This window comes from Zingiber officinale, chromosome 1B (genome assembly GCF_018446385.1).
Source record: "Zingiber officinale cultivar Zhangliang chromosome 1B, Zo_v1.1, whole genome shotgun sequence".
Taxonomy (NCBI): domain Eukaryota; kingdom Viridiplantae; phylum Streptophyta; class Magnoliopsida; order Zingiberales; family Zingiberaceae; genus Zingiber; species Zingiber officinale.
The window spans coordinates 150,515,657-150,587,745 of record NC_055986.1 but is presented as its reverse complement, the minus strand read 5'-3'; the positions used below and the strand labels follow the sequence as shown (position 1 = coordinate 150,587,745).

General features: G+C 37.7%; 2 protein-coding genes across 2 annotated transcripts; both read left to right on the top strand.

Moving 5' to 3' along the window:
* Positions 1-1,003: 1,003 nt before the first annotated feature.
* On the top strand, positions 1,004-3,467 carry LOC121985013 (putative glycerol-3-phosphate transporter 1). Its single transcript, XM_042538249.1, has 3 exons — positions 1,004-1,308; positions 1,584-2,601; positions 2,860-3,467. Exons 2-3 carry the CDS (start codon positions 1,608-1,610, stop codon positions 3,426-3,428), a joined length of 1,563 nt encoding a protein of 520 aa, XP_042394183.1. The 5' UTR covers positions 1,004-1,308; positions 1,584-1,607; the 3' UTR covers positions 3,429-3,467.
* Positions 3,468-25,299: 21,832 nt separating this feature from the next.
* On the top strand, positions 25,300-63,959 carry LOC121985006 (UNC93-like protein 3). The gene is made up of 10 exons (XM_042538239.1): positions 25,300-25,645; positions 25,734-25,897; positions 34,216-34,279; positions 34,354-34,467; positions 34,642-34,686; positions 48,469-48,701; positions 48,793-48,883; positions 50,753-50,865; positions 50,968-51,091; positions 63,575-63,959. Exons 1-10 carry the CDS (start codon positions 25,454-25,456, stop codon positions 63,740-63,742), a joined length of 1,308 nt encoding a protein of 435 aa, XP_042394173.1. The 5' UTR covers positions 25,300-25,453; the 3' UTR covers positions 63,743-63,959.
* Positions 63,960-72,089: the final 8,130 nt, after the last annotated feature.

Below are 72,089 nucleotides of genomic sequence, written 5' to 3'. Positions count from 1 at the left end.
ACACCACACACCATGTCATCTACAATATAAATTAATTGAACAACTACATTTATCATAAATGTAGACATTCGACCAATGTGATTCTTATTTCTAGATAAATGTTTATACCAAAAGCTAGGCTTTTAGTATACACTCCAACAGCAACGTCGGAAACACGTTGAGTTGCTGCACCATGCGTTTGACGAAGAAGATGAACCGTGCTACACCGTGATGTTTAGGTTTAGGTTTGACGAAGAAAATGCATCATCGTCGATCATCTGTGTTGATTTAGACGCACTTCAAGAAGATAAATCATGCATAATTTGGATGCACATGACAACCACGGTAGAAAAGATGGACAGCCACGAGGGAGAGGTCGAGGAAAAAATTAATATCTCATATGTTATTTCACTAATTTTATATACACGGTTAAGAAAAAACCCCTTAGAGGAGAATATTTTATAATTTTGTTAGAAAAAAAATTAGGCTTACTTTATCATTTAGGCGGCTAATTGAGATGACTCGTGGCCAAGTAAAATTAACAGCGAGCATTATTTAATTATTATTTTATTATAATAATAATAATATTTATATGCCTATTTTTTTTCTCGCTTTCCCACACACATATCCACACGTCCACGCATCCACGCACGATATGATCCGGCATCCACTGCCAGTGGGATGGTCGGTATATGTTATTTATTTATTTATTTATTTATTTATTTTTAAACAAGGATAGAGGAGGTAGTACCAATAACAAAAAGGCTGACGGATGCGACAATATAAGAAAGGGCTCGTAGTTCCTTTTGTCCAAATTAATTTATTAATTCTGGATTGATGGAGCTCATCCACCCATGCAAGCAAATCTTTATGTATGGGAATGCTGAACCGAGGGGTCGAAATGGTAGCCAATCAACAGAAAGGCGTGGACCCCATGGGGGTACGGAGCTTGCACGCCACCAGGGATCCCCATGGTATATTCCCAGAATATCTCGTGGCTGTTGCCTGGCCGTCGGCGTAAATGCTCGAAGAAGCCCCTTTGTCCGCTCCGTCAGCGGAGGGGCATCCGCGTGATTTTGGCGCAGGAACAAACCTATTGGTCACTGCCATTCGACCGCGCCCATTGCCTTGCTTGTCTACAAATCCCCGCATCCCACGGCCACCTCCTCTCACCTTCAGCTTCAAGCAATCCAACCGCCCAGCGCCTTAATTCCAAGGAGCGTCACGGAGGTTGTTCTGCCTGCGTTTTTTTGTCCCTAAAAGAAGGGTTGTCTCGTGTAAAGATATCAACTTTCCATTCGGGACCATTTTCATCCTCTCCTCTTCTAGGTGATGCTTCGTATTTCTTTCTCTTCTCGTGTGATTGATTCTCGATATTGTGATGAGATTTTGATCCTCATGTTGTATATTTTAAAGGGGTTTGATTCTGAATTGTGTGATGAAAATCATGTCGAGGAACCATTAGCCGTACGTTAATTGGCTGCTGTTGTTCTATTACCTACCGAGTAGTCGTCTGAGAGTCGATCGTTGATGCTGTAGTTTGTGCAAAGTTATTGACTTTTTTTTTTGTTGTTGTTGATTCATCTTTCTCATCCATGTTCCAGCGCAAGACATACTGAAATCAGGTCATGGGCTCAGCGAACGAAGTGAGTGAAAGGAGAAGAGAGATGCAAAACCAAAGGCCAACAGGCGTTCGATTCCTTGAGCACATCAGCTCCACATCCTTTTCCTTCAAAACCTACCAAACAATTGTGCTAGTCTTGACCTTCGTGGCCTATGCATCTTACCACGCCACCAGGAAGACGACGAGCATCGTCAAGAGCGTCCTGGATCCGGAGACAACCCAGCTGGGCTTCTCCCACTGGCTAAGGTTTTACTTTAGTGGAGCAGAGGACAGACCAGGGCTTAAGAAAGGCTGGGCTCCATTTGACGCTCCGGACGGCACCGCCTTGCTCGGCCAGATCGATGTTGCTTTCCTAGCGAGCTATTCAGTCGGAATGTACTTTGCTGGGCATTTAGGCGACCGGTTTGACTTGAGAATCATCCTTACTTTTGGGATGATAGGGACTGGAATTTTCACGTCGTTGTTCGGGGTTGGTTACTGGCTCAATTTGCACAGTTTCTATTATTTCCTCGTGGTTCAGATGCTAGCTGGTCTGTTCCAGTCCACCGGTTGGCCGTCGGTGGTTGCGGTGGTCGGGAATTGGTTCGGGAAGAAGAAGAGAGGGCTAATCATGGGCATCTGGAATGCGCACACCTCAATAGGCAATATAACTGGATCATTGATTGCTGCTGCTATGCTCGAGTATGGCTGGGGTTACTCCTTCGTGGTTCCTGGATTTTTCATCGCCTCTATTGGGTTGATGGTTTTCTTCTTCTTGCCTGTTAGTCCAGACAAAATGGGAATTGAGAACGAGGAAACCCAGGAACCAGAATTCGCTGAAAAAGATAATATTGCCGAGCCTCTCTTAGAAGGTCACTTGATAGAGAAGGAAAGAGCAGTTGGCTTTCTTGAGGCATGGAGGATTCCTGGTGTTGCGCCATTTGCTCTTTGTCTATTCTTCTCCAAGTTGGTGGCCTATACCTTCCTTTATTGGCTTCCCTTTTACATCAGCCACACAGGTAGAACTTCATCCATATTTCTGAATTAAGTTTGATACTGACAGACTCATGCAACAGATATAAGTTGTGTAATATTTGATTAACATAGATGAATTCAGTTTTTTTTTTTTTTGTAAAAATTTAAACTAATTTAATAAGTTTCGATGAATTCCAGTCTATGAGATAAAATCCAAAGTATGCAAGCATTGGATTGTCTCATCTTAGTGCTTTGGTTGTCTGTTCTAACTTCTAAAGCCATGAGTTTATGTTCATATGCAGCTGTCGATGGGAGATACTTGTCTGACTCAACGGCTGGGACACTGTCAACGCTGTTTGACGTTGGAGGTGTAGTAGGCGGCATCCTTGCAGGCCACATCTCTGATCGCCTGGATGCCAGAGCAATAACAGCAGCTAGTTTCATCTACTGTGCCATTCCTGCTCTCTTCTTCTACCGCCTCTACGGAAGCATTTCCTTGTGGTGGAATATCATTCTTATGTTTGTCGCCGGTATTTTTGTCAATGGCCCCTATGCACTTATAACAACAGCAGTATCAGCCGATTTGGGTACTCATAGCTCCCTGAATGGCAACTCCCGAGCATTGGCCACGGTAACTGCTATCATTGATGGGACTGGCTCAGTCGGTGCTGCTATTGGTCCTTTGTTAACCGGTTACATATCGACTAGGAGCTGGAACGCAGTGTTCACAATGTTGATGATAGCAGCTCTGGTTGCTGGGTTGCTTTTGACCAAACTGGTGGTAGCCGAATTGTCTGCTAAGATTGAGTCGGCTAAATCACAAACTAGTGGTAGGTCATCAAGGTCATCTGTTCCAGAGATACTTGTGTGACATATTATTTTTTTTAGTATGGATATGTTATTCACAGGGCGAGGGGTGGTAAGCAAGAACACTTGAAATTTTTTGACAGAGGTAGGCTCATTGCTTGACCCGTACCAAGAATGCTGGTGGCAGTGGCATTTGGTTGCTGAAAAATGCTTCCTGTAAATTATTATGGGTTTTGATCCCTCTCCAGTCTACAAGGCTATTGCATTGCGGGCTCACGGATTGCTTCAAATTCCTATAAATGTCGAGGTTCGCTTCGAGGCTATTCCATTGCGGGCTCATGGTTGGCTCGTACCATGAACACTAGTGACTGAAACATTTGATTGCTGAAAAATGCTTCCTATAAATTTTAAGGGTTTTCAGGGGGAAGCTTAGGGAAACATGATATTTTGGTCAAAAGAGTTTTTTTTTTATTTTGATAATTCAGTATTTAATTTTTAAGATCCAATTAATTCTAAAGGTAATCTCACGAAAAAATTTTTTATAAGTCATCAAAGTAATTCGAAAAATAAGGATGGATATTTTAATCAACAATTTGAGAGTTAACGACATTAAAAGATAATGATATATGAGGAAGATATTTATTTTGATTATATCGAGATATTATATCGAGATTTGAATCTCAAATTTTATGATATTAGTTGGACGTTAGAAGAAGAGATGTTCTTGTAACTTTGTCTAAGCATCACAAAATGTACCATCCTTCTCAGCAACCTACTTTAAGGCATGGGAAGTCTTGAGAACCTACTTTAAGTGATCATGCATGGGAAGTCTACTATGGGCAAGAAGTCAAACAAGGAATACATGGCACGGTTAAATGTAGCTCCGATCCTTCTACAGGGGAGGTCCAGGGTTGAAAAAAAAGGTCCAAAATAAATTTGAACCCTAACTACTCAAGGTCTCAATTACATGTCTAAAAAGATAAAAGTAAAAGACAATATCAAAAGATTCTGAAATATGAATTTGGGCTCAACTATTCAATGCCTCAATTACATACCTATAATACATAATATAAAAAAAAAAAAAATAGACCCTCTCAAATCATGGGCCCAGGGTCATCGCCCAGTGCCGCCCTCCTCCAGGGCCGGCCCTGGCTATGTGTATGACTTCCTCCCAGTTCAAGCCTATAGTTTCTTGGGAGTTGGTTGCCTGAAGTGATCATAGGCTCTATCGAACTCTTTTTCCCCTTGCCCAAATCAGCTAGCCAACATCTGTGCAACTGCTTCTGAGGAACCGGCTAAAAAAGCTAATCATCCTGTATCTGATCTGTAATACGTTCTTAATTAATGGGGAATAAGTATACTTGACTTGCCAGGCTCAAATGCCCACGTTGCTCAAGTATATGTATGGTGTATATACTTAATCCACATAGCATCCTATTTTTCCTGAATGTGTTGTAGAACGTTAGCAGCGTTTTGTTCCATGTCTTTAGATCCCACAGCCCCTGCCCATCTTCCTTTTTAGGTATGCACATGTCAGTCCAGGAGATAGGTAGGTACTGATTTCACCTTTTTGCCATAGGAGATAGGTAGGTAATTGGTAGTCCATATGAAGGCCTGCATATACTGTAACTGATGGCCAAAGCTGATGAGTACAATGGAAAAACATAGGGCAGAAGCATTTCACTCCCTCTAGGACAAAGCTGATGAGTTGAATCTTCCCTGCATAAGACAATGTCTTCTTTGGCCAAGCATTGATTCTTCTAATGAGGGAATCCACGAGTGGGTTGTAATATGAGGTTCCGAGCTTTGCTAAAGCTAAGGGAACTCCCAAGCATCTGAAAGGAATATATACCTTCCTGTAATCCAACGACCTCCATTAGACTGCTCTTTATGTAATCAGTAGCATTTGTCATGTAGATGTGTGACTTGAGAGTGTTGACTTGCTAACCTACCATGACACCAAACATATCCAGAGAGCTTGCCAAAAGTGCAACCGAAGGTCTATCTCTTCTTGAAAACAAGAGCAAGTCATCTTCATAAGGCAAGTGAATGATTTTCTGGCCAACACACTTAGGGTGGAAGTGGAAGCTTGAATCTATAGTGAGATGATCTAGCTATCAAGAGGACTTAATACAAACGACGAATAGATATGGTGAAAGCGAATCACCCTATCACAGCCCTTGAGCCCCTTTGAAGTAACCAAAAATACCACAGCCAAAGAGTAGGAGGTTGTACTTACACACTTCATGATCCAAGAGCCAAATGGCACAGGGAACCAAAGACAAAGGAGTACGTTCTATAGAAACCGTAGTGTATCGAGTCGAAAGTGTTTTACAAATCAACTTTGAGGATGCAACGTGGTGAAAGTATCTTTCTTGTAGAGTTTTTTTGCAATTCTAGAGCAAGATGTATGTTGATGGATGATGCGTGCTAACCGCAAGTGTAGAGTCATTGTCAAGTAGTAATTGATGTGTGTTTCATGCATACACTTCCGGTATTATTTTGCATGCATTTTTTTCATTGTATGATTATATTTTGGATACATGAACTCTTTTTCATTGCTTTTACTTTTTAAATTTTGGATAATTGCTCTTTATGCATTTTTATTGACAGGACATGAATTCAAAGCTTAATCGAAGTCAAAGAAGTCTCAGAGCATGCATTCTAGCATGGTGCTTGATCTGGTCATGTCCTTAGACACGACAGTGCACCACCTTTAGAGTTAGCCGAGCAACAGAGCATTTGGACCACTAGCACTAAACACGGGCATGCTGTGCTAGGGGCACGATCGTGTTTGTTGTTGCTCGACGAAGGGAGATTCAACAGTCAATAGGGCCAAGTTATGCTTCCCAACGCGGTCGTGTTCTTGTGGCAACACTCCCTTATTTTTATGGAAATTTAATATTTTAGAAATGTGCCCCCAACTTTTTAGAAAAATTTGTTAGTTTTGATATCCTTGGAGGATACAAAGGAGCCAAGGGGGCACTTGTTTAAAAGTATCGAGGGGTTCTCGAAAGAGACCTATCAAGGGTTTCCCTATTACAAGTTACCCTAGGAGAAAGTCGTTTTCAAGGAGCTGTCGGAATTCACTTGCATGCTCAATATTTTGATTAAGTCCCTTGCATGTTTACATTATCTTGCTTCACTTGATTAAATATGTGCTAAGTTATTTTTATTTTCATTGTGCTACTTTGATTATTTTATTTTTATAGTTATTTTTAGCTTGTAAAATTCATAATGTAATTCATCCCCTCTAGAGTCAAGTTTGATCTTACAAACTCCAAGCAAAAGGTAAGTCTAGTAAGTCAAATAGACTTATATGATTAGGCTTGTTCCTAAGGAAGTGAACCTTAGGCAGTGAAAGTCTTGGAGGAGTGAACTCCAAGCAAGAGATAAAGTTAGTAGGTCAGGAAGACTTACAGGATTAGGCTTGTATGCTTTGCTTGTGTTTTGTATGTTATTTTGCAGGAACCTAAAGGTCAAAGCAAAATAGAAAGCAGACAAACGCAAATGGAAGAAGCTGGAACAAGTCTAGAGTGAACTAGACTTGACTCAGATTGAACCAGACCCAAGCTGATTAGGTTCGATTGACCGAGTTCGAGTCTAGACTCGGATTGGTGATATGGCTTGGTTCAGTCAACCGAAAAAGTTTTCTAGCCAAGCGATAAACTTGATAATGATGAGATCGTAGATCTTGATGAATTCAGTCATGAGGATCAGGTTTGACCAAGTTCGATGACTGATCCAGGGTTTTCGGTAGACTGAAAAAGTCCAATAAAAGAGACATTGGGAACATAACTCAAATCATCAACTTTTTGCTCGTCGGCTCTCTGACTCTGTGCTCAAAAGACAACAAGGTTTTGCTCATGTGACCAAGGAAGCGTCATGAGGAGTCTAAGGCACTCAGGACTTCCAGATTGATCGACGAAACTTTGTCAGTATTTTATACTATCCACTCATATTTCATTCTTATTTGTGTTTGCGTAAAATCTGTAAGAGGTTTCTCTACCTCCGGAAAGGAGATACACATAGTGGACTTAAGCTTGAGTGTGTAGGCCTTGGACGTACTTGTAGGATTATTGCGCGTCGATAAAGTGGGGGTGAATATCAATTGTTCTTTTTTGTGCACTTTCGTTCATTCTATCAAAATCATTAATATACAACAGAATATAAAATAATAAACAGACAGAAAGAAAAGACACATGGGATTTTTACTTGGTTCCAACTCCCTAAAGTTAGTATATCCAAGGTATATGCACTCAGTGTGAGTCCACTAATGGTCTTTTCTGAAAGATTTTCTGAAGGTAGAGAAACATATCTTATAGTTTAGAATGCAAGTACAAATAAAATAACAAACTAGTACAACTTGTAATATGCAAACCAAACAAATAATGACGACTGATCCGGAAGTCTTGATCACAGTGCACTCCTCTTAGAGCTTCCTTGGTCGCAGAGTTTCGCGTCGTAGCTTTTATTTCAATCACTCGGAGTATGAGTAAATAAAGAATCAATACCTTGAACATAGAGCTTTCCTCTCTGTTTATAGAGTTAGATTAGATCCTTATTTGGATCAACTCTTATCTGGATGAAGTCATATTTGGATGAAGCCATGTCTGGATCAAACCTTATCTTTATCCACATCATCTAACTTATCCTTATCCTCATCCAAATTACAAAGATGAACGAGATCTTTTGCCACATTATCTTCCTTGTTAACATTTTACAACTCAGCAAGTTGGGTTGAACCCAATCGGTCTACCAAATCGTTTGTTTGGTCTATTGAATTGATTTGGGTCTGGTTCAACCCGAGTCAAGTTTAGTTCACCCATTTATGTTTGTTTGTTCTCTATTTTGCTTCCAGCTCTAAGTTCCTGCAAAACAACCATACAAAACACAGACAAAACAACTTAGTCTATATCTATAAGTCTACCTGACCTACTAGACTTACCTTTTACTTGGAGGTCCATCCTGTAGGGTAATCGGTGGTCGGCTTGATGGGGGGTTGGATAGCTAGGTTACCCCCAAATCGATTTCTTCTCTACAAGGTTAGTGCACAAGCGGAATATACTAAAACTAAAACAATGAAAGCAAAGCAAGAGTACAAACGCTAACACGTTCATTTACGTGGTTCGGAGATTACTTGCTTCTACTCCACGACGTGTCCTTGAGGTGAACGAACCCTTGATCCTTTGGTGGATCAACCCCCGGTAATCTCCGGCTAGAGCTTACTCCTTCTCGGTGGAGTACAACCTCTCATAAATCACTCTTCTTCTTTTGTAAGATGGAGATTAGGAATAGGAAGAAGAGGATGACTTGGAAGCTTTGGGCAATGACTTAGGAGCTATTCAACAAGCATGAGTAACATCCTTCATGCCCCAAAGCCCCTCTTTTATAAGTGGAGAGAGTTGATCAACAAACCAACTCAACCCGACATCAGTCGACTGGTCCATGCACCAGTCGACTGATGTAGTCGTTAGACACAGCCAACGATTCTCTGCAGAAGTCATCTTCTGCCAATGGCTATGTACCAGTCGACTGGTCATGAGACCAGTCGACTGGTCATGAGACCAGTCGACTGGTCCCCTTAGCTGACGAGCACAGAAGCATTTTGTGCTTTCTGTGAATTTGGACCAGTCGACTGGTACCTTACATTCACTCTCACTCATCCTCTCTGGAGTTGCCTTTGAAGCCCTCTTCCTCGGCCTTCGTCCCTCAGATGCACCTGAGCCCGCAGCTCCTCTCCGTGTCATCCTTCACGTTGCCTTGAAGTCTGCTTCCCTCGGCTCCGCTCCATTGCTCCTCATCCGGTGGTCCCTCGGATGTCTTCCACATCATCCTTCACCGACTCAAGGATCTGAGCCCTTGGATGAGCTTTCCAATCTTTACCACGTCAAGCTCCTCATGTGTTTCACCAAGTCTTGCAAGACTCAAACACATATGAAAGTCTAACTTAAACTCTTTGACACACACATCAAAATCATGATCATACCGATCAAACTTAGGTCGATTGCATCAACACATCCTACAAGTCTAGCACCTAAGGGTAAATTCCTTAAGATCAAGTCATACTCCTGTAAGTCTGTTGGGGTTGCAAGGTTACAAACATAATCCCACATTGAAAACACATGGAAAAGATCATGAGTTTATAAGAGAAATATATCTCCATTGGTATGAGGCCTTTTGGGTAGAGCCCAAGAGTAAAATCATGAGAGCTTAGGCCTAAAGTGGATAATATCATGTCATTGTGGAGATATCTAAATTCTTTTCGATCCTACAATTGGTATCAGAGCCCGGACTGCCAGAAGGTTTAACCGTCGACTGTGCATAAGAGCTATGGTCTGATTGAATCATGTGAGTATAATATTGACCTCGAACAAAGAAAGTGGAGTCTCCTGTGTTCGGATCAAGAGGACCAGACACCAGGCAGGAAGTTCTAGTTGCGGCTAGGCAAGGAAGTCCTAGTAGGTCGGGTGGACCGAGGGGCAGGAAGTCCTAGTTGCGGCTAGGCAAGGAAGTCCTAGTAGGTCGGGTAGACCGAGGGGCAGGAAGACTTGGTGGGTCTAGAATCGGACGTGGGAAGCCCGTGGTCCTTTGTTTGAGGGGGGGATTGTTGGGGTTGCAAGGTTGCAAACATAGTCTCACATTGAAAACACATGGGAAAGATCATGAGTTTATAAGAGAAAGATATCTCCATTGGTATGAGACATTTTGGGTAGAGCCCAAGAGCAAAACCATGAGAGCTTAGGCCCAAAGTGGACAATATCATGCCATTGTGGAGATATCTAAATTCTTTTCGATCCTACAAAGTCTACATGACTTATTAGGCTTACCTTTTGCTTGAAAGTCTCTCCTCCAAGTCTACCACCTAAGGGTCAATCCCTTAGGATCAAGTTGCACTCTTGTAACTCTACTCGACTTATTAGGTTTCATACTTGGACTGCATATTAAAAAAAAGGTAGATCCGCTATCTTAGTGGCCTCCCTAGTGCTGACTCTATAGATATGGAGGGAGGTAAATATAGGTACACGGGACATAGGTGCATGATGGGGTAAACCCTAGGTCGTCAATTCCTAAGAATTGACCTTATCATTACGCCAGAGATGTCATGCACCCACCGTCTGCGCTATGCCCGGGAGCGCTTGGACTACATCCAAGACTTTACAATATAAGGCTTACTCCTTAGGATCTCCACTGTATAGTTTCACTAACTAGAGCTTCCATGACCTGACTTCACTCATCAGGACTTTTACCGCCTGACTTCACTTATTAAGACCTAACTTCACTCACTAAGGTTTTCACATTCTGACTTCACTCACCATAGCCTAGTTTCACTCACTAGGGCTTTTACCTCCTGGCTTCACTCACTAGGGCCTAGCTTTACTCACTAAGATTTTCTCTTACCTAACTAGACATGACCCTGGGCTGGGTCAACAGGTCGGTTGCCCATTAACCCTGGTCATCGGGCAAGCCCCCAAAATCGGTGGATTGCCGATTAACCGTCGATTTTTTTTTGTTTTTGCTTTTTTAAGGACCATTGTAATCACTGGTTAACTTGTGGTTCATAGCCATTGAGGGTGGTGGGGTATTTTTTTTAGGTATTTTTTTATTAAGATTATTTGACCATTTTTTTTATCAATGGACGTGATTTAGTATCTGTTACTATCCAAACTCTATAAATAGAGAGTTCATTTCATCATTTTCACACACATCTTCTCTACTCTCATTTTTAATTTCGCATTCTCTACATATTTTCGACTTGAAGTCTTCATCTCGACCTCGGAGGGGAAAGAAACTAGTGCATGTGTACGAGGACCCCAACGTTCAATCCACCGAAGATCAGACCGAGCACTTTCCAATTTTGACACCTGAAACACAAGGATGTACCGATGCAATTACTTCTAAGGTTTGAAAACTTCCTCCTTTAACATCTTCTATTTTCACTAAACATTTTGAGAATGTCACTCTTCCGTTGGGAGAATTGCGTGCAAAATATAAACACTGCAATGTTTCCTACAAATTCCAAGCCGACGGCGGCTATGGGTCATTGAAACAACAAGTAGAAATGAAGCACCCGACGGAATATGGACTCAACCATTCTCAAATAAAATTATCTAGATTTTTTCAACTAGCAGTAGTACTAATTCTAATTTATTTTTATATTCTGATAATAAATTAAGAGAATAATTAGCTAAAATTATTTATGTAGAATATCTTTCTTTTAGTTTTGGACCAAATACACATTTGAAGATTTTTGTAAAGAATCTGTTAATCTATATGCTAAACGTGTTCCTAGGACTATACTTACTCGTATAATTAAAAAATTAGTAAAATAAGGAAAAAGAATATATAATTGATAAATTTAATAAATTAAATAATAAAGTTTCTTTATGTTCTAATATTTGGAGTGATCATTGGCAAATACATTCGTATATGGGGGTACTTGTCATTGGATCGATAACTCTTGGAATCTCTAAAAAATATTGTTAGCTTATAGAGTTTTTAATGAATCGTATACTACTCATAACATCGTACAATTATTATGTTTAATTTTAGGAAAATATGGATTAACTCACAAATTTTTTTAATATCATTAGATAATGCTAGTTCCAATACCGCTTATATAGAAGAACTAAAATTTGTTTGTCAACCTGTTATTGTTGGTTTATTTTTTCTATTCACTGTGTATGTCATGTTTTAAATTTATGTGTTCAAGATAAATTAAAAATGTTAGAAAATCATATTAAACTAATTAGAACTGGAATTTCTTATTTATGATCGCATCCATATATGATAAAATAATGGGATAAATTTTGTAAAACTAATGAAATGGGACCTAAAAAGTTTTCACGTGATGTACTAACACATTGGAATTCAATATATCAATTATTACAAGATTCATTTCAATATAAAGAATTATTATGTTTATTTTTTTGCACAAAATACTAATACTAATATATATTTATTTTCATGACAATGGAATATTTGTAAAATTTGATAAGTATTTAATAATGCAACCGAACAACTTTCTAGTGTTTATTATACCACTGCTTATTTAATTTTAGACTATTAGTTTTAAATGAACATATTAATAATGAATCTTTATCTTCTTACATATTAGCTATGAAAACTAAATGGAAAAAATATTTTCATGTTATTCTTGAAATTTAGTAATTGCATTTGCTTTAGATCCTTGATTTAAATTAGAAGTTTTACAATAAATGTCAAATTTGTATTATGACTCTTTAATTCCAATTAAAGATTCTTCTTCTCCGATTAAGTTAATATTATATAATGTTAGAATTTATTTATATGATCTTTATAATCAATATTATGTAAAATATGGAGTACAACTAATATTACTGAAACATAATAAACTTCTAGTAGTAATTTAAAACTTACAAAAGCATAACTTTTATTAAAAGAATAGATAAAATATCCATGAGAATCCTCAAGCGCCACACAGGAACTTGAGAATTATTTTACGACTTATTTTGATTGTAGTGAAGCAAATAATAAAAATTTTGATATCCTAAAGTGGTAGTCACATAAGGCTCAAAGTTTTCCCGTCCTCTCCATGATCGCCAAAGAAATTTTAGCTTGTCTAGTGTCAACTATTGTTATGGAGCAGATGTTCAATGCCGGAGGTAACATATTAGATAAACAACAATCAACTTTGTCTCCTGACTCATGGAAAGCTCAAGTATTACTCGATGATTAGACCAAAGCCAAGAAAAGAATTCAAGGAATGAAACTTTTTGATGACGAAGTCAAAGAATTTGATACCAAAGAAACCAATTCAATGAAAACAGGAAATGGAAGTGAATAACAACGTCACTTTCAAATGTAAAAGAGTAAAAATATAAAAGAATTACGTGAGCTTTGATTCCCCTATACACTAGGGGCATACGTAGGCTACTTAAATAAGTGCAAGTCATTTTTAAAAATAAATTTTAAGTTTAAATTTTTTTAATATAATGATATTAATTCGTAGCGAACCATGGTGAACCATAAACCGATGGTTTCTGAACAGTGAACTGGCAGTTTCGAACCGTGAATCGTAATCATCTTGGGCAGTTACGGTTAAGGATCTACCTGTCAAGAACAGTCAAGCCGGTAGTTATGAACCGTCGAACCGTCAATTCTAAATCGTGATCAGGTCTACGCATAACCTTTAGTTAAGACTTTCTCTGATAGCCATCTGAGCCTGACTAGACTTCTCCTTGCTAGTCAAGACTAGACTTCACTCACTTCCAAATATCAAGTCATGTTTAGATCAACCTTTAGTCAATTTGACCATACTTTGTTATATTGTCAAACATCAAAATTTAGAGGTTGACTGCTATTATTTGGTGTTCCTTGTATTAATAATCTCACCATTTTTTATATTTGACAATTCCTTAGGTTTTGCACAAACAATAAGTTTTGAAAACATTTTACAAATATTTCTAAAAGATTCTAAGTGTTTTCAAAAAGCTTTAAATTTTTTCAAACTTTTTTTCAAAGAATTTTCGAACTTTTTCAAAGCATAATTTCCAAAATAATTTTCAAGATTTTCAAAAGGAGTTTTCACATATTTGCAATAAAAAAAATTGAAATGATTTTAAAAAATATGTTTGATCTTTTAATAAGAACTCCCTCAACTTAACGCATCCTTATGAATCCTTGTTAACCACAAGAAAAATTATCTATGTGTGTTAAGAGTTGATCCAAATTAAAAAAGTAGTTAACATATATTTTTCAAAATAGTTGTCAAAGTATGATTTTTCAAAGTAAGTTTTCAAAAATATTTGTGAAGATATTTCAAGGATTTTTTAACAATTTCAAAAAAGTTTTATAAATAATTTTCAAAGCCTTTTCATGAATTTTTGAAACAATTTTCAAAAAATATTTTTTAAAACATTTAAAAGATTTTTCAAAGGTTAAATACTTTAAAAAAACAACTTCTTTATTTTAAAATCATTTTCAAAGTATTTTCATTTGTTTTCAAAATAAATATTTCAACAGTATCTCCGTTTAAGCTGACACACTCTGGTTATTCATGTTAACTACAAAGAAATCTACCTAAGTATCTAAAGGTCTAGATGTTGATGCATGAATTCTAACTCTAAATGCGGGTCAACAATCAATGTTTTCAAAGTATAGAATTTTTGAAAAAAAAAATTGTATGTATAGGTACATTCAACCAAGCATGAATTTTATTAAAACATTAATATGTTGAATCGCTATTTTAAAAATAACTTTTTAGAAAATAATCTATAGATTTTGAAAATATTTACAAAGTATTTTTAATTTGTTGGTCCTTGTCATCTCAACCATTCTAAGTGTCTTAATACAATCAAGCATGATATCCTTATGAGTTTTGTAAGATGTTTAATCAATTTTACTTAATTTATTTAAAATTTTGTAGATTATTTGACCTTGTATTAGATTCAGATTTAACCATCAGTCAGTTAAATACATATTCCATAACTTAGCTTCTAGACTATTGATTCTGTCCGAATGCTGAATCAACGGACGCTGGGCACGTGGCGCTCCCGGCTGCTGACGTGGATCTTCGACTGGTTGCACGAACCTCCGGCGAACCTACACAGAAGTCGGCCCGGGAAGGGGTTCCCGGCGGCGACCCTCCGACGCTCAATTCAGGCAAGCAAACAGTGAAGAAAGTGGCTCCAGAGGTCTTGAACGCGTACCTCCGGCGAAGTATGCGGCTCTTTATATAGAGCGGCGAAAGAGCTCCTGCACGTCCACCGAGGTGCATACGTGTCCGCAACCCATACCTCGGTATGTGTCTGTCAGAAAGCTTACCTGACGCCATACTGCTACAGTCTGAGTATGTCCTTGATGGAACAACAGAACACCTCGTTGTCAGACTTGGAGTATGGCCTAGCCATAGGACTTGACGGCTGTCAGAAGGTGTTCTTGTCTATTTCTCCCCACCACAGGTCGGGACGCCCGTCCGTCCGGCTGGACGGGGAGTTCACGTGCCGGCCGGACGGACCTCATCTCACGCCCTGGCCAGACGGAACTCCCCTCCCGTCCGGACTGCCATTTACTTCGATATGCTGGGGAGAATTTCGGTAGAGTGCTATGTAAGGACTGTTAACGGTATATCACCTTCTCTTAGGCCTTCCGCTCGGCTTCTTGCTACTGTTCCACTGAGCGTCGGAACCCCGACTCCCGCCGGGGCGCCTCTTACCGTCAGATATTCCTCGGCCACCTGGCCCTTTGACTTCCGCCGGGCGTTGACCCCTCAAAATAGGGGTCCCCGGTTCTAACCGCCGGATCACTTGCCTCCCCCTCGAGTCTAGTCGAAGGAGGCGAAGTCCGACTGACTGGACTGCCGATCTGACTGAGTAATGATCGCTATATTAATCCGCTCGGACAGGCTTAGGGAGGCTCATCCATTCGGCTGTATTTTGCCCCTTCCTTGTATTTTCTTGGAATCTATGCCCACTTCTTTCCCCTACTACCCCTCGCGTGTGGTGCGCACGGTAAGGGCGCTCATTAAATGCGACCAGTATCATGCTGACACGTGGCGATCGTGCGTTTGTCAGAGTATGGCGGTGCCGTCACTTCCGATGGGACATCCGCCGTTTGAAATGAACGGTTGGATGATGGCCTCGTTTTTTACGACCTAGATCGGACGGCTACGACCGTTCGACGCGAACGTTATAAATATCATGGCCTCTTCTCTCCGCCGCCTTATTGCTTCATCGACCTCCGCCCTCACGCGACTCTTTCTGCTCCGGCGATCTTTATTCCCCGTCTGCTTGGTGCGCTCGCCATCTTCTTCATTTTCTCGATCTTCCTCGTACCCGTAAGCCTTCCAGCTACCCGCCTCTTGTACTGCTTCCTTTTGCATTCTATCGGCATTTTCTTTTAGTTTTTCTGTCATTCTCGATCTTCCTCGTACCCGTAAGCCTTCCAGCTACCCGCCTCCTGTACTGCTTCCTTTTGCATTCTATCGACATTTTCTTTTAGTTTTTCTGTCGATTATCGCTTCTGTTTCACCCATGGCGAGCACTTCTACGCCTACAGTCGGCGCTCCTAGTCTCTGGTATACGACTATGGAGAGCCGATTCGATGAAGAAGACGCATTGCATCTCATTCGAACGTATAAAATTCCGACCGTCCATGAAATAGTTATAGCCACTCCTTCCGATCGACCCAATGATCCGCCGCCCGGCACCATTTGCTTCTTCCGTGATCAATTTTTGGTCGGGCTGCGCTTTCCTCCACATCCGTTTATCATCAAAATATGCAATCACTTTCGCCTCCCGCTCGGCCAATTAGTCCCGAACTCGATTAGGTTGCTGAGCGGGGTGATAGTCCTTTTCAAGTTGAATGATATCCCCTTGGACCCCCAAATCTTCCACTATTTCTTCTACCCAAAACAATCCGAGTGGAGGACCTTCATATTTCAATCTAGGTCGGGTTTCGTCTTATTTACCAACATGCCGAGCTCCAATAAGCATTGGAAGGAGCATTTCTTTTTTATGCGTCTCCCCGAACGGCCGACCTTCCGAACGAAGTGGCAGACGGCGGTGCCGAATCAATCGAGCCTGGGCAAATTCAAGAGCCATCTGGCGTATCTTCATGCGGCCAACCAGCTGGTCGGCCAGTGTTACGATATTGACAAGTTACTCCTTCCTGGAGTAATGTACATATTTGGCTTGTCTCCCATTGAAGCCGATCTGCCTTGTAGCATGAGTAAGCAATTCTTACCCCCCCTTTCTCTTTTGTTCTAACTGATTTATTCTTTGTTTCTGCAGCTGAAGTTATGTGGCGTACTAAGGCAACCAAAAAGCTCAAGCTGAAAGCCGCCAATATTGAGGCGGTAAAGGACAAAGAGGTAGCCGAACGGGGTTTGGTTCCGACCGGCGCTGCAACTGAAGGGAGCGAGGGAACTCAAGTTGCTCCCGAGGCATCGGCTGCCCGCATCTCCACTGACGAGGCTGCGGTCAATATCACAACCTCTGCCCAGGGGGAGGAGGAAGGCCGATTGGCTGACGAGACACCTTTGGTGACTCGAAAGCATCGTCGGCTAGAGCAAGTCGCTCAACAGCCTTCACTGAGGGAACAACTTGCCGAGCGGAGTGATGAGGCTCAAGCGATTTTGGAGGCTGTCTCCTCGGAGCACACTCCGACTCAACTTGACTTGCCGCCGACCATCCCTGAGGCGCAACCTTCCACCTCTCGGACTATACGTCGCCTTAGGCGACTGGGCGACCGTCCGGTCCCGATCGGCGAGTCTTCTGGCCATGCCACTGCATCTCAAGATGATTCAAGCGGCCCGAGGGTGATTAAAACCGTCCTAAGATTTCCCTCGGAGGAATACCTTCAGGTCGCCGATCGGCCATCAGCTCCCGAACAACAGATCACCCTCACCGGTCCGCTCGCCAAAGTTTGGGAGGACGCGCGCTTACGCGTCGCGCTCATGTCCCCCAGTCAGTTAGGGGACAGTAACCTGCAGCAGGCGACCGGGGTATGTCTTTCTGCTTTACTGATGCTTTTTGTTTTAGCTTTTAGCCTAACTACCTTTGTTCGCAGAGTTGGGTAGAGCAGATTGCGGTCAGCAATCGACTGGCCGAGCTGGAGGAAGAAATGAAAAAACTCAAGCTTTCCGAGGCGAACCAGGGGCAATCCACGGCTGCTCTGGAGAAAAGTAAAAAGCTTTTGGAAGCTGAACGGAAACGCGCTTCCCATCTGGCAAACGAGGTCGCTCGGCTTGAAGCTGTGGTCAAAAAGCGGGATAAAGAGATCCAGACGGCGACCAATCGGAAGCGCCAGGCCATCGGCGACATGGACCGAATGAAGGTGGAGATCAGAGGACTAGAGCAACGCATCAAGGATTTGGATGCCCTTCTGGCCACCGAGAAGGAGGGCCGCTCAGCCGAGCTGCTCAAATTTGAAGGAGATTTGAAGGATCTCCAAGCCGCCAACGATGCTTCCCGAGCCATGCTCAAAGAGTATCAGGATGGGGAGTCAGCCCGCTCTGACGAGGTGAGGAAGGCATTTGTCCGCTCGGATGACTTCGGAGAGAAATTCACTAACAAGATTTCCCTCACTTTCGAAGAGGCGATCAAGGCGGCGGTGGATTACATGAAGACTAAAGGCCACCTTCCTGCCGAGCTGACCATCCCCCCAGAGGACTTGGCTATCGTGATGGGCACCATTCCTGATGCTCTTTTTGATTTTGACGCGTGAGGAGTGTTTTTTATCAACTTTTTTGTATCCTTGCCGTTCGGCAAAACTTGTTTCTGCTGTAGCATCTTTTGTTTACCCAGCGTCTGACTTAAATAGATCATCTTTCCGTTCTTGCAACTTTCGTTTTGACAAGGAATTTTTTCTTTCGTCATGTTTAAAGTGTTCTTTAAAACTCCTCCGCTCGGCTTCATACGTTAACATGAGCTCGAGCCGGTTGTTTTCAAAAAACGCCTTTCGCTATGCGACTGCACAGCCGCTCGGTGCGCGAGCATTATTCTCACGCGCTCCCATCTTTAATTCGTATCAACCATCTTTTGCTTTGCACCTTACCTCAAAGGGGTTTTTCATCTATTTTTGCTAAGCGAGCCGATCGGCCGTATGTTGGCCTTAAAGGACCGGATCTGTCGTCAATCAGCTCTTACCGCCGGAATGTATCACTTGGATGGCTATCCACTCGGACGTTTATAGACGCCGGCTCGTCTCTCGATATTTAACGTCGGAGCTCGACGGTCTTCCGCTCGGATGTTTATAGACGCCGGCTCGTCTCTCGATATTTAACGTCGGAGCTCGATGGTCTTCCGCTCGGACGTTTATAGACGCCGGCTCGTCTCTCGATATTTAACGTCGGAGCTCGACGGTCTTCCGCTCGGACGTTTATAGACGTCGGCTCGTCTCTCGATATTTAACGTCGGAGCTCGACGGTCTTCCGCTCGGACGTTTATAGACGCCGGCTCGTCTCTCGATTTTTAACGTCGGAGCTCGACGGTCTTCCGCTCGGAGGGTTTATAGACGCCGGCTCATCTCTCGATTTTTAATGTCGGAGCTCGACGGTCTTCCGCTCGGCGGGTTTATAGACGCCGGCTCATCTCTCGATTTTTAACGTTGGAGCTCGACGGTCTTCCGCTCGGCGGGTTTATAGACGCCGGCTCGTCTCTCGATTTTTAATGTCGGAGCTCGACGGTCTTCCGCTCGGCGGGTTTATAGACGCCGGCTTGTCTCTCGATTTTTAACGTCGGAGCTCGACGGTCTTCCGCTCGGCGGGTTTATAGACACCGGCTCGTCTCTCGATATTTAACGTCGGAGCTCGACGGTCTTCCGCTCAGATGTTTATAGACGCCGGCTCGTCTCTCGATATTTAACGTCGGAGCTCGACGGTCTTCCGCTCGGACGTTTATAGACGTCGGCTCGTCTCTCGATATTTAACGTCGGAGCTCGACGGTCTTTAAGGCTAATTTTGACACTGCCATTCGGCGAAGCTATTTGTCATCCTTTAATTTTTTCTGCTTCCTGCATTACAAGGACATAGGCAACCAAAACATATATAAAATTACATCAGCGCACCTCTCACCCAGCTCGGTACGGCTGGAGATGATTTGCGCTTCATGGTTGATCCAAGTCCCAATCCATCTTCATCCGCTCGGCGGTGCTCCCCCTTGAATGCCGGTTGGATCATTGTCTCGGGGGAGGCGTCCGCTTGGGGATCATTGCCTCCGCACGGGGATAATTGCCTCCGCTCGGCCACCTGATGCTGACGTTGTTTGTTGCTTCAGCCGCTCGGCTTGCGCATTCTCTCTCTCTCTTGCTCCACGAGCTTAGCTGCTCTTGCCTTGATTAGAGCGTCGGGTTCCTTCGTGGAGAGCATCACCGTGGGCGGTCGTCCAGCCTCGTCCATTGCTTCCGCTCGGATGCAGGTGCGTTCCCACAGACGGCGCCAAATTGATCCTGTCCGAATGCTGAATCAACGGACGCTGGGCACGTGGCGCTCCCGGCTGCTGACGTGGATCTTTGACTGGTTGCACGAACCTCCGGCGAACCTGCACAGAAGTCGGGCCGGGAAGGGGTTCCCGGCGGTGACCCTCCGACGCTCAAGTCAGGCAAGCAAACAGTGAAGAAAGTGGCTCCAGAGGTCTTGAACGCGTACCTCCGGCGAAGTATGCGGCTCTTTATATAGAGAGGCGAAAGAGCTCCTGCACGTCCACCGAGGTGCATACGTGTCCGCAACCCATACCTCGGTATGTGTCTGTCAGAAAGCTTCTGCTACAGTCCGAGTATGTCCTTGATGGGACAACAGAACACCTCATTGTCAGACTTGGAGTATGGCCTAGCCATAGGACTTGACGGCTGTCAAAAGGTGTTCTTGTCTATTTCTACCCACCACAGGCCGGGACGCCCGTCCGTCCGGCTGGACGGGGAATTCACGTGCCGCCCGGACGGACCTCATCTCACGCCCTGGCCGGACGGAACACCCCTCCCGTCCGGACTGCCATTTACTTCGATATGCTGGGGAGAATTTCGGTAGGGTGCTATGTAAGGACTGTTAACAGTATATCACCTTCTCTTAGGCCTTCCGCTCGGCTCCTTGCTACTGTTCCACTGAGCGTCGGAACCCCGACTCCCGCCGGGGCACCTCTTACCGTCAGATATTCCTCGGCCACCTGGCCCTTTGACTTCCGCGGGGCGTTGACCCTTCAAAATAGGGGTCCCCGGTTCTAACCGCCGGATCAACTATGATGAGGTACAGAGGCATTCTTGGGTATTGGAATAATGACCACTTCTAGATAAAGTCTTTTTAAAAAATTATACATTTAACCTTTCTATTGAAAATCTTTGATCTAACTAGTATAGGATATGATGAGGTAGCTTCGGTTAGTTTACTAAGTTATGTAGACCAAGTGGAGTATGTCTTACCCTCCTTGACTTCCTACACCAAACTTCCTTAATGTACTATCATCTGACCCTAATACCATATTGTGCAAGTGTCAAGCCATCCTTTTCCTATCTAACCATTCTAAACTAAGCATGAAAGTAACCTATCACGAAGACATGTCATAAATAAGCATAAAATAATCATTTAAATTATGCATGTGCATGGTAAATATACATGTGTCAATCAAGTCAAACAATTATTAATTAATTTCAAATAATGTATTAAATTCTCAATTTGATACATTTCAAAATAATGTATTAAATTCTCAATTTGATACATTTCAAAATCATAAACTTCTTAATTTAAAGGTACTGGATTATAACTTGGTTTATGATTTTTTAATTTTTTAATTTTATTTTTCAAAGTATTAATTTGTTTTCTTAATTGTGTAATGCTTTTGATTTTTATTAAGTTGTAGATTTAATTTGTTAAATTTTGTAGATTTTCCTCCTTAAATTTTGGTATTTAAATTTGGATTTATTATTCATTGTTTCATAATTAAATGGTACTTTATTATAATTGATTAAGTTTGAATTTTTAGCATTTAAATTTGAATTATTATAATTAAAATTTGAACTTTTATTTTCTAAATTTTTAATATTTAGTTTTAAATTATTTATTGTTTCATAATTAAATGGTACTTTAATATAATTAATTAAATTTAAAGTTTTGGTATTAAAATTTGAATTAGTATTCTTCAAATTTATAGATTTAATTTCTGAGTTTTTAAGATTTAATTTTTAATTTTTAAGATTTAAATTCGTAAGATTAGAAATTATCAAATTATTAGAATTGTTATGATTAATTAATTCATTATTTAATTCAGTGTTATTAAATTTTTAAAATTAGAATTAGAATTTTTTGATTTATCAATATTATTATTTAATAATTAATTATCTAAATTTTTTGGATTAGAATTTGATAAATTATTTTTAGAATTATATTAATTAATTAATTTATTATTTAAATCAAAATTATCTAAAATTTTAGAATTGTTCAAGTTATTTTTAGAATTATCTTCATTAATTAATTTATTATTTAATTCTTAATTGTATAAATTTTTAGGATTAAAATTTCAGTTGTTAGAATTATCTTGATCATTACTTAATTTATTTATCTAACTTTTGTTTATCTTGATTAAATATTAGATCAAGTTTCTTATTGATTTCTTCGAAATTTAGATTATTCTAATTATTAATTAAAATTTTCTTTGTTGGTTGAATTATTAGTATTTATTAAGTTAGATTTATCTTAATTTTTAATTAAATTTTTTTTTCTTGGTTGGTTGATTTATTAGTATTTATTATATTAGATTTTATCTTGTTTGTAATTTTATCTTTTGACTTCATAAAATTTAGATAATTATTGTTTGAATTTTTTAAATTGTTATTAAGATTAGAATTTATTCGGTTAAAATATGAAATTTTATCTTCTGAATTTTTAAGATTTAATTTAGATTGTCATACCTTTTTTTTCTTCAAAAGGTATTTCATTTTTATTTTTTTATCAAAAAGACATCTAATCTCCTATGAAATAACATAATTACCATTTAGTACTACTCATCTCTCGTCTAAATTCTGAATTTGTTGAGTGAATTGTAGAAGCTATGAAACTATAATGGCTCCACAGTTATAGTAACTACAATTCCATAACTACTACATAGTTGTAACAACTATGATTTTGTAACTGCTACTGAGTTGTCACACAATTGTAATAACTATAGTTTCGCAGCTATTACACTTGTAGCAGCTATGGTTTATATAACATGCTTTTTTTAAGATTAAAATTATTTGGAACCTTCAAATAATATTTAAATAATATTTTTTTAGCTTGAAATCAAGTCATTATGAGTTCTATGCCATAATTAGTTGTAGATCTTTGAACGAGTTTTGATTTGATATATTATATATCCTGTGGTTCAATCCGAGACAAAAGTTATATATTTTTTTTTAAATTTAGAGTTTAATATACATGTTATAGCAGGTATGAAACTATAATTGCTACAATTGTGTAATAGTTATAGTTTCGTAGTTGTTACAACTAAGCTATAACGCAGTTATAGCAGCTTAGGTTTCGTAGCTATTATAACATGAATATTAAATTCTAAATTTTGAGAGACCATAACTTTTGACTTGGGTTGAATCATGAGATACACAATATATCAAATCGAATCTCGTTCAGAGATCTAGAACTAATTATGGGATGAAACTCATAACGACTCAATTTCATACTAAAAAAATATTGTTTAAATTCTTTTCAGAAGTTTCAAATAAGTTTATTCTAAATTTTTTTTCTATGTTGTACTAGTTACGAAACTGTAACTGCTACGGTTTGATAGCTACTACAATACATCCAATTAGTTTAAGATTTAGATGAGAGATATAAAATAAGAACACTTTTAGAGGACAATTATGTCATTCTATAGAGAGGTAGGACACCATTTTGATAAAAAAAAATCCAATTAGGGGACGCCCTCCTTTGAGGGTTCGTTAAAAAAGGAGCGTCCTTTTAACTTTTACTCTTAAATATTAGTTTGATGTAGAAGAACACCCGCAAAGCATAAGTGATATCTCAATATTGAAACTTAGATACTCACAAAGATAGTATGAGTGATGTAACTGTTGGATATAAGTGATGTGAATGGAGAAGAGGTGGAAGAGGAAAGATGCTCCATTGTGAATGAGACTTTAGTCCCACATTGGGAGTTTTATGACATGTTGGTTAGTTTATATTGATTCACATGCATTGAGGATATGAACAAATGCATGGGGAGAAACTCTCTCTCACGCATGGGTGCGCAAGGGGGGGGTGCAAATCCATGGTCCGAATTGGAAGAACTAATATTTTGCCACGTAATGGTCATTGCTCGACGAGTAATGGTTATTAATCAACCATACCGTTGTTGATATGAGCTCCTATATAAAGAGACTGCGATCACATGCAGTGCTACGCTCAAGATAGTAATCGGGTGCCACTCAGTTCGCCGTGCCCGCCAGTGCTTGGGAAACAGACGACCCGAGTAAGGCTCGAAACACAACCGAAGGTGGGGGTGAATCTGTTTCAAGGAAATTGCGTCAGTCGCATGCCTCAGTCAACCTCTCTACTCGCCCATCCAGTTTTTGTCTCGCCAGACCTGTCTGCTCACCCAGTATGTCTTTCGCTAGACCTGTCTATCCGCCTTGTCTGCCTTTCGCAAGACCTGTCTGCTCACCCAGTCTGTCTTTCGCTAGACCTGTCTATCCGCCCTGTCTGCCTTTCGCTAGACCTGTCTGTTCACCCCGTCTGCATTTCGCTAGACCTGTCTGTTCGCCCAGTCTGCTTCGCCCGACACCAGATCGCCGGGCCTGCTTCTCACCAGACCTGTCTGCCCGCCCATCGATCTTACTGCCGGGTCGACTTTTCTGATCTGTTGCTCCCGCTCGTGTTACTCGGCCGATCAGCCCGTTCTGTCAACACTGTGCCTTCATCACCTGGTAGAAACCATTCCCTACTGACAGCCTGAGATTATCCGCTCAGGTCATCTCTATTATAAATTGAATTTAAATTCTGTATAATTTTAAATTTAACTAAATCTCCAAAATCATTGATAACAAATTATTTTATCCAACAATAACATCATCAACATGACTATAATCCACTTCTATCCCATCTTATAGAAGATAAGTAAAGCAAATAGATTCAAACTTGAGCCTCTAGATATCTTATTTTTTATATGAAATATATATTATTTTTTTGTTGTGTTTGGTGAGAGTGAGAATGTAATATTAAACATACAATGGTCGAAATATTTACATTTTAATTAATAATATACATATTTTTTATTTTTTTGCCGCCGTCTTAGAGCCGCGCCAAATGCCGGCGTTTTTTTTTAATTATTATTCAAAATAGAAACAAAGCCAACATTAAAAAAAAAAAAAGGCTACACTGGAGAAGGAAAGTCGTAGTGCGGCGTAGATTGGACCACATCGGACGGTTCAATTTCAGATTTTATTGACTCAGCTTGGGACAAATCATTGGACCCGATCCAGGAATTGCTTTACTAACCGTCTAACCCTTCCTCTCCTCCTGGCATCTTTTGCGGAGTTCCCGTTCGGAATCCTCGCACTCGCCTAATCCGCTATAATTTAAAAGCTGCCTCGCCGGCATCCGAATCAGTTCCAGTTTCTTCTGCAGGGATGGCCGTCGACGGCGAACGGGATGGGCCTGCGGTTCCTTTTCTGGAGGAGGAGATCGGCTCGTGTTCTTTATCTCGCCAAGTCCGCCCACCCCTGAACCACGCCAGGGACGTTCACATCTTGAGTTTGGCCTTCTTGTTCATCTTCTCCGCCTACGGGGCCGCCCAGAATTTGCAGAGCACCGTTAACACGGTAGTCATCCTTTTTTCCGCTTCTCAATCGTTTCAGTTGTCCCCCTTTCCTGTGATATTCTTCAACGGATTTGAATTCATTTGGTTAGGAGGAAGATTTGGGGACGACCTCGTTGGGGATTCTCTACCTCTCATTCACTTTTTTCTCTGTGGTTGCTTCTCCGGTGGTCCGGGTCTTGGGGTCAAAGTTCGCGCTTGTTCTGGGCTCCACTGGCTACTTTCTATTCATAGCTTCCAACTTGAAACCTTCATGGTTTGCATTTTGTTCAAGTTACATGCTATTATTTTTCTATTTTTCTCCATTTTTATCAGGGTTTAGATGTTAGGAAAGTAAATTGTATTCCATGATTCTTACTCTAAATATGTTAGGAAAGTAAATTGTATCGCTGTAAATATAGTAACTGTCATATTAGAATTACTGAATTATAGGCGTAGAAAATCTGTACACTTGTATATATAATATGTCTTTGTTAATGAGAAAATCAAGACAGATTATTATCATCTTCTTATTTTATTTTACATAGTATCAGAGTAGTGATGATCTGCTCTATTTCTTACATGGCCAATGGATCAGATTCCAACCACCTTTATTCTCTACATCATTCTGATCATCCCGGAATGATTCTTGTTTCTAAATCTCTTGATGACGACAACTATTCAACTTGGCATAGAGCCATGACCATCTCTTTAAATGCAAAATCCAAATTTTGCATTGTTGATGGAACCCTCGAGGCACCATCTGCCAAAGACAAACCAGAGGATTACACAACATGGAAAAAAAATGCAATGATATGATATTATCATGGATTCTTAATTATTTGATACCTGATATTGCAGATAGTGTTATTTTTTATGATACTGCTCATGAAGTTTGGGAAGATCTTCATAATCGCTTTTCTCAAAGCAATGCACCATGAATTTTCCAGATCGAGAAAGAGATTACTGGTGTTGCTCAAGATCAAATGACAGTTGCGTCTTATTATACGAAGTTAAAAAAATTGTGGGATGAGTTAGGATCCTACAATGATGCTATTTGCACCCATGGAGTAAACAATAAAAGACGTAAGTTGATGCAATTCCTCATGGGATTGAATGAGTCTTATAGTGCTATTCGTGGTCAACTTCTTCTCATGAATCCATTACCTGATGTTTCACAAGCTTATTCTTCCATTAGTCAAGAAGAAAAACAACGAAATTTGGGTGCAAGACGGGAGACAATAGCTTCTGCCATGGTCGTTCAACTAGTAGCCCTTGTTGTTCCAGACAAATCTAGTCCTTCTCATCGCAATTTCAATAACTGCAAGCCCCTGCATTGTTCGTATTTGGAAACTACATCATTAACCACCTGAACATTCCAAACATACAATGACCAAAAACAATCATTTCAAGCCCAATGACCAAAATAAATCTTCATTTAATAATATCAGAGAGACTCCAATGACGCAACAACCTCAACCCATGATGACTGGTCTACAACAACTTTTGTCCATTTATAGAGCAATGGGGCATTTTAAACAGATACTCCCAAGGCAAACAATGCCACTACTTCAGGTTTGTCCTCACCTGAACTGATAATCCATAGTAGTGCCACATATCACATTCTTCTTCTCCAACTTTGCTTGTCAACAGTAAGGAGAACACTTCTTTACCACTGGTTGTTATGCCACTCCAATTATCTCTATTGGAAATTTATCTTTGAGTCCTATTATTTATTTGAAGAATGTGCTTGGGGTGCCATCTTGTAAGGTGGATTTGCTGTCGGTGAGTCGGGTCACAAGAGATTTAAATTGCTCATAACATTCTTTCCTTATTGGTGTATTTTGCAGGATTTGATGATGGGGAAGATGATTAGTTTTGGTAAACAACGAGATGAACTATATTACTTGATTGCAATGGCAACATATAAGTCACACCATCTTGTCTAATCTGCCCATACCATCAAAGCTTTCTCTTCAAAACACTACTATCTTGTGGCATTGACATCTAGGACACTTATCCTCTTCTAGATTAGACTTTATGGCCAAGACCTTGCTAAATTTCCCTTTGGAACCACATAATAATTGTGATGTTTGTGCTTCTACAAAACAAACAAGGCTTCTTTTTTCAACTAGTTCGATTTCTTCCATTAAACCGTTTGAATTAATCCATTGTGATATTTGGGGCTAGTTCAAAGTTCCTTCTCTTGCTGGTGCTATATATATATATATATATATTTGACTATTGTGGATGATTTTTCTTGTTTTACTTGGGCCAAATTTATGCATCATAAAAATGAGACGAAGAATCTCCTAACCAATTTTTTTCTCTTTTGTGAAAACCCAATTCAATACTCCTATAGCAAATATTCGGGTTGACAATTGAGGGGAGTTCTTTTCTATGCGAATTTTTTAAACAACAAGGAACCACTTACCAACATACTTGCGTTTACACACCTCAACCAAAATGGGGCGGTCGAGCGCAAACATAGATATATTCTTGCATCAACTTGAGCTTTTCGTTTTCAAGCTCATCTCCTTTACATTTTTGGCAGCATGTGTCTCCATATAATTAATAGGCTACCCACACCTATACTTTCTCACCAAACTCCATTTGAGAAACTCTATGGAAAAATTGCTACTTATTCCCACCTTAGAGTGTTTGGTTGTCTAGCTTATGCAACTAATGTTCATGTTTCCCATAAGTTTGCTTCTCGTGCCACCAAATGTGTTTTTCTTGGTTATCTTGTTGGTTAGAAAGCTTACAAATTATATGATATTGAAACTCATCAAGTCTTCACTAGTCGTGATGTTATTTTCCATGAGGATAATTTTCCTATGAATTCATATCCTCAATCAGATGTTGTCATACCTACTGCAATCCTAGATTCCTCTTTCGTTCAGCCAACACTTGCAAAATACATCCCTGTTGATTCTGCTACTTCACTAATAGCCTCCTTACGTCGTTCTCAACAATCGCATGTTCCCCCTCGCGTGGCTATTTTTGTAATCAAGTAAGTTCTCCTGAATCAATGTCATCCTCTTCATCTTTTCCAAGTAAAGGTACACGTTATCCTCTGTAATTTTATCTCTTATGATCGTTACTCATCGCAACAAAGGTTTTTTTTGCTACTATTCCTATGTATTATGACCAAGCTGCCTCCCAATCTCATTGCAAATAGCAATGCAATCTAAATTGGTTGCTTTAGAGGCCAACAATACATGGTCTCTCACACAACTTCATTCTAGAAACAGGTTATTGATTGTCGTTGGGTATACAAAATCAAGCGTAAATCAGATGATTCCCTTGAACGCTATAAAGCACGGCTCGTAGCAAAAGGTTACACACAACTTGAAGGTGTTGATTATCATAATACTTTTCACCTATTGCTAAAATGGTTATAGTATGTTATTTATTAGCTTTGGCAGCAGTTCAAAATTGGTCTCTTTCTCAACTTGATATCCATAATACATTTCTTCATGGCGACCTTTTAGAAGAAATTTATATGGTTTTTCCTCCTGGTTTTCAACAACAAAGGGAGAATCTTGTGTGTCGCCTCAACAAGTCCTTATATGGATTACAACAAGCCTCTCGTCAATGGTTTGCCAAGTTTTCTACCGCTATTCAAGGCGCTGGTTTTGTTCAATCTAAAGCATATTACTCTTTGTTTACATTCAAACAAGGCAAATCATTTATTGTCTTATTGATCTATGTTGATGATATCTTTATAACTGGTAATGATCCAATTACCATAACTGTTCTTAAATCAAATGCATCATCTAGTTCACCTCTTATTAAGTTTACTATATACCAAATAATGAAGGAAGAATTGTTATAATCGAGCTCCCCTTGCCTCCCATTTTATAACCCTCCAAATGGTCATAGATAAACTCTAACAACTGCTCTGCATGTAGCCATAGATTAGCTTCAACAGCTGCTTTGCATTAATGTTTGATTGCTTTAAACCATCAGTTGTCTGCACAAAACTAGTCTTTGCTGGCTATTGTCTCTAGTTGACTTAAAACTTCCAGTTGACTTAAAACTTCCAGTTGACTCAGACACCGTAGTCGACTCTTCTGGATAAGCCAGCAGGCTTAACTCTCATGCTATCTTGATGCAATTGAGCAATTCATCCTCATTAGTTCACTCAACCATTTCTCAATCGATTTTAATCCAAATAGTCAACTCACTCTATATAACTTACTGTTCCTCTTCAACAATATAATATTTAAATTCAAAATTAGTTCTAGTCGATTGACTTGGCTTATGTTGACTGTCCCGTTGATTTTGCTACTTTGTTTATTCAGAACAGAGCCTTAGTTGGCTACTCTGTCATTAATTGACTGACTTGGGTTTAGTTGACTTAACTTGGGATAAAAACTTTCTGGTTGTGAGCAATTTGCCTTCAGTTGACTTCCTAGTCAATTAACCATATTAGTTAACTGTATGAGGCCACTAGTAGATTGAGTTATCAACCTCGTCCGCTAATACTTGTTGGACTTCCTTATTTACCAACACCTATTGCACTTCTCCTCTGCTAAATGTTCGCTAAACCTTGATCTACTCTGTCTTCATCCATCTGCCAACACTGGTTGAACTTTCCTTTTCCACCATTTGGACTTTGTTCATTGCATCTGCAATGTCAATGTTAAGTAACCTCCACACTTAAGATACAACATCAGTAACAACAACAACAGACTAAGCCTAACTTAAATTCTTTGTCAAACACATCAAAATTATATGGGCGACTCGATCACTTAGCGCATGATTGCATTAATATGATCTTGTTCAATTTAACATGATGAATATTAGAAAAGAAAATGAATAAAGCTTATAATGGAATTCAAAGGAAAATATTGTGATAATATTACAAACATACTATTTTTTTTACATATGTTGGTGTGATGTTGTTATTAGTAAACTTGTTAGAGTACACCAAATGATTTTTTTCTTTATTATTGTCATTATTATTACAATTGTATATTTTTATTAATGTCATCTCAAATTCCATAGTCTATATCTTTCTTACACTAACGTTAGATGAATTTATGTCACATTCAAGTTAAACTGCTTTAGTGATTTTTATTTGCAATCGATTTTGTTAATTAATTGGAGAACTTAAAGTTTGAATTGTGGAGAGAAGAAGTATAAGTTTGAATTGTGGAGAGAAAGAATTATAGACTTTACAACTAAGATTGAAATGTAAAACGTGGCTTCAACATCATGAAAGAAGTCTAACTATGATAGATAGATATGAAATTATTATAAAAGTTTATAATATATAATCTATTATTTAATAAAAAGTATATTAATGAAGAAAACCATAATTCAATCAATGGAGTGTGCCATTGAAATAAAGAGAAACATCTACGGTGTTGTATCTTCAACATTTGTTCTTTGGGTTGAAAGAAAATTCATGAAAGAAGTCTAACTATGATAGATAGATATGAATTTATTATAAAACTTTATAATATAAAATCTATTATTTAATAAAAAGTATATTAATGAAGATAACCATAATTCAATCAATGAAGTATTGAAGTGTGCCATTGAAATAAAGAGAAACATCTACAGTGTTGTATCTTCAACATTTGTTCTTGGGGTTGAAAGAAAATTTAATACTACAATAAGTCATATTATGTGGGTCTTATGGTGTTGGGCATTTATGCAACTAAATATACAGGATGTAAATCTAACAAAGATGAGAATGCTATGGAGTAAAATAAAAAAAGTAATACTATCTAAGCAATTAGGCATTGCTTAAATAGATTATGATAGAAACAAATTTTTTAAGATAGCATGAACATATTTAAAGACGAACAATAAATTTTGTAGTTATATAAATTTAAGTTAATTAGAGTTGATGATGTTAGGTGTACAAGGAGACAAACAAAATTACAGTTAATTTAATTAAAATTGATTTAAGGGATTTGAATGTTGCAATGATATGTAGCCTTCTATAGGTCAATAAAGGTATAAAATTCATGTAGTTGACCCTTGACTAATTGTGACAAACATATGCATATTAACTATATAATGACATACAATTTAAAAGCTTATTTTGTGTTATCTTCTAAGAGTTGTTGTTGACCTTTGTAATGTTTTATATGTTAGTGCAATCGTGCCCTATGTGGTTGTGTTTGACCAAGGTGTCTAGATTATTGGGCAAAGGGATTAAGTTAGGTTTGTTTGTGATTCTAATTTGTGTATGATGTCGTGTAGGGACTTCGTAGAGTGCACACTAAGCTCATAGAGCTTGACTTTGCATTAGCAAGTTACAATGGTTCGAAGGTTTATTAGAGATCGGAGAAGGATGTTATGAAACATTTGAGGAACCATAGGATGAGGAGCGTCTTGGCAGTTTGATGGAGTTGGAAGAGGTTGATGAGCTGAGGGCTTAGTGTATCTAAGGGACTAAGGATCTGAATAGCAATTCCCTTGTGGGTGAAGAAAAGTTGCAACAGATAAATTCTTGAGTGAGTTGTGAGAGCGAGTGACATTATTTGGATTTAGGTACTTGATTTGGATTTGAGTGACATATAATTTCGTCGTAATCGATGGCCCAATCTACTAGAGGTTGATCCCAGTTGACTGGTATCTTGAGTCAATTAGGAATTCCACTTAGAATGGTCTACTCATGAATAAAATGTTATTGTTTGAAGTGGAATCGATTGTGTAGTCGTCTTACCAAGTTGAGTTGAGTTAACTGGACAATTGGCTGAATCCCTGGCACTAGTTACAAACAAGCCAGTTGATTAGGCAGAGAAAAGCTGCAAACATCAGATGATTTATGCGATAAGGTGGCTTATGCGAATAGCTGACTTAACACACCTATCAAGTCAACATAAGTTAATTTGAAGATCTGTTGCTAGATAAAAAGGCTGACGTGATTTTGAAAACAATTAACTGAAATGGTTGAATTGACTGGCCTGCTATAAACAGAAAAGTGAAGTTTGTTTGAAGACAATTTGGAGACTATAAATAGAGGAGGACCAAGGAGAGCTTGTAAGGTTGTTGACTAATGCTCAACTCCAACATTCTTGTGCTCTCATTGTTATAATTCTAGCCTCAATTATTGTTTGTTTGTTTTACTTGTTTTAGCTACTTTTCCTCATTGTGAGAAGACTCTTGTCAAGGGCTTCTTTACTTCTAGGAAGGAGAAAGTGGAACTCAGAAGAGACTCATCTCAAGAGTTATAGGCCATAGAGTAAAAACGGGGGTTTTGAACCACGTAAATCTCGCATATTAGCATTTCACTTTTATGGTTTATATTTCTGCTGCAATTATTGTTATTTGATTGACCTTGCTATGCACTAGTAAGAGTAAAGAGAGGTCAAATGCTTCACCCCCTTTGGCTATTCAACACGTCACAGATTGATCCTAACATTACATGCATCTCAGACAAAGTCCACACGTTTCAAATTTGATAACTAGTTTAATCAAAATTTTAAAATGTAATAATCCTATGTGACAGACCTAGAATTGCTGGTTATTCAAGCCATAATGGATGTGGCCCAAGGCAACCTATCCCATGCTCAGCACTAGCCTATGCTCAGCTATTGCTTGTCGTGTTAGGCTTGTTCACTAGGCTGAGTTATTTGTAATTAAAGAACTTAAAAAACACCTGTATGGAATTAAAAAATATCCCACAATGTTAATCTTTTATCTTGGTTGAAACTTAATGATGTATAATTTCTTATATGTATGAGACCTCTTATCTTTATTGATTTGATCCCAATTGAATTCACTAAACTTTCATGGATTAGTTCCAAAAGAAGGGAAGTATAGCTGGATCTGGCTCATTTCCAGTTATTTTTCTACTGAATGTGAAGGAAAAGAATTTGTTGAAAAAAAAATAAAAAAATAAAATACAATATTTTGATATGCTTAAATACAAAAGGATAACAATTATACCTTTCACTATTGAAGATATTGGAATGAGATATGCTAGTAAAAATTTGAAATTGGATGAGGAATATGCAATGAGACTAGGGAAATGGAAATTTGTACTTGAAGAGGAACTAAGGATGAAGATGGATGATGAGAATTGGAAGTCGGAATCGGATGAGATGAGAAATCGAAGGGTGGGAAATTATAAGCAAATTCAATAATTTGTAAGGGTAAATTGGTCACTCGAGTAATCTTACGCTCAATGGCCATCATACCTTTTGTGTTTTTAAATTTAAATTATTGTTAGTGTACATAGGTAATTTGTCATTGTTTAAAGTACTTGGACCCATGCTTGGGTCATACCTGACATGTGGATTGGGCTAAGCATGGTCCACATTTTGTCATTGGGTCCCATGCACAATAGAGTTGGTTTGGCATGACATGTGGGCCAAGAGGCTTACACTTGGCACTGATCCACAAGCCTCATGGTACACCCCTAACTCAGATCAAGTAATGATGTTCATGTGCGGTGGTACTTTTGTATCAAGAATCAAACTTTAAAAAATTGTTTTAGCTCATGTTTCTTGAACCACAGAAAAAGTAAGCAATTTTAGTTGATCCATTGGAAAATATTCTACCAAAAACTAACAGACCCGTTAAATCTCTAGTTCCTATGACCTTTTCTGATCTTTTTGCATAAAATAGGTACACAATGGTCCCAGCATCACTGTATCTAGGCTTTACTGCATCCATTATATGGGTTGGTCAGGTAGCTAGTTGTAGACTTTTAAGTTTCTTTCTTCTTTATTCTGAAATGGAACCAACAGTCAGTCATGCTGTCAGGGAACATATCTTACATCAGCTGCATTTAGCCATGCAGAAGACTGCCACTTGCATGAAGGAACTGTAATTGGTAACTTCAATGGAGAATTTTGGGGAGTGTTTGCTAGTCACCAGGTATTGTTAAGTTATTGGTTCCACCACTGAATGTGAGTACCTTCATTCTTAAAATGCTTCAAGGAATATTTGTTTGCCTGCCGCCTATCATCAAAAGAAATTTGGTTCTTTTTTCCCAGCTTTTATCCTTTGTTTTTCTGAGATTCAATTTTAATATTTCTAAATAAAATACAGGTAATTGGAAACTTGTTTTCACTTGTACTGTTGCATGGTGGAAAGGTGAGTTACTGATATCAAACTCTTCAACCTCACATTTGTTGATGCCATCCAACTCATGTGGACATGTTTGGTTAGCAATGTTTCTTATTGGTATATGGCATTTGTGCATGTATTTTTGATATATATTTGATATCTTGCCAACTAGTGGCTATTGATGGGATTGGTTACCGAGTTGTGCAGTCTCCCAGATTTCCCATATTTGTATAATGAGACCAATAAGGCTGAACATATCTCCAAAGTTTGTAGTTCTTTTTGTGGGTATCAATAACTCAATATCATGTTATGATAATATCTATTATCATAGTCATCAAGACTGCTATTAAATGTCTTGACAGATATGCAATTATGAGATTGCTACAAAGATTTCGGTGGGGGTCACTCAACACTATTTGACCAATTAAGACATCAATTGGGAAATATCAATGGATGTTATTTATGATGTGTGCCTAAAAGTTTCATGCCTTGACCAAGGTTTAAAATTTTGAGCCGTGCTGGAGTTTCAGTTTATGGTTAAAACGATACCGTATTGTGCTGTGCCGATATAGTTTCAGTATTTTTTTTAAAATATAAAATATATTAATTAAAAAATATTTTTATTAATATTTGATTATTATAAATGCTTACTATTAGGTTACATTTGAAATGTTGATTGTTGCGTTCAAGTTTTGATATTATCTCGTGAGATGTTGGATGCTAATTGAATGTTTTTCAATAAATGTTAAATGTAAAAATTTAAAATCTATATTTTTATTATTATTGTACATAATTAAATAGTCTTAATTACAATTTTATTGCAAAGATATCAAGTACAAGAACTTGCATTTTCAATGCTACTAAAGATTGATCTTCACTTTCAAGTTATTGTAGAGGCATCAAGTCTAAGAACTTGCATTTACAATGGTAATGAAGATTGATCATCAGTTTCAAGTTTTATTGCGGAGACATCAAGTTTGAGACCTTGCATTTATAATGGTTAGGGTTTTGACATCTTTAAATATATTTTGATAATTTTAAGGTTTGATTATGTTATATTTATTTGTAAACTTTAAATTATTCATGGATTAATATAATTTTTGTATTTTGAGAATATGTAAAAGTTGGCTAAATTTTCTATTGTATAATAAAATGATAAAGACAGACATATTGAATGTATTATATAATATATAATATACCGGTCATTATCCTTTTATATATATGATATACTAAATATTTGCGGAGACATCAAGTTTGAGACCTTGCATTTATAATGGTTAGGGTTTCGACATCTTTAAATATATTTTGATAATTTTAAGGTTTGATTATGTTATATTTATTTGTAAACTTTAAATTATTCATGGATTAATATAATTTTTGTATTTTGAGAATATGTAAAAGTTGGCTAAATTTTCTATTGTATAATAAAATGATAAAGACAGACATATTGAATGTATTATATAATATATAATATACCGGTCATTATCCTTTTATATATATAATATACTAAATATGCTAGTCATTATCCCTTTATCCTTTTATCATACAATAGAAAATTTAGCCAACTTTTACATATTCTCAAAATAAAAAATACATTAATCCATGAATATTTTAAAGTTTACAAATAGATATAACATAATTAATTATTAAAATTATCGATCCATGAGTAATGACTTTAATCTTGATCTCTATTCACAAAAGTTAGAACATACAAAATCTTTTAAATACTACAATTTTTTTATCTTATTTACAAAGTTTATATTTTAAATATTTTTTTTTAAAAATTAATTAAGTTAAATTAAATTAATATTTTAAAATTAATATTGAGTAAAAGTTGATTTAGGGTTAATAGAGAAAAAGAAACTCTATTCTTAATTTTTTTGTCCATGTGTTTAAGGAGGAAAGGAACAAGAAAAGAAATTAATAGAGAGGAAAGGAAAAAGAATTAAGGGGGAATAAAATTAACAGTTTAAAAAATTGCAATGGCCTTGAGTGTGGTAGCGTTGCCTCGCAATCGAGCGAGCCTCATGCTGGTATGGGTGTTGTACCAGTCGGCTGGCGGAATTCTGCTTATATCGATTGGTACGGTACGATATTTTAAACACTTCCTTGGACATCTTCACAACTTATGCTTAGATGAGAGATTGCTATATGGTTTTATCTAAATTCTATCTACACTAGTGAAATTAAATGATTAAATCCATGTCAAGTTAATAACAGACATACAATTGAGCTTGTTGTAATGGGAAAATATATTAAGGTTATTCCTTTAAGTGCTCACTTTTACCTTATTATCATTTTACATTTACATTTCTGTTATTTGTATAATTACAAATAGGAACAATTAGGTTCCTAAAACATCACCTCAAGCTGATTTAAAATTATTATAAAATGTATTTAGTTCTAGGATGGCAGGACCTCTTATAGGCTTATCGACGAAACTGTTAATTTATTGTTAGAGCTAAATAAACGAAGCACTTTTTCTTCTTGGACTACTTTTTGTCATTGAAAAAATGGCAATCAATCTTTATATCTTTAATTCTCTCAAGAAATACTTGATTTCAAGAAATTTGTATGGTAGCTTGGTTCTATAATGCAACTTTATTGATGCATGAGACTAGGAGTATTACTTAACTTAATTGTCCATTGTTTTGCTACATGATTACTTTCTCGAAGATGTGTGCATGGTGTCTAGTCTTCATAAAGTGTTATAGTTAGCAATAAGATTAATTCAAAGTGTTTGATTATTTTAACCAAGCCTTATATTCTAAATCATCACTTCCAAAACTCTTAGAACAAATCACGATCAATTTAATTGGAAAATATACCTCAACATAGTTGTTAGGATCATAATATTCATTATTTATTTTAACAAATATGATATGATTTGGATATAAAATAAGGTATATCACTTATGTGAATTAGCATTTTCTAAAGATCATAGGGATACAATTTGAGTAAATACATTTCAATCTGGATAATATTTAGATGATTTTAGAAAAAGGAAAAAATACTTAATGGTAATTTAAGCCAAAATGAACTAAATGCAACCATTACGTTGATCCTAATCAATTGTTAATTAAATGCAAACCTTTATAAAATGAAGGAAAATGAATTTTTGCTGCACTATAAAAGTGGAGAGGTTAAGATGGTCAAATCTCAAAGTTGACAATATCATTATGGAGAGTGAAGCCCTAAAGTTCGTAAGAAGGGAGAAGTTGACACCAATGATGATTGAGAATAATAATTGTTGTCATATAAAAGCCATCTTCCCTTTTCTCTCTCATCTTCCTCTTATTCTCTTTAGATTTGTTTACATTGTCAAGATTCAAAATCAATAGAGAGGATGCAATCAACAATCACAACTAATACAAGAACTATTGGACAACACATTGCTTAAAAGAATTTGCCATTTTGAAATTTTGTGCATTAGCTTTCTTTGCAATATTAAATAGAACTAAAATAGATTTAAGGAATAATGACATTAGAAGCTTATTGGTGTCATTCAATTTTCACCAATCCGGCTTGATCTCCTCTGTAGCTTATCTTCTTTATTCTCTTTCTAAATATGGTGAAGAATAGGGGGAGGGGGCGGAAGGGAGAAGGGTTGCCGTGCCCAACCACTAGAGGAACCAAGGCCACCAGCCGCAAACCAAAACTCGGGGCACTAGGCAGAAAAGAAATGGTCTGATCTATTCTCCTTGAACAGATTATTTGAGCAGGAGAATGCCCTACAATTTATGTAGCAAACTACTAAATGAGTCACCCTTGAGATAGATGATGTGGACAACATTAAGCAGGTGGTGGGAGATAGCTTGATTGGACGGTTTGTTGGTTGCTTTCTGAGCTAGCGGGGTATTCATGCCATGGCAAAGCAGTGGAATGTAGAGTATGATGTTCAGGCTCATAAGACGATGTGGCTCATATTCAAATTCAAAAGTGCAGATGACTGCGAGAAAGTTCTACGTGGTGGTCCATACATTGCACTTGGATGCCTCCTATATCTGAAGCACTCACTGAAAGAATTCTTCTTTCAAAGGGAGGAGCTTCATTGTCTTATGGTTTGGGCATAAATTTCAAATGTTTCACTAGAGTACTGGACGATTTGTGCGTTGAGCAAGCTTGCCTCATTGATTGGTCGACCATTATACACTGGCTAATTAACAAGAAAACAGGAGCATATAATTATGCCAAAGTTCTTATGGAAGTGGACATAACAAGCTGTCACCCCTACAACACTCCCTGGAGGCATGGAGGTAGATCTTCCCATCCACTATGAATCTAAATTCAAATTTTGTCTAACTTGTCAATGTATGGGGCACTATCACTCGCAATGTGACATCACAGGTGGTTAACAATTGGGGAAATGGTCTCAACAATTGATACCACAACCAGTGCCAACAGAGAATCCTATTCAGAACTTGGTGATATCGGATGGGGTTGACTTAGTCACTTCAAATGATCAGACGTATGACGAAGATACAAGTGCTGTAGAATCTCTACCCCAGGTGATGGGCATCAAGTCATTGAGGAGGGGGGTGGCGTTGATACACACCTTACTGCCGGGCAGTGGTTCTAACCTTAATGATGATGGTGGGACGGGGATGTGGACTATTCAATTTCGAAGAAAGGGATCCCGTAAGCACAAGGTAGAGGGCATATAAATAGAGATCGATCAATCGCAACCTATGCAGATCACCATGGCTTTGCCAGTACAGGATAGGACACAACAAGCATACCCACGCATGACCAGAACAAAGGTACAACTGAACAAGAGGAGGGTGTCCAACATGATGAGGGTAACATGAAAGTACATCCAGGGATATCTACTAGGCGAGATGAGGTTATTGCATTAGTGCACGGGGGGAAGAAGCAAGTCAATTCTCTACGGCCTAAGCTGTCTCAGGCTTGATGAAGATTGACTCATGGAACATTCGAGGCCTTAACAAAGGCCTCAAGTAGAAAGGGGTAGAAGACCTCTTTCAGAACCATAAGCTGGGAGTGTTAGGTGTGTTAGAGACGAAACTTTGGTCTCAGGATTTCAAAAATTAAAGATGCAAAGGTTTCAACATCTCCAAGTGGCACAGAGGGACAACCCTAGAGGTAGAAGCCGGATTATCTTAGTTTGGGATGATCAAAAGGTCAATCTGGAGGTGTACAAATGACATGATCAATATGCATATTGCTTGGTGACTTACAAGATCTCTGGTGACTTACAAGGTCTCTCACTGGGTATTTGTAATCTCATTTGTTTATGAGCAATCATCTTTAGTTGGACAGAAGACATTGTGGGAAGCGTTTCAAAACATAGCTATTGAAATGGAATGTCCTTGTCTTGTATTGGGAGATTTTTACACGTTCCTCTCAATTGAAGACGTGGTGGTATTTTGGTGATGCAGTATAGCATAGCTGATTTTTAGACTTGTGTGTCCTCTGTGGGTTTGGAAGATCTAGCCTACACATGATTTAGGTATACATGGACAAATGGGCATATCAAGTTAGATAGGGCTTTGATCAATAATCCTTGGTTGGAGACCGAGCTAAGTAGTTTTGCAAATTTCATTCCACCAGGCTACCTATCTGATCACTTGGCTTGCATAGTGTCCCGTCCTAGATAGTGACAATCATTTTCCTAAGCCGCTCAAGTTTTTTAACATGCGGGCAAAGCATGATACTTTTCCACAACTCGTTGGAAGTAAATAGGAAGTGTACAATCAACGGATCTAGGACATTACTCAATTTCCTCTCGAGCGGATCTTAAAGATTTTGAAGGATGATCTTGAGACAACAGAATGTAGAGCACTTTCAGCACATTACAACAAGGGTGGCTGCTGCACAACAGAGGCTAATTGAGGTTCAAGAGGTTGGTTTGTCCCTTGGTGCACTGCCCGACAATTACATAGAGCTACATCACTCGACAACTCATTTGAATGCTGTGGAACATAGCTTTTGTACGCAGCATGCAAAGTTGGGGCATTTCAAGCAGGTGGACCTTAATTCCTCTTATTTTCATGTGCTTGTAAAACAAACTAACAAGAGGAATGAGGTTATGGTTGTGAAGGTAGATGACAGTCTTACAGAGTCATTTTTGAGGTTGTTTAGGTCTTCAACGAGCATTTTCAAGATTTGCTAGGCATGCCCAGCAAATGATTGGTTTTCCCTTATGCATGTCTGGAGTTTGGACGGAAACTTGGGTCTGATTTGCAAGATCCGATGGTTCGCCTCCCAAAATCCGGAGAAATCAAGGCTACCTCTTTGATATAGTGGATGCATCAGGCTTGGAAGACCGTATCGAAATTTTTCAAGCAGTCTTGGGACACTTTTGGGGTGGATTTTACTGCTGCAGTTCTAGAATTTTTCAATAGTAGTAAGCTACTTAAAAGATGGAACTATACTTTGATATCTCTTGTCCCGAAGTCAGCACATGCAACCAAAGTGATGAACTATAGGCCAATCTCCTGTCTACAAGGTTATTTCTAAGATCTTAGCGAGTAGAATGTCTGGTGTTATAGATCATTTCCTTCACCCATCTCAGGCTGTATTTGTGGAAGGTCGATTCATCACGGACAATATTCATTTGGCCTAGGAGTTACTTTGAAGATACAACAAGAAGCGGATTTCTCTGAGGTGCATCATGAAGATTGATTTTAAAAGACTTTTAACTCAATGCATTGGGATTTCCTACGTGAGGCCTTTATCGGGTTACACTTCCCGGATAGATTTATTGTGTGGATTATGGAATGTGTGACTACCATATCTTTCTCGGTAAACCATTAATGGGGGACATTTGAGCTTTTTTGAGGTTCTATAGGATTGAGATAGGGAGACCCTCTATTGCCATATCTTTTTGGTATTTGTGTGGAAATATTTGGGAGACAGATACAACAAAATACTAGCTATCCTCGTTTTCACTACCACCCTCAGCGTGCCCGTCTCAAACTAGCTCACTTGGTAGATGATCTACTTCTTTTCACAGAGGTGATGTAGATTCAGTGGGTATATTAACTACATCTTTACAAGAGTTTAGTGCGCCATAAGGTCTTCAAATAAATAAACATAAGTCATGTATCTATCTGACAGGGGTTGATGATAGGATACGTATGTGGTTGCTTACTATTTCAGGGGAGGGTTCCATGTCGTTTAGGTATCTTGAGATTCCTATGGCTGCAGTGAGAGTTCAAATTTCTGATTACATCCCCCTATTGGATTCGCTAGGTAGATGGATTGATGCTTGGCCTTGGAAAACTTTATCGTATGTGGGAATGGCATAACTTATTACCTCTGTATTACAAGGAGTGGAGTGCTTCTAGCTATCTATCTTACCACTTCCTATGGGTATTATTGATCGTATCTACAACATATGCAAGTCTTTAGGGTTTAGTGGCTTGGGGTTTTGTGATCTGTGTGCTTGGAACTTAGCCCTCTTAGCTAGGTATCATGGCCGGTGCAAGCCAAGCAGGACACACTTTGGATAAAGTGGGTACATCACACTTACCTGAAGCACATTGATGCTGTCCTGGAAGGTTGCTCACACGAACTCCCCGCTGATCTAGTGGTTGCTCCAGATACGAGATCTTCTCCTTTCAACGGCTAGGGCACTATAGGCTGCTTGAAAGATGTTGGCATACTGGTTTTCTCAGGATGATGGTGTGACCTACGCTTATGAATTCTTTAGGCACCCTAGTCCTAAGAAACCATGGGCTCGTATAGTGTGGAAGACCTATGTTCAGCTGAGTCATGTAGCCACATTTTGGATGTTGGCACAACAACATTTTCCCACTAAAGATAGGCAGGAGTACTTGGAGGATCGACAATGCACCTTATGCTATGAGTAGTATCTGTTCTTTGGATACCCCCCTATTGCGGACCTTTGGAGGAGGATCAAAGATTGACTTCATATGCGATAGGAGATGCCCATATATAGGATACTACCTAGGAAGTCGGTTGTTGACAAAGGCTCACTTTGTCTTCTATGATTCACTATATTTGATGAGCAAGAAATAGTAGTTTCTTTGGGGAGGGATAGTTAGATATTGAGTAGATATTCAAGAGTGTACAAACACATGCATATCGATCACTAAGGGTAAACTCTGATCTGATGCTGTGTCTGACATAAGTAGCCCCAGAGATGAGGGACAGTTGATTATGACGATTGGGCTTGCCCAATCCTGGTTGTACATCTTTTTCTTTGGATTTAATATATTTTTATTTATCCAAAAAAGGAATAATGAAATTACTTTGTCTTATCTTGTGGTGACATGTTGAGCAAAATATCATCTACTTTGTCCATGCAATGTCATCTTTTGATATGGTGCGGAGATGCTAATGTTTAACAATGGGATGGAGTAGATGGTTGTCATTGGAGCTTGAAGCATCAGCAATGGCACCAAAACGAGAGAAAGAAAAGGGCGACCAAGTTCTATCGTCTTCTAACAAAAGTTTAACCACTTAAATGTGTTGTGTCAATCTCATTTTGGACTTCTTATTTATAATTTATGAGATATAATTATATATCTAATTAATTATCAACAGAATAATTCTTAACTAATTAATTTGGTTACACATTTTAATTAGGATCTTATCCAAATATTATCAACTAATTTACTTTTTGAATATTATCAAAAGTTTATAAACCTCATTAATAATTTTACAGCCTTATAAAATTATTCTAAAATTCTAAAATTGATTTATTTTTGACTCCAAATTAATTTATAAAACACTTGTAAAATTAATTTAAGTTGCAATTAAATTAAAATTAATTATTCTTAATTAATTTTTTAATTTGATTCCTCAAATTACATTTATTAACCATTAATTTCACAATTAATCTCTCTTGATATAATTGAACAAATCAACTCTTATTTATCCTACTTAAATTTTAATTAATCAACATAATTAACTTTTAATTACTTGATTAATTGATAAGAGTAATTAATGCTTAATTATTTATTGCTCTTCCTTATGCTATATGCATTATATGATAAAATAACACAGGCTCTTAAAGATAATGATAGTGTTCAATCATACTCTTTGATCTCACATGAAGATTCTCCTTATTCATTTAGATACATAAAACTTATTCACCTCTAGTAAGCCATCCAATCTATCCACTATTTGAAAAGTAGTGATTTCCATAAAGCTTTTTTTGTAGCGTGGTTATTATACAATACAGTGCTCTTATCATTGTATCATACTCCTAATACTTAAATTAGTGTGTGCCTAAGACACGTTGAAGTGTTTATATGATGCAATCATGACCCACTAAAAGGAATATCGACTTGAGAATCATTCTCAATTGAACTTCACTAAGTGTATACTTAATCCAAATGGTGATTGATCAAATTGATCGTATGATATAATTTTCCTTTTGTAGGGGTGATAAGTCTTGTGTTGATTACTCTCTCATCTTTATAAGATTTGCAATATACTTAATAGCAAATGTACATGCAACTTCTCAAGGGGTGAAACAAGCATTTATTATATTGGGCCTCTTATGAGATGACTAATAACTTGAAGTCTAAGAGGAGACCCCTGGTTCATGAAGATCAAATGGGTTTTCATGACAAGTCACATTCAATTAATTGTTCTTAACATAGCCACCCACATGCTTGTTACACATTACAATGTCTACAAATGTTATTTCGCTTGTGGTATCCAATAACTGTAACATAAGATGTCTTGATTATATAGTGAAGTCAATATTTATTAGTTGTGTTCTCAAGATCACTATGACCATAGATGATTTTTGACAATATCGTTGTATGCTTTAGGATTGTTCACATCTCTCTTTATTTATCACTAAAATAACTAAAACAATGATGTGATGTTATGATCTTTTATTACAACCTATCAACTACACAAACTCAATGAGATTGACAAAATAAAGTGAATAATTTTATTGATAATGATACATTAGGGTGTGATCTAACCTATTTACATGGTGGAAATATTGGCTTAACCAAATTGAGAATAAAATAGCATTTATTGAAATGTTGAATTGATCAACGTGTTTCTTTTCTTTCCTTTTATTGTTTTATACTTAATTGTTATTTTATAGTAGTTTAAAGACTTGAAAGTGTGCTTGATTGCAAGCACAATTGAGATTGATTGCGTCTTAGCATAAAGTTTGAAGGCAAGCTTCAATCTTGTTTCCAGTCCAAAGATACTCTAGTAAGAAATCTAGTGCTTAAGTAATTTAGGTGTAGCTAGAAATCATGAAGGATAGATTGCTCACTTTGGTACAAACCTACGAGTGAGGTAAGGAACATAATAAGGTGTAGCCTAATATTGGACGAGAGGTTGACCATCTCAAGCTTTGGGTCATTGGTTGGATTAATTGATGACTCAATATGACCTTGAAAATGACTTGGCTAAGCTCACTAGTCAGCGGCTAGGATTAATCTATCTAATTGCATATTACTTAAACATTTAGAAAATTAGAAAATTTAATTATATGAACTCTTTTAACATTTCATAAATATTAGATGGTCAAATGTTTTAGATAATAATGTGAACAATAAGCTAAAAGTTTAATTAGTTTGGAGCAAATATGTGAATTCAATTTCTTTTGATTAATAATAAAAATTATAAAATTAATGAGGGTAATTAGTCCTATAGTAAATGCACACACTTTGATTTTTAATGAGGGTATTAGTTTATAATATATAGTTAATTCTCAATACTAAATATTAGTTTAATTTTGAAGAAGTTAAATTGATCATGCATTATTTTCAACAATCTTAAAAATAATTACAACAATACTATAATATAATTACGTATTTCGAGAAATATAAATAAAAAATATAGATATCATTTGATATCTATGTTTTTTTTTATAAATGTGAAATATTATATATACTTATTTTCAATAACTATCAATTGAAGTTTTACTTATCTATATTAAAATACCATATTTACAAATTTTAGAACTTTCTAAAAAAAATATAAATGAAATTTGAATGCACAAATATGAAATCATTAATTTTGTATAGGTTTTATGTATATATATACAATGCAATTATCTCTATTAAAATACTTTTTAAGAAAAAATTAATAGGGAAAATAAATTGTTTTTTTATTGTTGGTTGTGATATCACAACAATTTTTTTTTGGCGCTTCTATCCCTTTTGCTCTGTGATGGTATTCACCACCATTCAAGCAATCTAGATTTTGCATCTAGTGAAAAAGGGCAAGGTCCTTGTCCACTCCTTTTATCATATTGTGTCGGCACGTTGCTGGAACAATATCTTTATGGTCAAAGACTGAAACTACAACACGACTCGAGATTTTGAACGTTGGTGTTGCGTGATATCAAGTTTCGGTGATTTATCAAAATGATACATTTCGACCATGAGTTTAAGTCAAATTGTGATTTCTATTTCCAAAGGCTTTAGTTCACTACCAATCTAAGTCATTTTTTATAACTATGGCTTAGACATAAGGGCTTAGGCATTAGGGGCATGGTTTAAAGTGTCGTACTGAGACGGTCAAAATGGGTGAAACATTTTGTTCCGCTTGGTGAACGGCACCTGCACGACCTCGGCACCAGACCTGCAACGGCTGTGACGTGTTGCGCGACCATGTGGCCTTAGCGGAGGGGTCGCTCGACCCCGCAACAGCAACTGAGGGGTCGCATAACCCTTCCGTTACAGTTGCGGAGGCGTCGCGCGACCCTGCAGTCGTTGTAAAGGGGTCACACGACCACCACAGTCGTGTCGAAGGAGTCACGCAATCCCCGTAGCCATGGCTGAGGGGTCGCGCAACCTCGCGACAATGTCAAAGTCGCACAAGCTCGCAAGTAGTGTCGGATTTCAGATTTTTTTAAAATTAAACTTAGGTTAATTATTTTAATCAACTTCTAGCTATGATAAAGCTAATCTAAAGAAGCTTTATTAAACCCTAATAAAATTATCTAATTAATTTTATATTTCATTTATTTTAATATAAAATTATTTATTTATTTATTTATTTATCTATTTTCATATCTTTTCCCCTTTTTAAAGATTATTTTTTTATATTGTTTATTTTTTAAAAAATATTTATGTTAAATATTTTATTTTTCAATTAATATATTTTATATTTTAAAAAAATCAAAATTATATCGGCACGGCACGATATGGTAACGAAATCGTATCGTGCCGGTCTAGGACCGAAATCTCGGCACGGGTAATTTTAAACCTTGATTAGGGGTCAGTTTCCTTCAAAGAAAGGAAAAATGGAGGCATAGAAAAATTGAAAATTGAGTGGAGGTTAATAAAAAGAATCATCTTTCTTTTATTTGCATTCACTCATTTTTTAACTTTTTCATTCTTTGAAGGAAACTGACCCTAGATCTTAGTTAAATTGTAAGACAAACAAAGTTTCATTATGTATACTCTTATATATAAGTATTTTTATTTGTCAACAAATAGAAGCATTTGATTTAATTATTGGAACTTCATATTGTTGTTTTAGATTCCATTGTACTTCACAAATATTATAACTGAAACAAGTATACATTCTAGTTAAAGTGAACATGCATATTACATTAGCTTGTCGATTCACTTGCCATAGCATCTATCAAGTCGTGTCATTATATGAATGTTAATGCTTTATTGAGCTCTATGCAAGACACACTAGTAATGATTACAAGTTTTTTTTTTAATTCTAGTCACTAATATTCTTTAAGTTCTTCCACTACTTTTACACCTTCCACTCTCATCAATTCAACTATTCTGACAATCAAATCCCTTGGCCATCTTTGAATATATTGATACCATTTCAACCTATGCTCTCTCATTTTATTATTAATTCCAGATACATCTAATTGTCCGTATATATTTGTATTTTTATTGTCCTTCAGGTACTCTGCAGATCTTTCTTACTATGCTCATCATTGCTATTTTAATTTTATATGTTGCTTCCTAACCATTAAACGTTTTGTTATCTAATATATACAAATTTTACCACATTCTTATAAAATTTTTCTTTTTAGTCTAAGGGCACACAGCAATTAAATAAGACTCCAAGGGCTCTCTCCATTTCAACCTTCATCAACATATCATAAATTCTTACTGGAGTTTCCTGCTTAATGCTTATATTAAATAGTCCTTTGGTCCTTTCTTATTATGTAAATTACATTTTATATACTTAGTTACAACCTCTATTAAACCTTTAGTTTCTAAGATTTCCTCCACCTCAGATTCTAAATTTAAGCTATTTATGTTCTCATCAATTATTAGTTATAGTTACTAGTATTTAGTAAAATGATTTACATCGACTGTAATTTCTATAACCAACACAATTCACCCACTTGTGCTAATACACCCATTTAGACTTGCAAAGCAACCTTTCTTATCTCTGCTTTTTTTGTCCAGTTTTTGGAACAAATTTTTTCATCTATTTTCTCTCCTTGTAAACCATCAAACTATTTTTCAAAAATTCTCTTCTGTTTTTCTTTTTTTCTTCCAAGAAAATAGTGCTTAAGAAAAAAATATAAGGTGGTGTATCATTGGTATTTTATGAAAATATTGCTGATAAACTTATGCAATTTCAGATGAATCAACAAATCATAATGGATTATATTCATATGGTGGTGATCCACTTTGTGAATAAGTTGGCGCTAGATGGATTTGATATTTAAACGAATGTATCTCATTGGAAATGCTTTTTGTTTTTGTTTTACAAGTACTTTGTTATCAGTCTTAGTAGTTTTTGTGGGCAAAAGTTATTAATCTGAAAATGTTATACGATTGATACTTTCACCTCTTCCTTAATTGGACATTGGTTGTTGGTTTTGGATATATTCACTTTTGGTTATTTTTGGTGCAGGAAGGAGACAATCTCAGTCGCAAAAACTTGTTATTCACTATCTTCCTTTGTTGCACAGTGCTAGGCATTGCACTTATGTGCTTTCTGTCGAAAAGAAATGACAAAGACAATCCTTCAGCATATTCATCCTTTGGATCTGTCTTGAAATATGTTATTTCCCCTCTACTTGACAAGCAAATGCTTCTGATCATACCTCTTATTGTTTATTCTGGCTTACAACAAGCATTTGTGTGGTAATTAGTACACTTCCCTGTTATTATCATCAAACACACTATAATCTATTGTCGAAGCTACTAGTACTGAACTTATTCATACTTTTTTCAGGGCTGAATTTACAAACAAAGTTGTGACGCCAGCATTAGGCATCTCTGGTGTTGGTGGCGCTATGGCTATCTATGGGGCTGCTGATGCCATAGTAAGTGCTTGGTTTTCAAGGCATAATTTTCTTAAATTTATGGGGAATCAATTTATTATAACTAACAAATAGTTCTATTAAGTTTAGTCAATAAGTTACATGCGTGAGGATGAAGGGAGATGAAATTCAATTCTAGTTAACTTAATTAAAAGTGATCTAAAATATCTAAAATATTGTTAATGATATAGACTTGCACAGCTGTCAAGAAAGACAGAAAGACACAGACCTCAAGAAAGATATAAGACTAATGTAGTTGATACCATATAGTTGGGACGTTGGGACTAAGTACTACATGATGACTTTCTCTAGCCACCTATTGATGATTCCTTCCTTCACCTATAAGATGCACAATTCTCTAGAATTTGTCTTTCCACCTACCCTCAAGGCTTCAATTTATTGTTTAGAAAGAGTGTACTTATCTTCTCGGTTAATTAGGATCACTACTATCATTTGTTTGGGGGGGAAAAAAAATTCTTTGAGGCCTAAAGCCATGTAGTTTTTCTAGAATTGATCCCACTACCTACAAAGCTCTCTAGAATTTAGGCCAATTCTGGAAAACTACATTGCTTGTCAACACTGCAGTAATTGCCACCCTCCCCTTGCAAGAAGTGGAACCACCACCTCCCTTTAATCAAAGATTCACCAAGTCCTCCCCTTCAACTTTTGTATTATCAGCTTGTAGATCTTCATTACGTATACTTTCTCTTTTGCTCTCCTTTGAGATTTGCTCGGTTCCATCTATGCTGATTGAGACATGATGATACTTATTCAGTACCACACAATGGTACCTCTCCATGTCCTGTAGCACTACAAGACCATGCTGCCAATACAGTTTCAGTTTCAGTCTGCTATGGAGAATATGTTTTGACCTTGCCGATAATTCTTGATCTACACAATAAACCATGGATAGCAGTAATTCTTTTTTTTTTTCTAATAATTATACTCATCCATGTTAACATTCTTATCTTTTCTATCATAAAATTTTGTACATATTTCCTTACAATCTAGCAATCTGATTAGTTGTTCGCCTAGAAGTGATGTATCATTTTGTTAATGGGTAACTGGGAATACTGCCTAGACAAAACATCTAACATTGTGTTATGACGATCATCTATGTGCTAAATTGTCATACTTATTTGTACTCTATCTTATCCCCTCTACTCTCTCTCCTCTTTCTATTTTTGCCTGATTTTGTCATCTCCTTTTCTATCTCCTCTTTTTTCACCTCATTCTATATCACTGATCCCCTGAACACTATTAAGCCCCATGGTCCATCTAGTGTGTCCAAATCGAACCCAGGATCCCATGTGATGTAGTTTCTTTTATGTGGTTAATGAATAAATTAACTTTTGGAATACAAATTGAGTTTCCTGAAAGTCTCCTCAGTACCCTCTTCCACTGTTTCTATAGGGTGTTTTTTGCTTGTCAGATATAATAAAAATATCCACATCATAGGCACAAAGATCCAATGGGATATTCCTTGCTCACCAAGATGCCCTTGTGGGAGGCCAAACACCATGTAAATGATGCCTACATAGCACATGAAGGCGCTGCACAAACATCTTATGAATATATTGATTTTATCTAAACTTGGTTGATTGGTTCAAGATTTTGGCTATAGAAAATGGATCTCTTTATTTGTGATGTAGAAATATATATTCAGGTAAAGAAGCAACCTTGTGCAACTTTTACAAGAAACAATGTGCAACCTTTACTGTAGATCTACACCACTAGCTTTTAGGTGAAGAAAATAAGTGTCTAGTGTAACAAATTTTTTTACAACTTTGAAATACTATGCATGTGTAATACATTTGTTATTTTGCATAAAACCAAATGGTTCTCTTAGTTTTTTTATTTTGATTTTTTTAGTGTTCACTTGTCGCTGGAAAACTTACATCTGGTTTCTATTCTATCACTTTGCTTGTGTATGGAGGAGCTTCTCTTCATATCATTGTCATCCTGTGGCTTCTTTTGGGATACAGGTTTATTTTCTGTACTAATTAGGTCATTTTTTTGTGTATCTAATTGTGGCTAGATATTGTGTTTTGTATGTCTGAATATTGATAATTTTCTGCTTATAACAGTCTAACAAGTGGAGTAGTTGGCTACATATATCCACTTTTAATGTCTATTTTTTGGGGCGTTGGAAATGGAGTGTTTAACACACAGCTAAGTGCTTTACTTGGTATACTCTATAAGCATGAGAAGGTATGATATGTTCTCTTAGCATATGTTTGGCTTGCCAAAATATATTTGTTATTCTATATTATTTTACATCGACTGCCAGAAAGCATTTTATTCTAAGCATCCTTTTGAGTCGAAATTTCTTTCTCACTGGTTACTTAGATATCCTCTTGGCTATGTTCTTGTTTGAGTGATATATTTTGAATTATATCAGTATTTTTGATGTTCCTTATAATACTCAGTAATCTTCATTCTACATACCAGTTATCTGTCAGCTATAGACAAAAGAATACCTTCCTCTTCCTGAAAATTCAAGGGAATGCAAATTTTTAATTCAAATGTTGTGCTTCATGTTTGGTTGTTTGATAATTCATGTTTCTCAAACTATGCCCAAGAGAGAAGATAACAGAACTAGAAACAAAATCACACTTTGTGAAGCTTACAGAATTTCATTTAAAAGGAATACCTTACCTTTATGTTGTTGTATGGTTATGATTCATGATACCATTTCAACCCAAGCTTGACCAAGCACTATTCTCGAAATCATCACTTTAACGTCCTGTAAAGATTTGTGATATTCACTCAATATACTAAACTATTCTAACTTGCATGAAATTGACCAAAGAATCCAGATAAACTCACATGCATCTGGCCAAAAAATATCAAGATTTTGATGCTGCTGGAATGTTTGTGGGGTAAAATAATAGGCTAGGAAGTAGAACAGAAAACAAGCAATAAAAAAGTGTGCAGGGACAAGGCGGTGGAGGGGAAGAGGTGGATGAGGCTTCAGTTGGTTGTCGGTCGCTTTGAGGAGGTGGAGGAAGAGTACATGGTAGAGGAGGAGGTGGAGTCGGCAGAGGAGGAAGAGACAAATGAAGAAGTTTATATGGAGGTTGTAGGCATCGCCAATTCTAAAGAAGCCTACATATTTGTCCATGTTTTGTAGGGTCTCAAAGGTTAACACAACACCAAGGAGATTGAAAGATTGTGTGGAAGATGGACCGAGAGGAGTCATGTTGGTGTCGATGTTGCAGCGTCTCAATACGGAAGTAGAATGACAAATTCTGGCCATGCTGATGTGCAAACCTTATAGAGGACATTATCATAAGTAGATAATTCATTTGCGGAAAATATTTGTAGACTAGGAGGATGATGACTCGTGTAAAATGCAGAGTGGAGGGTGTCATTAGTGATCTCCTCGTACAGCTCAGACAAGGGGTCCCTAAAATAACACACAAAAGTGGTGTGGGATGAGAGACAACCTAAGAACTGTTTGAGGATCCAAGGTGTAAATTCAATTCCGACATGAGTTTTATAAATGTAGGCATCTCTGGTCTACCTTAGATTGTTGTAAAACTTGGCATAGAGGTCCAAGTTCATGGTATGTGTGCAATAGACAATCCTATCTAAATGATAATGGTCGATGATGTGAACTACATCTTCAGCATACATGTGAAAGAAACTCACGAGAAGGAAATGTGAACTAATGATCTAGAAGACGTGAGTGTAAAAGAAATCGAGTTGAGAATGCACGAGAAGTCGAAGAAATCCGATTTTGGGGGAACGATTCTAGGATTTTAGTTTCGCCTATTTAAACAAAATTACTACATTGATGTAAATTATTTAAAATTGTAAAATAAAGACAATGTTCGAGTTCATAGCCTCCATAGGACATGACAGGGTTCGTATTAGAGACTCAGGTTAGGTCAATATAACAATTTTGAACAAAATTATTATATGTACCTAAATTATTAAAATTGCAAAACAAAGACATTGTATGAGCTTAGAGAGTTCAAGAGCAGAATAGGGTATAGTTTGATTTGAACAAAATTGCTATATAATCTAAATTGTTTAAAATTACAAAACAAAAGCATTAAACTGTGTCCAAAGGCTCAAAGGAGTACAACAGGAGTTTATATTATTGCTTGATTAGAATTGCATGATCACATAGCAAAACTAGGAATAACTTATTTACATCTCACATAAAATATATGTCTGAACTTGATAATTGTATTGAGACACTTAGATATCAAGTGAGGTGTTATAGTGCTACTATTCATTCACAATGTTAGTTATAATGCATTATGTTGGATCATAAGTATCTATACAGTAAGCATTAAATACTTTAGGGAACACGAATGTATATAGTGTATACTTGGCTCAAAGATCATAATTGAAAATTTGTTTTGAAATTACAATTTTCTATTTGAATGCATAGGCTTGCTGATTTCTAATCTAAGTTTTCAGTGCACTTGAAAGTTGAACTTATTGAAACTTTTAACCCGTTTTCAATTTTGTATCAAGTTTGAAAATAAAATGATATTTTTTTTATGAAAATCTATTTTTCAATGGTAAACATACTTGAAACTTTTTTTTCAAAATTTTAGAATTTTTAGAGATTTATATAATTTTTTGTGCATTTTTAAAATTTGATACTTTTGAGTAGTTAAGACCTAAGTCAAGTGAGGTAGTTATTAATCAATTAGATCTTTGTTCAATTGACTGGGAGTCAACTGAAGTTCAGCAAAAGCAGAAAGTTTAAAAATAGGACTATTAGAATTTTTTATCATTTCAATTTATGTTGTTCATTTAGATCCATATAAAGGATAAGAAAACATGTCTATTATCAATTTCATATGATGAATTATCATTTTGTACATCTTTTTAATATGTATCAAAGGAGGAGAAAGGGAAGAGGCTTAAGTTAGAAACCTCATCTCGTGAGAAATCCCAACTCTAGAGGGGTGTTAAGTTTAGGTATAGGAGGAGCCTGGATTAGGTTTTATATTATTTGTAGATTTTTCTAACTTAAATGAATTGTCAAACATTAATACGGGGAAATTTTTAGTGCAATCATATCCTAAGTGGTCATGTTCGACCGTTGGCTTTAATGTCTTGGGCATAGGATATAAATTAGATTTACCTGTGTATCTAACATGTATATGAAGTTGTGCAGGGACTTAATAGAGTACACACGAAGCTTGCAGAGCTTGACTTGGTGCAACTAAGTTAGTTGAGGAGCATCGGTATGGCAACATTGATGTAGTTGGAATGAGGTGAATTATGTAGGTGAAAAGTGAAGGATGACACGTAGAATGAGCTGAGGATTTAATGCGTCTGAGGGACTTAAGTCCTAACAAGAGATGACTTCAATGGCAAAGTTAGACTACAAAGGTAAATTGTTAAGCAAGTTGTGTAAGTTGGGGGACTTGTAACTTGTGTTAAGGTTGCTCTTGATATAGGCGAAGACTCTACCATTAGAATGATCATAGTTGACAATCTAAAAGGTGTTCTCAGTTGATTGGCGTGTTGAGTCAACTAAGCAATCAACTTAGAATGAATAAAATATTTTTGTTCATGGTTGAGTTGACTAGGTAATTGATTGGGTTGGATTCAATCAACTTGGCAGTCGACTCGTTTCTTGGATCGTTGATCTGACACATAGGTTGCAACGATTAAATTGTTAGTGATTTCCATAAAATAGAAAAGAATGGAAGGGATAAGGAACCAGAACATTTGTGTTCGTTCAATTGTGTACCTTCTTGTATTGGTGTCTTTTGACGTTTAAACAAAAGGTTGTGATCCAAAAGAGATGTCTTATCATAAAGAATGATTCAAACACTATAAAACTCCATTATGCACAAGCACTCCATCAACTTCATAACAAAAACATTTTCTCTCAATGTTACTTGTTTTTTCAAAGTGAAGGGGAGCCTTGGCGCAACGGTAAAGTTGTTGTCATGTGACCAAAAGATCACGGGTTCGAATCTTGGAAACAACCTCTTACAAAAAGCAGGGTAAGACTGCGTACAATGGATCCTTTCCCGGGATCCCGCATGGCGGGAGCTTCGTGCACCGGGCTGTCTTTTTTTTTTTGTTACTTGTTTTTCAAAGTGTTGTGTGTATGTTGTTATACTGCAATGACAATATACAAACATTGAATTGTCGAATTTGAATAAATCCAAGGTACTTAGGGTTGTTTTCAAGCTTGCACTTTGGAAACAAGGAACCCATTGTATCCTTGAGGAATATTTGCTTAGTTCGAGTACATCACCGTAGTGAGAGCAAATAGTTTATTAAGGAAAGCGAGTATATGTGCCTTGGATTTGTTCTCAAATTTATTTAAGGATTTATGGAGTTCCTCGACGACAATAGTTCCTTAAAAAAAGCAGAATTGAAGAAGCAAAATTCTGCAACAATCGACAGCAGTAGCAAAATTCTTTGTAACTTTGTTGTGGATTTTGTCAAGTTGGAAAGGTTCGATGGAGAACTTTCGGCATTGGCTAAAGAAATTGCATCTTACTCATTCTCTAAATGTGGTATATATTCTTACCACACCGAAACTGGCAGAAAAAGAAAAAGAAAATGAAACTGTGGCACAAACAAGGGCTAAGCAAAAAATGGAATCAAGACGATTGTGTGCAAGGGGCATATTTGCAATGCAATGACCGATGTTTTGTTTGACTAATACTACAACAAGAAAACGACAAAGGAAATATGAGACTCAGCTGAAGCTAAGTATCAATCTGAAGATGCTATAAGTAAGAAATTTCTAGTTTCCAAATTTTTTCAATATCGCATGGTCGACACTAGAAAAATTATTGAGCAATTTCTTGAAGTCAGACACATTTATAATCAATTTGCACAACATGGAATGCGTGTGGATGAATCTATTGTCGTGTCTTCGATGATTGATAAACTTCCTAATTCATGGAAAGATTATAAAAATAATCTCAAGCATAAAAGGAGGACTTGTCTGTAGAAGAATTGGTTAGCCATCTTTGTATTGAGCAAAATTTTCATGCTAATAATCCGGAGGAACAGTCCTCTAAGGTGCTTATGGTGGAGTAAGTAAAAAATCCGAGCAATAATAATGGCAACTCCTCTACAAATAAAAAGAGGAAAGTTGATGACAACAAACAGAACTCCAGAAACCAAAAGAGAAAAGGCAATTGCTATCATTGTGGTAAACCAGGGCACTACAAAAGAAAATATCGTTGTTGGATCCCGTGGTTGTTTTGATGTGATCAACCAAGTTTAAGTTAGGTCCTGTTTGTTTTTGATCCCTGTGTCTAAGTGTGCAGGAGCTTAGGAGCGCAGGAAATCGAGCGGAAGACGCAGCTAGCGAGAAGGACGGCATGGGAAGGGAGCCGACGGGCTCGGTGCGTCCGAAAGACGAGAGAGCTGCGGAAGAGTGCACTGGTGGGCGAGAAGAATGTGTGGGACGTTCGAGGGATGTAAAGCCGGGACGGAAGACTGCTCGAGGAGAAGGCCGGAAATTGGGTTCGGGTGAGCCCTATTTCGGTTGGCCGGAATCACCCAAACGCGTGAAGCTTCAGAAGTCAAAACAAAGGAGAAAGCAAACTGGAAATAAAGCTTAAGGCGCCTTCATCAAGTATTGGAGGCGCCTCCACCCAAATCAAATCCTCTGTCCCCAATATCACCTGTCCCTGTGTCCCATTCATCGCCCCAGCCCACCGTCAGCGACTTCCGGTTGTCGCCCCGATCAACACTATAACCTTTAGGGAAGGTGAACCCAAGGGGGTCGCCATCGGTACGATTGGCGTCAGAATCAGGCCGAATCTGAGCAAACTTTCCTCTACCGTCGATCTAAGCCCCTGCTTAGATCCGGCTGGATTCCAACGTCGATCGTGCCGATGGCGACCTCCTTGGGTTCACCTTCCCTAAGGGTTATAGTGTTGATCGGGGTGACGGCCGGAGGTTGCCGGCGGTGGGCTGGGACGATATGTGGGACACGGGGACAGAGAGATTTGGGGACAGAGGATTTGAACTCGCCTCCACCTTGGAGGCGCCTTCATGCTTGTTTGAGGCGCCTCAGCCCTGGTCAAAACGGCCGTTGTCGACCGGATAGAGTTCTATCCATTCACCCGAGCTGAGGCGCCTTGGACCTCAGTTGGAGGCGCCTTCGACCTACGAGATAGACTTTCCAGGGGCTATAAAAGGACCCCTGGACCTAGGAATGAAACATCAATCAAGCATTCAACTCTGTATTCATTTCTAGCAATAGTTCTGAGCTTCTAGTGTGTAAAAGGCTTCTCCGCCTTCAGAGAAGGAGATCGTTCAGAGCTTTTTCTACTGCCTTGGATTAACAACCTTCTTGGTTGTAACCAAGTAAATTGCCGAGTCTTTTTCTTTTAGTTTACTTTATTACTGTTGCATTTTTTGAGTTGAAAGTCTTGAGAAGGGTATACTCTTTTATTGTGCAGGCAGTGTTTTAAATCGCGTAGCGTTGGTTCATAGCGTTTTTGTCTTGTCATTGCGTAGCGTAAATAGCGTAGCGTATAGCGCAAGCTTTTCGTGCACGTCAATGTTTAAATTTTAAAAAATAAAATATACTTATATAAGTAAAATAAAAATAACATAAAGGATCTGGCCACCGATCGCTGTTCGTGCGATCCAGCGATCGATCCAGGGTCTGGATCAATCCAGCGACCGATCCAGATCCTTTCTGTTCGAACAGAAAGGATCTGGATCGGTCGCTGGATCGATCCAGATCCTTTCTGTTCGACCCTGGATCGATCGCTGGATCGATCCAGATGCCCGACTTCTGGAAATCGCGAAATCGTTTTTGCTCCTTCGAGAAAAAAAACGAGAAGGAAAACCTAAACGAAGAAAACGAAAGGAAGGAGAAAAGCTTACCTCCAATCGCTGTCCCTCGCCACCACTCACAGGTCACCGCTCGCCGCTCGCTGTTCGCCGATCGCCGCCTGTCGCCTCTGCAGTCTGCCCTACCTTCGCCTCTGCCACAGTCACGATTCGATTCACCTTTGTCCTAGCTATTGGTAAGCAATTTGTAATTTTAGCGCCCGCTATGGGGCGCTAGGGCATGATAGCGCACGCTATGTGCGCTATCAACGCTTTTGTCCCGAATAGCCACGCACGCTATGTGCGCTATCAACGCTTTTGTCCCGAATAGCGTGGGCTATTCGGGACAATCGCGATTCAGCGAACGCTCTGCAGCGTTCGCTGGTCGTAGCGCGCGATAGCGCGCTATGTAGCGCGCTATTCGCCGCTATTGAATACACTGTGTGCAGGTAATTCACCCCCCTCGTGCCGGCTCCGCTGCACCAACAATTGTATCCTGAAGAAACAAAATCAGGCGGGAAGGCCTGAATATGTGACAATGATCATAGAAGCATGTTTGGTTGAGGATTCCCAAGATTGGTGGTTTGCGGTGCTACAAAGCACATTTGTATCAATCGAAATCAATTCTCTACCTATTCACCAATAGAAGAAGAGATAATTATTTATATGGGGAACCACTCTAAGACAACTGTTAAAGGAATTCATATTGTCAAATTGGAGTTCACTTTAGGGAAGACACTTATGTTGACTAATGTGTATCATGTTCTTGAAGTTGGGAGGAGCCTTGTTTCTGGAAGCATACTTAGCAAGTGTGGCTTCAAAATTGTCATTGAATATGTTTTAGTAATTATTCTTATATTTGTTGGCAAAAGATTTGTGTATGATGGAATGTTCAACATGAATATAAATAAAACTATTGTTTCTGCTTATATATGACTCATTTAATTTGAGGCATTTTAGTCTAGGACATGTTAATTCTAGAAAAATACATGACATGAGTAATCTGGGTTTAATACCAAAATATAAGGATGATATGCTAGAAAAATGCAAAGTGTGCAGCAAAAATAAAATAACTAAAACTCCATTTCCTAGTATAAAAAGAACTAGTTTTATATTGGAATTAATACATACTAATGTATGTGATTTACATACTACGCCTATTATGGGAGGACAATGTTATTTTGTTACATGTTATGTTTATTTAATGAGGACTAAGGATGAAGTATTGGATAAACTATAAGGCTGAAGTAGAAAATCTATGTAATTCTAAGATTAAATGTCTTAGAAGTGATAGAGGAGGTGAATATCACTTTCCTAAATATTGTGAAGATATGGGCATTGTGCATAAAATATCTTCTACTTATACTCTTCAACAAAATCGAATGGTAGAAAGGAATAACAGAAATCTATCTTATTGAAATGGTGAATACATATTGAGTAATTCACAACTAAGTAAGGATTAGTGGGGTGAAGCGATAATGACTGCATGTCACATTCTAATCGTGTTCCTTCTAAAGGAAACAAAGTTATCCCATAAGAATTATGGAAGAAACGCAAGCCTAATCTATCTTACTTACAAGTTTGGGTTTGTCGATCTATTGTCAAACTTCCTAAACCAAAAGTGAGGAAGTGAGGAGAGAAGGACATTGAGTGTATCTTTTTGGGTTATACTGAGCATTGTAAGACGTATAGGTTCTTTGGTATTGAATCCAATAATTCTATTATGTCAATGTGAATCACGTGATGCTATATTTTATGAGAACTTATTTTCTACTATACCTATAGCCTTAGATTATGAAGTTCGTCATGATTTTACTACTAGTGTACCAATAGTCGATAATGATACCATTGTTCATGCAAATGTTGATGTTGATCCTCTTGAATTAAGGAAAAGTAAAAGAGCTCGAAAGGATAAATCCTTTGGACCTGACTTCGTTATGCATCTTTAGGAGGGCACTAGGGATTCAAATGTAAAACAAATAACCATATATGATTCAATGGAATCTGATCCCAAAACATCTGAAGAAGCAATGAAGTCTAGGGATGTTGCATTCTGGAAAGAAGCAATTAATGATGAGATGAAGTCTATTAGGAGCAATAAAACGTGGAAATTGGTTGATCTTCCACATGACTTAAAACAGATCGGTTGTAAATGGATCTCTAAAAAGAAGATGAAGATTGATGGAACTATAGACAAGTTCAAGACAAGGTTAGTAGCAAAGAGCTTTAAACAAAAGGAAGGCCTAGACTATTTTAATACTTATGCATCCGTTGCTAGGTTTGCTACTATTAGAGCCCTGATTGCATTAGCATCAATTTATCATTTTGAGTTACATCAAATAGATGTAAAAACAACTTTTCTTAATGGAAAACTAGATAGGAGATCTATATGGAACAACCGTAAGTGTTCATTACGCCTATACAAGAGCATGAAGTGTGTAAATTGGTTAACTTATTATATGAACTTAAACATGCTCCTAAATAATGACATGAAAATTTTAATCAAGTGATAGTTACTAATGGATTTAAAATCCATGAATGTGAGAAATGTGTGTATAGTAAGTTTAACAATAAAAAAGGTGTTATTATTTGTCTTCATGTGGATGACATGTTGATTTTTAGAACTGATATGATTAGTGTAAATGACACTAAATCATTATTATCATCCTGTCTCAATATGAAAGATTTGGGTCAAGCAAACATGACCTTGGCCATAAAGATCTTGAGGAACTTGTTCTTTCACAATCTCACTACATTGAATAAGTATTGAGAAAGCCATTTTGATTGTAAGATAGTTACAATAGTTTTTGATTCTAGTATTAAACTATTTCCTAAAACGGGAAGGGCAGTTAACCAATTTGAATGTACTAGGGTTATCGGTTCCCTGATGTATGCAATGATATCGACTAGACGCGATATTGCATTTGCAGTTGGAAAATTGAGTAGGTATACTCGTAATCCTAGTCAATTGCATTGGAATGGTACTTAAGACACACTATGGATTATGGTATACGTTATCTTGGATATCCTCAAGTTTTAGAAGGATATCTAGATGTTGGTTGGATATCTGATTTAGAAGATCATTCATCTACAAGTGGATGTTTATTTAGAATTGGAGGAGCCATATTTTGGGGTTTCAAAAAGCAAACTTGTATTATTGATTCCACAATGACATTCGCGCTTATAGCTCTTGCTTTGTGTGCTAAGGAAACAAAATGGTTGAGAAACCTGTTAATGAAAGTTCCTTTTTGGCCGAAACCAATGCCTCTAGTTGCTATACATTGTGACAGTGAGGCTACACTATCAAAGACATATAACAATATTTACAATGGAAAGTCGAGGTATATCGAATTGAGACATAGTTTATTTAGACAATGGATATATGAATATGTCATAATTATAAACTATGTGAAGTTAAGTCTTAACTTGGCTGACCCTTTGACAAAAGGCCTTGCAAGGGATCTAGTTTTGAGAACATCAAAGGAGATAAGACTAAAGCAACTTACTGATTATCAATAGTAGAAACTCGATCCAACTTTGGATGATTTTCAAATCTTGGGTTCAATGAGCAAAGTATACTATTTGGATGGTTAAAGCACTTAATTTGTCTCAAGGGAATTGCTTGGTTCACGTAATGAAATGGTCAGGAAAAACTTATAAGCTTTGAATGGAGTTATAAAGGGCAATCCTTTGGAATACTTAGTTACGTGAGTATTCTTTACAACATCCACCTATGTGAATATTGGAAATGGTGCTGTCTCTAGTGTGTTCTGGCTAACTGCATAAATATTCATGAAAAATCAGGATAGCAAGACATAAGGCCAATCTACGTGTTGCTAATTTGAATACCAAGGATAAGGAAAGTCTATGTGTAATGTGTGAGATCGCTCCGGTTGATTGAATATGATCGTTGGTTCAAAACTAGACTACCGGTCACCTTGGTTAGCATTTGAGAGGTCTTCATTATGTAAAGGTTTAAATCCATTGGATACCGTTATTTATGCATAGGACTTGTCACTTGATAATTGAAAGTTTTCAAAAATTCATTTTTATGGAAATGGTGGTAGATTGTTGGTGATTTCCATAAAATGGAAAAGAATGGAAGGCATAAAGAACCAGAACAATTGTGTCAGTTCAATTGTGTCCCTTCATGTATTAGTGTCTTTTGATGTTTGAACGAAAGGTTGTGATCCAAAAGACGTGTCTTATCATAGAGAATGATTTGAACAGTATAAAACTCTATTATGCACAAACACTCCATCTTTATAACAAAAATCTATCCTCTCAAAGTTGCTTCTCAAAGTGTTGTTTGTATATTGTTATATTGCAGTAACAAAATACAAACATTCAATCGTTGAGTTTGAATAAATCCAAGGTATTCGGGGTTGTTTTGAAGCATGCACTTTGGAAATAACATTATTAAGAAATCCATGTATCCTGGAGGGATATTTGCTTAGTCCGAGTATATCATCGTGGTGGGAGCAAATAGTTTCTTAAGGAAAGTGAGTGTATGCGCCTTGGATATGTTCTCTAATTTATTGATAAGATTTATAGAGTTTCTCGACGGCGGCAATTCCTTGACAAGAGCATAATTGAAGAAGCAAAATCATGTAACAATCGACAGTAACAACAATAGTATCCTGACATAAGCAGAGGCAACCTAGGAGCTATAATGGTTCAATTAACTAAAGCTAGATCGTCGACTGAAGTAGTTGTTGGCTAGGAGAGCATTCGATTGATGACAAGCAAAGTCTACTTAGAGATTTGTTAGCTGATTGAAGTGTATAGCAATCACAAAAACACTCAAGTAGAAATGTAGTCACTCAACTATTTGGTGACAAAACAAAAAAGTGAAGCTAAAGACAACTTGGAGGCTATAAAAGGAGGACTAAGAAGAGTCTGCAAAAGCTGGCAAATTCATGCTTATTTCTTAATCTCTTGTACTCTTTTGTTGTATTCATAGTTTTAGTCTTTGAAGTTGTCATTTATTCTCATTTTATTAGAAGTCTCTTGTAAAACTTTGTTCATCTCCGGAAGGATCCGAGAAGGAGAAACCTAGTGGGCATTTAGGAGTGGTTCATCAAAACGTCATAGGATATATGGTAGGAATCAGGGATTCCAAACCACATAACCGATTATTATGTTGGCATTTGTGTTTTTCATGTTTTTTACTTTCCTCTACACTAGCCATGATTAATTGACCTTGCTAAAGCATTAACAAGAGTAAAAATCATAAATTGCAGTTCAAACACTATTTAACCTCTAGCCAAGTGGACCACCATCCTACAGGAACAACATAACCCCTTAAAATCCTAAACCATAAAATGCATCAAACTTGCCACTAACATTTGATTTACTAGTCACTGTGCTCCTTGTAGCTTAGTTTTGTGAGAGCTCGAGTGAATCTCATTGGGTGATATCTCATGGTCGGTGTCAGGAATTGGCATAATGTTACATACAGGCAACAAGAACACAACAGTTCGAGTGGAAGTGGTTTTTGATGATAGACAATGATGACCAGGTTACGCAATCTGCCAGTAGGGCTTTTGTTCCATTTTTTTTTAGTACAATGGGTGAGAGTGCAGCAGTTTAGTAGGTTATGGATGAAAATCTTCCAATATTTGTATCAATATCTGTGCTGCTGATGATAGAAATGCTGTAGGGAACATCTCTTGCACATAGTTCATGGAGCATAAGTTGATTTACGTTTCTTTCCACGACTTGTGGGTCTCAGACTACATCATGATGGATTGTGTGTTGGGTATCTTGTTATTTTAATTTTCTTCCAAATTTGTGTGTTTGGTATTCTGGTTATTTTATTTTTCTTCCAGATTTGAATACAACATTCTTGAATATTACTGTTGCCTACCATACTGAAACTTTGTGGGAAACTATCGACAGGAAGCGGCATTTGCACAACTGAAGCTGTGGCAAAGTGCTGCAATTGCTCTCATCTTTTTCTTGAGTCCATACTTGACGTTAGAGGCGATGCTGATAGGGTTGCTAGTTACCCTCTCTATAGCGCTGCTTGCATTCTTTTATACCACTCTACGTACAGATGGAAGCTAGCTTCGTTCTTGTTTCATGATGTGGGCCAATGGATTTGTTCAAAACTACGTCCATATCAAGTTTCTACTCGTAGTTTTCATGATAAATTGTTGATTGCAAAAGATACACTACCTGTAATTGTATATGATCATGTTGGTACTAAGGGATCAATTTTTCACGGGTGTATGTTCTAAGAAAAATTATCTCTTTTACCCTTTAGTTAATTTGACGTTGTTTATAAACTGATCTTATGATATATCTCTCTGAAAGCAGATTACAAATGAAGTTTGAAATGAACGTAATCATCCATGATCCTGTTGGTATTGGTTTATTTATTGTTGGGGTGCATTTTGATTTTCTGAGACTCCTGCTGATGGAAGACTTCGGAATTTATACAGTACTTATCGGAATCTTAATCTTATGCCAAATAGGTTTTAGTGGATCTCATAACTTACGAAATATATAAAAGTTTAAATAAGTCGAACATTTTAAATTGCATAAATACAGTGAATGTTTGTAAATAAATTATGCTAAAAGTTAAAAATATATATCTTCCAACTGAAATATCTCTAACCATGCGAACCATGTAAGTTTATATAAATTTAGGAAAAATAAAATGTATTAAATAAAAAATACTTAATTATTATTATAATTAAATAGTATCCTACGTAAAAAATAATAATAAAATACTACATTTATATTTTTTTTTTCAAAATACTCTTTTGTTCTTAGTTTTTTTTCTTCAAATACTAGGTATTTATATAGAGCAACCTAATTAATTCTGGAATAGACAATCTAATTATATATTTCATCCACTAAATAAATCGGGAAGTGTTCGTGATTGTTCGTCCTAAGCGATTGATGTCTTTAGGTTTGTTATTTTATTGGAGGAAAAATGTCCTGTAATGCTATGTAGTTAAGATTTAAGTCTAAGATGTTTGATTAACTATTGGAGTCCTTGACCGCTACATGAAACTCCCGGAGGCCTCTTTTGTTCTTTGTTGATCTAATGGTTGGAATAATTTTGGTCAAAGTAGCTCTAAAGTTAAGAATAATTTTGGTCAAAATTATTCTAAAATGAAACAATTTGGATCAAAGTAAACTTTAACGTAAAGTAGAGTGCCTTCGAAAGTACTACATGGTTATTAAAAATCATTAATTGCTAAGCTAAATTGTCACGCCCTTAGTTATCATTATCATAAAAAAAAACACCCTATTTTTTAAAAACATATACATATATACATTTACTAGAAAAATAGGGTGTTTTTTTTTTATGATAATGATAACTAAGGGCGTGACAATTTAGCTTAGCAATTAATGATATTAATAACCATGTAGTACTTCGTTAAACTTAATGGACATGCAATATAAAAAAATAACTAATCATTTACTAGAAATCATAAAACAGTAATACACATACCGGAATAGAATTTCATTAATCATTCGATGAATATAATTTATTAGGAGAACGAGAACATACATACACAGAATACCCCTTAGGATAATGGTGCAACGGGAGACATTCTTCGATGAATTAACGAATATTTTTTTTAATGAACAGTTGACCTAAGAATGTTAGGTTGATAGGTTGTTCGTTGAGAGCTCTTTTTTAATTTTTCTTAATGGCCGGTGAAAAAATTTCGTGGGTCAGGTCGATTATCCCAGATTAATCAGCGTAAGTTGAATACACGGTGCTAACTAATTTTTTTTTAAAAAATATGCATACGCATAATCATAAATAAATTAAGGGATAAGAGCACTTAAGATTTCCAGTCTTCTCCTCTAATAAAAAATTTCTAAGGGCTATATATATAGGCATATATATGTCCGTTGATATGCAATATAATTGGATTTTAGTAAATATACTAACTTGGATGATGAATAAGAGATTATCTGGTTGCTTCAAATGAATCCCAAACGAATAGGATAGAGATGAAGTTCCAATTTCTTAGATGGGCGGAGTGGGGTGTGGTTAATTGATAAATTCTCAGATGATTCAGTTAGACTTAGTACTAGACCTATTCAATTATCTTCCAACTCAACTGCCGATTCATTGTTTGTAGTTGTGATCTGCTGACATCTCTAAATTTAAGTCATAGTAAACCAATCAAATATTTTAGAAGAATGTCTTGATAATTTTAAACTCTGAAGCCTCAACTCAAACCCCTTTGGCGATGAGCTGTATCATCACATTTGTTGAAATTTTTGCCTACATATTTGAAATGTGTGTGAAGTTGTCCAGATATATATATATATATATATATATATATATATATATATATATATATGGACATGTCCAAGGTGATTGATGATTTGATGACTCAAAATTTATAGAAATCGAAGATGGATGACATAGGCATCCAAGAGACCATAGGAGGAGCATTGGAGTACAACCAAGGCAAGGAGGTATAACTATCTAATCCTATCTGAAAACGTGAAGTTGGAAAACTGGGAGGTGGTGGCTTCACTAACTGGAGGTGGACTTTACTCGGTAAAACAAACGACGTCAGTGTCGGATCAGGGAAGGGGTCTCCGACGTTGACCCTCCGACGCTCAACTCAGTCACTGGAATGTGGAGAAAAGAGGAGCAACAGTAGCAACAGTAGAACTCAAGAATAACGCGTACCTCCGTCGGTGATGGACCCCCTTTATATAGAGCCCTGATGGGCAGCGTGTGCACTTCTCGAGGCATGGGAGCACTCTCCCATGTGTCCCATGAAAGGACCTTGTCAGAAAAGTACTTTTGACACCATACCTTAGCAGGGCATGCATATCCATGATGCGACAATAGAAACTTCTGCCGTACGATCCGTCTGTCGACCATGCCTTGTATCAGCAGCACTATCTCCCAAAAGGATGTCGGGAGATACTATAATGGTCTCATTACTTGGCTGAGTGGGGTAGCAGCTCGACCGGGACTCTGCTCCGTCCATGGCCAGGTCTCGCTGCTGGGCCGAGCGGGGTAGCCGCTCAGTCGAGACTCCTCCGCTTTGTCGGCTTCCCTCGTTCAGACCAGTTACATGGTCTCCCTTGACGTCCTGTTGCTCCGTATTGAGCGTCAGTTGTTTTGTATATCATCCCGAGCCGGAATGGGGGTCGGCTTGAACCCATCACGTGCTAGTCGGGGCCCAACCTCCCGATCGACTATTGCAATTATCCTCCGTTCGGCCCTTTGACACCCGGACGTTGACCACCTTAACTTTAACCTCCACCCTGCAGTTGACCTCATGCTAGGTAGGTTTCCCTCCATCGCCACATCACTACCTAAGCGAATATGTGAAAGATGACATCAAGAGCGAGCTAACGGCTCAGTTCAATTCAAGGGATTTGAAAGGCAATATCAAAAAAAATATGAGATTCATTTTGTTGCTAAAGGATTCACTGAAGGAGGATATTGACTACAAGGAGACTTTCTCTTCTATTTTAACGAAAGACACTTTTAGAGTAACCATGATACTCGTAGCTCATTATGATTTAGAGTTTCACCAAATGGATGCAAAGTATATTTTCAATGAAGGAATAGATGAGACTATATATATAATGTCATAATGCAATAGGAGAACATTGAGTCTAAAAACTAAGAGTACCTAATATGTAGATTAAATAACTCTATTTATGGTTTAAAGCAAAAATCATATCGGTGATATCGGGATTTGATTAGGTGATTACTTCATTTAGTTTCAAGAAGAATATCGTTGATCAATGTATATATCTCAAGTTCAGTGGGAGCAAATTCATATAATTATTGTATATGTGAATGATATTTTATTGGCAAACAATAGCTTTGTTTCATGAAACCAGGCTATTTTTATTTGGTTATTTTGAAATGAAGAATTTTAGTGATGCATCTTTTGTATTGAGCATACAGATCTATCATAATTGTTCAAGTAGTATATTTGAACTAGCAAAAAAGACCTATATTGAAAAGATGTTCAATAGGTATGATATACAAAATTGTGCACTTAGTGATACACTTGGTGCAAAAGGCGACAAATATAGTTGGTAGTAATGTCCACAATTTGAACTTGAAATAAAAGAGATGAAGAAATTCCCTTGTGCTTCAACGATAAGGAGTCTTCTGTATACTCAAATGTATGCATCCGGATATAGAGTATATAATAGGAATGTTGGACAAATATTTAAGTAACCCAAGACTAGATTATGAGAAAGCGGTAAAAAGGGTCATGTGATATTAATAAAGAACAAAGGCTTTCGTGTTCACCTATAAGAGATCTAGTCATTTGAGGGTGATTGGATATATAGACTTCAACTTTGCTGGATGATTGGAGAGCAGCAGTTCCACTTCAAGCTATGTCTTTATGATGCTTGAAGGAGCTATATCATGGAAGAGTATGAAAGAGTTACTCATAGCTACTTTCACCATGTAGCAAAATTCATAGCATGCTATGGGCATCCAATCAAGGGATATGACTTAGAATTTTATTATAGGATTGTAGATTGTTGATTGTATTAAGAGACAATTGAGAATCAATTATGATAATAAAGTTGTTGAGTTATATTCCAAGAACAACCGCAACTTATCGAAGTCTAAATATATCAACATCAAGCTTTCGGTAGTGAAAGAAAGAATTCAGAATGATTAACTATCAATTGAGCATATTAATACAGATTTCATGATAGTAGATCTACTCACCAAGAGCTTGTAGTCAAAAGTGTGGCATAAGCATGTGGATAGTATGGGATTCTTCTTTTGAATGAAGTACCCATTTAGTGGGAGTCAATATTGGTATTTTATCCTTCAAATTGATTGACACATGTATATTTTGGTTTATTGTATATAAGTTCAAAGATTTATGTGTATATTTTTGTTTTATTGGTGCAATCAACCTTTGGTCAAAATTGACCAAACTTAAGTTGAGTTTTGATATTTGAGCAATATAAATTGATGACTAAGTCATCGATATTCTCTAGGTAGAGATTGTTGGTCAAGGGTGACCAAGTTTGATCTTTGAGCGAGACAAGTGAAAGGGGAGATTGTTAGAGAGGGCGATTGTTGATGCAATCAACTTCCATGGTTGAGAGAGAAGTCCAAGTGGATCATGGTTAACTGAACACTTGGCAGTCAAAAGTTCAATAAGAAGTTAGAAAGTGGAGAAGTCCAAGTGGATTATGGTTGATTGGACTCTCGGTGATTGGATCTCCAAAACAGACTTGGTAAGGACAAGTCCAAGTGGGTTTTAGAGGATTAGACACTTGACACAAGATGAGTGAAGTCCAAGTATATCATGGAGGATCAGACACTTAGCATGTAGTGGAAGCTCTAATATGTTATAGAGGATCGGATGTTAGGAAAGTGTGGGAAGTCCTAATAGGTTATGGAAGACCAAATGTTAGACATATGTACGGAAGTCCTAATAGGTCACGAAGAATCAGATGTTAGGCATGAGATGAGAAGTCCAAAGACATTAATGAGGACTAAATGTTTGATAATGGTAAAAGTCTCAAGAGGTGAAGGTTGATTGGGTGCTTGACATGGTACGAAAAGTCCAAACAAGTCAAGGAGTATCTGTTGGACCGTTGGCGACCGGCTAGAAGGGAGGGTTGAATAGCTTGAAAAAAAAACACAACCTTTCTCGAACTCTTAAACTAACACTTGCGTAAAATCGAAAAGCAATAAATTAAAACAGAAAAAGAAGAGGCACCAGATGTTTACTTGGTTACAACCGGGGAGGTTGCTAATCCAAGGAGTGGAACCCACTAGAAAATCTCCTTTAGGCGGAGAAGCCTCTTACAGCAATGAGAGCGCAAAAAGAAAGAAGCCAATCTATAATTTGAGCGTATAAGTGTTGGAATTACAATTTCTGAGTTGATGAAAAGCTTCTGGACCAAAGCTATATTTATAGCCTAGGTCGGGGGGTCCCGAAGGGTTCCGGGCACCCTGGGAGCATAAACTTTATCCCCCAACGTTTAGATCGAGTCAAAACTCGATCCGGTCAAAAAGTCAACTCCGGGCGCCCGGAATGGTTCCGAGCGCCCCGGAGGAAAAAGTCAACCCCGTTGACTTTTTCCTGCCTGGGTCTTCTGCTCCGGCTCCGTTCGCCTCAGACCGAGTTTTTCGCTCGCTTGGGTGATCTCTGTCATCCAGAATATGACTCACTCAAACCCAACTTCTGGTCTTCTCGAGCAGGCTTCCGCTTCGGCTTCTCGTCCCTCGAAATCGCCGCGTGCTTCCTTCTCGTCCGTCAGTGTACTCATCCTCAGCCTTCGTCCCTCGGTCGCACCCCATATCGACCTTCTCGCTAGCTGTGTCTCTTGTGTTGGAGGATCGGTGGCCGGCTTGAAGGGGGGTTGGATAGACGGCACCCCCAAATCGTTGCTTCCTATGATGTTAGCGCAGCGGAATACAAACAAACACAAATAGAAAGCTAAACACTAAATACAAGAATGGAAATGCAAACCGCTAACACGTTCGTTTACGTGGTTCGGAGATAACTTGCTCCTACTCCACGGCGTGTCCGTAAGGTGGACGATCCCTCAATCCGTCGGTGGATTAGTCCCCGGCAAACTCCGGCTAGCTCAACCTCCTTGTGGGTGGAGAAACCTCACCACAACACTCACCAACAACACTTGGACACAAGGGAACCTTGAGCACTTTGGTGACTACTAATTAGGCTTTAACCAAGTCTAATTTCGTCACCTTGGCCGGCCATACCAAGCTCCTTCTTATAGAGCTTGGAACAAATCAGAACCTGATTTGCCCGTTACCAGTCGATTGGTCCTTGCACCAGTCGACTGATGCCAGCCCAACGGCTCTCTCAACGGCTATCTGCTACAGTGCATCAGTCGACTGGTTCATACACCAATCGACTGCTACAGTACGCTACAGTAACTGCTACATTGCGCTACGGTAACTGCTACAGTGCCGCTACAGTAAAATCCTAAAACTAGGATTTTACTCCGAGTACAATCTCTCATGCACTCGTACCCTCACGACTCATTTGACTCTTCTTTGTAGCCTTGACCTCTTGCCTTCAAGCCTACTTCCTTTGGCTCTCGTCCCTCGGATGCATCCAAGCCCGCGGCTTGTCTCCAATGCCATCCTTCGCGTATGCCTCGAAGTCGCTTCCCTCGGCCATTGTCCTTGCTGCCTTGTCCATGGTCCCTCGGATGCTCCATCCTTCACCGGACCCGAAGTTGTCAACCTGAGTCACATGTGTCACCTGCAGTCCTGCACAACTCAAGTACACATATTAAATAACAAGGGTAAACCTAACTTAAACCCTTTGCCCAAACACCAAAACACATGGTCCCACGAACCATTGGGATTGCTCCAACAATCTCCCCCTTTTTGGTGCTTGGCAATACGTTTAAGTTAGGGAAAACATATAGCAAATAAACATGCTAATACAAATGGACTTACGATGCCAAGGCTACACACTTGGACTTACTCCGCCGAATGGACTTACGTTGCCAAGGCTACACACTTGGACTTACACCGCCAAATGGACTTACGTTGCCAAGGCTACACACTTGGCAACCGCCGAAACAAAATGCAAACATGCATTGGAACCTATCACAAAGCTCCCCCTACACCTAAGCTCCCCGTTGAGCTAGGATTTTATCACAAGGCTTTTTAAGAACCTATCCCAAGGCTCCCCCTACGCAAAGGCACTAAACGTTTTCCCAATTTAAACCTTACTTCTCTCCCTTTGCCTAACATCCAAAAAGTTCTCCAACAATATCCCAATTGTTGAAAATTTCTCATCCAAACTGACCCAAACTCACGTATTAATCCCCCTTGGATCCCATACATCTAAGTGAGTTGACATGGTCACAAACCAATGCTGAAAACAGTTTCAGACTGTTATCAGTCGACTGCCCCAAGTGCCAGTCAACTGCCCCCTTCGACCGAACCTTATACAACCATTCTGTGGTCGAAATCTACTTTTACCAGTCGACTGGTATCGGCACCAGTCGACTGGTATCGACAAAATGAGCTTACAGAACCATTCTGTGCTAAAAAACATTGTTACCAGTCGACTGGTATCTGTACCAGTCGACTGGTACCCTATTTCTGAAAAAATCAGCCTTTTCAGGCCACCTTCAGAAATGCACTAGAAATTCCCTAGACCTCCAAAAATTCCCAAATTTTGTGAAGAGGTCTATTGTACCCTTGTCTACTTGGGAAAAATATATTGATCCGGCGGTAAGAATGGGGGACCCACTTCCTGAAGGGTCCCAGCCTGAGGACAGATGGAGGGCTGACTAAGCGGGTAATGGCCGCGTCAAGCAGTTGAGCAGGTTCGAGCGGAGCCAGAGATAACCCAGCCATGGGCTTGGGTTTCCGACGCCAAGGCGGGAGGACTGAATGGCCGAGCGGGTGTCTGGCCGGCTGAGATCGAAGGGC

Coding starts and splice junctions, on each gene's coding strand:
- LOC121985013 (XM_042538249.1), top strand. CDS start 1,608: ATGGGCTCAGCGAACGAAGTGAGTGAAAGGAGAAGAGAGATGCAAAAC. Junction 2,602..2,859: donor CTTTTACATCAGCCACACAG/GTAGAACTTCAT, acceptor GTTCATATGCAG/CTGTCGATGGGAGATACTTG.
- LOC121985006 (XM_042538239.1), top strand. CDS start 25,454: ATGGCCGTCGACGGCGAACGGGATGGGCCTGCGGTTCCTTTTCTGGAG. Junction 34,468..34,641: donor GAGTGTTTGCTAGTCACCAG/GTATTGTTAAGT, acceptor AATAAAATACAG/GTAATTGGAAACTTGTTTTC. Junction 48,702..48,792: donor TTACAACAAGCATTTGTGTG/GTAATTAGTACA, acceptor TACTTTTTTCAG/GGCTGAATTTACAAACAAAG.